At 45.2% G+C, this 72,089-nt stretch overlaps 2 long non-coding RNA genes and 1 other non-coding gene across 3 annotated transcripts; 2 read left to right on the plus strand and 1 right to left on the minus strand.

The window, feature by feature from the left end:
* Positions 1-1,484: 1,484 nt before the first annotated feature.
* Positions 1,485-6,843, minus strand: LOC135399153 (uncharacterized). The gene is made up of 3 exons (XR_010424203.1): positions 6,796-6,843; positions 3,956-4,141; positions 1,485-1,906 (listed from the first exon to the last, which is right to left on the minus strand). It is a non-coding gene; the product is annotated as an uncharacterized LOC135399153 (long non-coding RNA).
* A 4,380-nt stretch (positions 6,844-11,223) lies between these two features.
* On the plus strand, positions 11,224-50,014 carry LOC135399158 (uncharacterized). The gene is made up of 4 exons (XR_010424206.1): positions 11,224-11,507; positions 12,717-12,791; positions 44,126-44,252; positions 49,842-50,014. It is a non-coding gene; the product is annotated as an uncharacterized LOC135399158 (long non-coding RNA).
* A 14,707-nt stretch (positions 50,015-64,721) lies between these two features.
* Positions 64,722-64,794, plus strand: Trnaa-ggc (transfer RNA alanine (anticodon GGC)). Its single transcript has one exon. It is a non-coding gene; the product is annotated as a tRNA-Ala (tRNA).
* Positions 64,795-72,089: the final 7,295 nt, after the last annotated feature.

Consider the following 72,089-nt stretch of genomic DNA (forward strand, 5'->3'; position numbering starts at 1 on the left):
GAAGGTGCCGGGTAACCCATCTTGCACAGACTTTACGGAGAAGTAAGTGTTCGTGAACGATTTTCTTTGTGCTGCCGACGCTAATATTACGCTGGGATGTAATATCCCGAAACTGTTACTCGACGGTTGTCGAGAATAACTTGCTCAACGCCTGCGATGTCCACTGGCGTGACCGCAGTCGGACGAACGTGTCCTTATGGTTCATTCGTCACCATATCCCGTACTTCGCCAAACTATCTGCACCATTCATACACTCTTCCCCTTGACTACACTTGTTCCCCATACTGTGCCTGTAATCTTTGCAAAATATCAGCTGGTTTGACGTTCTCCTTCACAAGGAACTTGATTATGCACCGCTGTTCCACAACTACAGACACACTGGTCGCCGCCATGATAGCTGCCGCCGCTGCATGTGCCGCTGACCCGAGAAGGATTGTACTTCATCCTCCGAAAGTTCTATTCAATTACGTTTACTCACCGATTTTTCTCGAGCAGAAGTGTCGGTAAAGCTTGAATGACCAGCACATTGAAACCCTGAATGACCAGCACATTGAAACCCTGAATGACCAGCACATTGAAACCCTGAATGACATGCACATTGCAGCTCGCCATTGCTTATAGCTGCATTTGTAATTGGCCTCTGGTTTCGATGATTGTGTTCATTTACCCAGACTGTTGTTGCTGTGAGGAAAAAAAATGTCCTGGGTGGATAAACTGGTCGGGCTAAAAGTGGGATAAAAGTGGTCTAGTGATCCTAAGGCTGCATGTGGAACCCGGCCGAGAACTCCAGGAACATGGGGCCTCAGTCCTTGGACACGTGTTCTTCAGCGAGGGATCTGAACTACTGTGTGCCGAGATTTCGGCGAACGTTAAAGAGGTCTCACGTTAGAGGAATTAATTCACAAACCGGCCACTGTGTGTTCATGAGCATCCTTATTATCATGGTTGCCTATAGGGACGTAAAGCACGAATTGTCAATATATCAGTTTAGCAACTGCGTAGAGAGAAGTAGGAAGTTATAAAAGTTCCATTTATTCCACGAGTAATTGAACGGAGACGTCGGGCTCTGTCCTTGAGGACTAACGATTTTCGTTACAGTTACAGTTAGTTTCGTTACACTCCCTTCGTTTTCTTCTTCAAGCCTTTGTCTAGTCTTCATCAAGTCTTCCACAGCTGTCAAGTAGAAACAGCATCTCTCTTGTAGTGTATCGATGTTAAGCATGTCTGTCAACGAGTCTGTGGCCAAGGAAGCCAGGCGTCGAGAAGAGCAAGAGAAGCACCCTAACAGAGTACGTGCAGTTTGTCTGCATTGTTCCATGGGCTTCAAAAAAAAAGAAAGCTATATCGCCCCGCCGTGTAGCAACGATTAGTGTCAGTGCGTCGTTTATGCGTTGTCAATGCATGTTCTTCTCTAAGCTTGCGACTTGTTCCATTCTCCACGTAACAATAGAGGCAAAATGTGCAACAATTTTATTGCAACGACAACACTGCTCAACACAGAACATGCGCGGAAACAATCACCATACCAGACATGTTTATGAGGCAAATGAGGTGACCACAGGTGAGGCAAGAACTCCTACTATCAGGTCGAAATCTATCCATTCCTCTACGAGTACTGCCATGAATTATGGCTTCTGCCTCTGTTTCTACCTCGAAGTTTCACAGATTTGCTTCCGTCGCTAGTTAGGCCAATAGTCCAAAATGTTTCTGGTCGTCCAAACACCGCTTTCCCTGCGAAGCTTCCTCTTCCAACTGCTTGCTGCCATGGTCCACTATGTGTTCCGGATCTGCCATCGGAAATCTGTTCCACGATGTAGACAGTACTACTCCCTCGTTGGCCACCGTTTCCCGTACCACCAGTGCTGCTTGCGCTGAGGCCATTGCCATACCCGCCTCCAAAGCCACCCTAAGATAAGAGTGTTTCTTGGTTATATTTGGACTAAGTTTATGGAAGATATCACCACTGATAACCGAACAAGGGCATATACATGGATCGATAAATTCAGACGGGGCAGTTATCCTACATTTATTTATTTATTTATTTTTGTGCCCACATCGTTTTCTTGTACCCAATAAGCGCCAGTGACGGCGGGGGTAGGAGGTGGTCGACATCAGTCGTCCATGCTTGTCGATGCATGCACTACATCATGTTACGGGTTCATTATGCAAACTGCTACCGCTAGCTCTGACACCATCTGGGAAGAATTTCAAATCTACGTGATCCACCCCCCTTAAAAGATCCTCAAAAGAATGACTCTCAAGGACACTCAGTCGAAAAAGGAGGAGAGGGTGGCTCGATTCTAGAAACCTAAACGGGCACTGTAGAAAATCACCAGTGTATAGAGAACCACCGTATTTCGAGCATACCATAGTCATAGGAATCAGATAATGCGTTCTGAGATAATACAGATATGACACAAGTGTGTCAAACACGATTCTGGGTGATTCTTGTTGTACCCCAGCGCATGCATACGGCGGTCGGCGTAAACTTCATGTGACTCACATGTGATATGAATCCATCTGATATACGGGATAACGACGCCAGTTACATTGCCTGACAGAATAGGAAGAACGTACTAAAAATACAGCCATTTTCAGATAATAGCGAGTTTGATTATAGCAGTGATATCGGAAACTGCAATAAAACATTCCATCTTTGGTGGAAGTAGCCGCACAATGGTCGAGTATTGTTAGTCTGATTGTACGAAACCTGCTACGGTTGTATTCCAATATGACGACGTAGCGCTGGTTCAAAATAACTCTTCCGCGCCAGATTTTATTCTACTACTTGCGGATATCTTAGTGCAAGAGGGCCTATCAGATTTTATCGTTGCGCGTACAAATAAACGCGTATGATAAAGGAACACTGAGATGGCCACCTTTGTTTGTTTGTTTTTCGCTGCGGCGTGTCCTGGGAGGCTACGTTCGTTCAGTGTAGAATCATCTCGATGCGTCGAGATAAGTAATCCTAACGCGCTATTGGGACAGCCCTATTGGACAGCGCTGCGCACGGTGCTGTCCAACAGACGCGTTCCGATTATTTTTCTCGACGCATCAAGTTACCTCTACACTGAACGAACGTAGCCTCCCTGTAACAGATAAAGTGAGCCCAGCATACTCGCTCGATAAAGGTAATGGAAAAATTTTGGTAGACGTTCTAAACACGTGTTGCGGATACTTCGGAGCAGCGTCACGGACTGTCTCACGTAAATGAGTACCGGAGCATGAAAGTTCATCAAAGCTCTGATAATAGGGTGCTGCTGTATTGGACAGAAAACGTTTTTTTTTTTTTCTCTCAATTGCAACGTCTTGCAATGCTTGAAGCGTGTTACATTATTTAAGCCAAGGGCCCCGAAAGCCTTTCACCAGGTGGGCGACATGAATTTAGAGAAAAAAAAAAAGAAGCAATAGAATGGCATAGATTACACAGTAAAAGTTCCCATGTATCTGTACTTGCTATCTCTTAAACTATCTTTTACGCACTTACACGTGCAAGAGGAATTTCGGCACAGTAATGCCAATCTCTTATTCGTATCTCGGCGTATTCCGCTGGTCGTTTGTCGTGCAGTGCTGTAGTGTGCCGCTGTGGGTTCAGTGTAGAAACAAATGAAGAACAAACGTTACACATGGAACGCGACGCAGGTTACTTGAAGCGACCAGTGTAACGTGTGCACTCAAGCCGGTGTAAGATTTTCTACACTACAACGACAGTAGTGGAATACGCCATCAGAAAAAAAAGAAAAGAAAAACGGACACTGCAAGTGAAGGGCAATGCTTCCCAAAAAAGCGTAAGCGAGTATGAGTCCTAAATTTGTGTTTACTTTTTTTAAAGCAGCGTAATGGGTGCGGTTACCTAGAAAGGGAAGGTAGGGGATAGCGATATTGGCTCGCCTTTTTGGCCGCACGCGAATGGGCATTGTCTGGCTCAGTTACCTATAGACATTCATTGACTCACCTTAAACCTATTAATCGGTGCTGCGTGTTCAACTATGTAAATGACCGTCTCCGCGGGAGCAGGGTAGTGTCCACTACCGCCAATGGTCATGCTGGCATCATGCATGGACGGTGCCAAACGATTGCCTCCATGGTATGGCAACAGGGACACTGATGTCGCTGTCCCCAATAGGAGCAGCCCGGTAGCCTATATGTAAAGAAAACGTGGTTGCAGAACTTTCATTGAACGGTTTCACTTGCACTGAGACTTCAATCGAGATTTTTTCTTTTTTCTTTGTTGCAGAACGCATGTGTCATTATACCCTTTGAAATTGTTACCGCTCTGTGACGGAATCCGACATTTTGCTATCCCTAGCCGCAGGCTTCCCCGTCCTTCAACGACAACTTACTGTTATGTCGAGGAGTGCAATGAATACATTTTGTTAGCCTTCTTTGACTTCGGATTTCCGCCCCCACTAATACTAATCCTTCGACTTCAGCTCCTTAAGGTGACGACGGAGAGACGACTTTCCCCCCATATCTGATTAGACGCGGCATCGCAGCCGCTAAGATTGTAATAGAGAGTTTTAGCAGACCGTTGATAACGTGACTTGCGTCGAACCGTATCAACCCGAACCAATCGATGGATAAGATTCTGAGTCACACACGACTGCGATTGGTTCCGATAGGCACGATAACCTTACCAACAGTATACTAAAACTCGCCAATATATCTCTGAGTGTACGCTGAGTGACTCTACGTGAAACCACCTGTTGAAGGGTATGTCTTCCAGAAAGAGAGTATAACCATGCATAATCAACATAAGTGAAGTGCCATTAGAGAGATTAAAATACGGAAGTAAAAACAGGCGCTGTATGATGACAGGTGCAGTGGTTGATGCATCCATTACCACCACCGCAGGTCTGAGCTTTTAATTGCAAACGTATCGAGAAGCTTTTAGAATCAGAGGGTCCTTGAGGCCTAAAAGGCTGCCTGTAAAACATTACAGGGAAAATAAATGTAAAAAGAAAACAACACGAGCAGCTTAATAAAAACCAACGCGAAACCTCCTCGTGGGCAGCCGGACCATCATGTAGCTTCCAGTCAGCCGGCCACTCGCCAGCCCTCCTAAAGTTGAAATAGTTTCATTTCTTTAAAAGTTGTTCTTAGTTTGTGAAGTGAAGTGAAGTGGTGTACGATCTCCAACTGGGCACTCTTGAAAATCATCATCGGGAAGACAACGACAGCTGCAGCACCCGAAGACAACATTGGCAGCAACGAAATAGATAAGACTTTGATTATAATTGAATTTGGAACTCTATCTACGCTATCCGGAACCCCGTTACCCCTAAGTTGTTACCATGCTTTGCGCATCTTTTGATCAGTGTTCATGCTACCCTGTAACCGCTAGCATTGATTTATTGAATTGTTTAGCAGCGAGTTAGAACAGATTATGATTGCTAAGTAAATATTGTTATTGTTACCAGCACCTGGACTTTTACTCTCTCTCTCTCTCTCTGTTGCCCCAGTGCGTATGTCGGTTGACGTAGATCAGTCCGCCCACTTCTTCTGAATTGTCGGAAACGGTATAGTTAGCCCACTGTTGGAGCCGCGCAGTGATTGCTGGTGGAGATTAGCTTACCCCCCCCCCCCCCCCCATCGTATAGATTGGAGGTGACGGCCCACTCGGTGCGATCATCTCGCAGCCACAATGTGATTGCGCGCAAATCAAAAGGCATACCGGGTTTCCGTGACACGCTCCCTGGCAGAGAGGGTATAATAACACATGCTTTCTGCAATAAAACGCGTGGTTGAAGTCCAGTGCAAGCGTCTGTGTGCTGTCTTTCACATATATTTTATCCCATAGAACTGGATTCTTTTTTATCGATTTTAATGCAAACGTGCTTACAACCAGCCCAGGTTTTTAACCTTGATTCAGTACGAGTCGCTGCGCCTGGTGGAAAAGTGCAAATGCTGATTAGTTTAGTTTGGCGAATAATGTGGAGAGGTTGTGACTGCTGCAAAGAAGAGCAGATGTTTAAACTCACCCAACTTTACTCCGTTACAACTAACATCTGGAACTCTTACAGTTTCCTTTTGCGAAACGTTTCCAAAGAACACTTCCGATATAGTGAAACTCCCCTAATGCATGGCTTAATCTATTCGTACTTTTTCCTTTCCTTTCCGTGTGTAGATGTTGAATGACGCACGTTGGAAATCTGCAAAAAGTTTGCTACGGCTTCAAGTTGTTGGTTGTCATATGTGAAATTATTGACACTGAAGTGAAGAAATTAGTTTGATGAGGCAAGCCGTTGGCATGGCCAATTACTTATCAATAACAACATACTACCCGGAAACAAACGGGCAGCAATTGCCGATGCATAAGGCACGGATGTCTGGAAGAAACCTGGAGAAAATTTGGGTAACCTAATGAAAACCTATTTGGTAAACATTGTATTTGCAATAATTGTACACTGCACGTTGATAACGTCCTAGCCCCCCCCCCCCCCCCCCCACACACACACACACACAGATATACACTTTCATGCAGAGACATCGTTGCAGCCAACGTCGACAAAGACAGAGCGAAACCTGGGTTTTTCCTACGAGCGACAGAAACCGTATGGTGGGTTCTCCTAGCAGTGCAATGTACACCAGTAATTCCGCTCCAACATAAAATTTCAATCATTGCGATCCGTTTCTAACTTCAGGTGTGCTGTGTTAAACATTACTGTTCGGAAAGACTCGCCTCACGTGAACAGCTGCAATGTGGCAGTCGGGAATCGAACAGTGCACCTCTCGATTGCCGGTCGAGTGCGCTGACCACTACGTTACGCTGGCATCTGCTTTCCGACGACTTACCAAGGGGCCTCATTCAACTGACGGGACACCCCCGTACTGACTCTCTTCGCATTTCCACTCCAGATTACAGACTTCCAGAGACTACATTTCTTCTCATACGCACATACATACAACGCACGTACGAGGCAGCGGCATCTGGTGAACGTAATGGAAAGTATACAGACGAAGTCTATACACAATCCTCACTTGTGCATCATGGCTGCCTCAGAAGAGTGGCTACTTGAGAATACGTCTGTTTGGTGTGTACCATTGACAAACCAAACTTTGTATTCAGGCCACCCATGCTGGATATCGTTTTCTTGGCGCACGGTGCTACTCACGAAACGGTAATTTCAAGCAATAAAAATTGAACGTGAACACGCAGCTATCACTCACCAGCACATTCGTAGTATGCATCGTTTTCCTTTTCGCGAGAGAGTCTCGAGCACCATCACAAGGTCAAGCACACTGAACAAGGTATGTGTCTATCTTTCCCCTATATATGCACCCCACTCCTTATTCTTTGCACTTTCGAGGCTTCACTTTCTTCTATTCGAACTTCACTTTTCTCACCTTTGATCGCCAGTGAAAATAATACCCCAGCCGACACAGACATATGGGTCATGCCCCCTTACTAAAACGAGATGCACGCTTCTATTTGACAGGACCGGACGCACTTGGCCTAGAAATTGTGCTGGCCGCTTTCAGCACACGTTATAACTCCTCCGCACTGTTCGTTGACATTACTTTCGGTTTTCTTTGAACATCACTTTCGAAGCGTGCTTTCCTCATAGCCCGGACGATACTTCCTAACATTCTCTTTACACGCCTGCTGTCTTGCCTGCTGTATATTATATGAATTGTTTCCCCTCCTTTGCCTTCGGTATACATAGTGGGTTATGCCCTTCTGTGAAACGAGGCGATTCGGCACGCTTGTCTGTCTTTAGTTCAGGTGCGCCCAGCACATTTCGTGGACCTTTGCATCCAGCGGTATGAAATTTGATGTGCGGCGTTGTATATAATGTAAGGTGTCTAAGCTAAGTAATATTTTGGGAGAGGCTTCGTACCGTTCGGAGATCGTTGTGCAAAAGGTGGGGCGGATCACGAAGGCCCTATTTATCGGCTAACAGTCACGTGGGATTACTCTTCATCACCCGCATAACATGCAATTTAGAGAAACATTTATCGAGCTGCCTGTCGTCCCACCGTTTCAGCTTGAAGGTTCGGTAGGCAATCCTCACTTACATTGAAAAATATCGAGTAGTCGCTTCCTTTTAATGCCCTCTTGGTTTCTTGATTGTATGTGACGGATAGCATGTTGCGGACGGCGGCACATTGCAATGTCTTGTACTGTTGCCGCAAAACACTAAGTGATGAGAGTTGTGCTGTATACAGTTGAAAGGGAAACAAATGTTCCAATTCATTTATGTATTGCTACTTACTCCAATTTATGTGTACTTAAGCAGTTTAAGTACGCCTTCCGATAGTCACTTTCGAAACTTTGAACGACTTTTGTTATGTACCTAGATGTCAAGCCAGGATAATAATACAGTTCATGTGTTGACAGTGTACTTGTGGTAGCAGCAAAGGAATGCTAAAATACGAATATGTGCAGGACCCATCCCGCCAGTTGTTTCTTTATTAGCGAGTTTTAGTGAATCATTTTCGGTCAAACTGTTTGCGAACTGTATTGCGGGCGACGAATTCGAAGGCGCAGTGACTCAGAACCGAATTCTCTGCTTGCGCAGTGGCGAAACCGTTCACGAACCCTTTGCTCAAACATAAATCACAAAAACTACCTAATGTCCCTTTTCTTCAGACACCTGATCGACCATCCGCTCTGTATCCGCACGCGCGAGATTTTCCCCAATCAATGATTTGACACTTCCCCTCCCCTCTTCTTTTGCCACGATGGCAGATTCCAAAAACAAGAGCTTGTAGTGACATATGATTGTAAAATGTATTCCGGAAATATTCTGGTACACAATAAAGGGTAGTCATTAGTCATTTTGATCAAGTTTTGGGAAACACTTGTATGAATATACAGGGCGTTTTTTTTTTAATTATTTGCACACACAATTTTTATAATAAAAGTATGAGGGCTACCTAGATGCGGTTTTCACAGGTGGGTTATGCGGTCAGACGGACGTCCTGTCGGAAAGAGTATGTAGCTACTGGACGACTAATTACCTGTAATTCATTAATTAACTTATCAGTTCGATGTTTTCGGAGAAATGCGAGATAGCAGAATTGGAGCCACGTCCGAAAGTGGACAAACTTTGGAATGCAAATGAGCCGAAACCCAAAATAGGCATTTCTTGAGCGTTAAAGGAGCGACGGACGTTCGCGTCGGAGCACGCACCACCTAGAGAGAGAAATCCTGCTTACTCGTCGACGTGAAGTAATAACTAAGAGTCAGCCTGGATTCACAGCGTAATTTTCTTCTCACCGCTCGCTCAAGCATCAAATAACGTAGTAACTCATATGGCATCCCGCGTGTGAAAGTGACCACACCACTTACTTTCCTCCACTTCTCAGTGGTTTTTACTGCGCCCCCTGCTGCGTTCAGGCGCTCTGCAAGTTGGTTCCAGTCCCTGTCTCGATGCTGTGCAGTATAGGCGGGCGAGAACGTGCCGTGCAACAGGTTCAGGTTCTCCTGTATGTATTGTACTATAATGGCGTACTGCTCAGCAGTTGCGCGGGCACCACGACGAGAAGACGCCACGTTTTATCTTGTTGTTCTGTTCCAGGATGGATGGCCGTTAACCACAAAGGGATATTGGCTATGGCTTGTTTATTTCTTCCCTCGTTCAGCGCAGCGGAGGAAGAAGAAAACAGGAACCAACGAAATGTTCCCTATTGGTCGAGGAAATCGCAGCCTTGCACGCAGACTGTCTTCTTCTGGCCTATCGCCCTATCGCCATCACCACCACCACCTGTCTTCTTCTGACTGTGGTGACGTCAAGTATCGGACGAGCACGAGAGCGAGTCTAACGAAAATCAGTGATTAGGACAGAGAGAACCGTCGATAAGTCCGCTCGTTTCGTTAGCCTGAACTACTCGTTCAGCTGTCTCGTGCCGTTAAGTTGAACGTGTGAAACGATTAAGCCCCCAGGACCGTGTTTTCAACGGCCGTAGCCAATCACGAACATGCGCTTTCAGCGGGCGTAGCCACGGAGACGAGCCACCATCAGCCGCATGGGCAGTCACAGAAAGCCGTCTCAAAATCGCCACTGACTGGTACGTTCCTCGTCGCCTGGTGCGAAAAAGAAAATTATTTTTTCTCCGAGCACCTTGTTATTATTGCAGTTGTGAACAGAGGAGCGGTCTGACGCGATTTATTCGCTTATTCGTATAGCGAGCGATGGCGCAATGCCCAGCTAACCACTGTCGTCTGCGAGTAGTGAACATCCCCGCGTACTAAATGGGAGAACAAAATAATGCGCGAAACGGTCCTATATTTTTCCTAAGACTAATTTTCTGGGAAGGTGTTGCACTTTTCGTGTACAGGTTCAAACTTGCAAAGTTACATGCAATCATCTGTTACTTCTTAAATTCGCAGAACGGCGAATCGCAGTAGCGGACGAATTCTGACTCTAATGGCGAATTTGGGTGGTCATTTCATGGCAACACGACCTAGTAGTGACCGTTGCCACCCTAAAATGAATGCCAGGAATCTAGCGGTTTTAATCGCTCGGATCACGATAGGGGCGCCGTGATTGCTCGTGTTCCGGGTCTATCGTATGCGAACCCACGTGAACTTCGTCGTGTGGGCCCTCGCTACCCTCGCGATACGGATATGACGACACCGGATATAGTCGGGCGATCCGCTGCACGATCAGCTTCGAGGCCGAGCGGAAAAAGTGCAAACTGGCAAGTTCCTGGCGCTCGCAAAGTGCGACGCGAACATGCGAGATCTGGCAAAACTGGCGAGAAGGGGCGGGATCTGGCAAAAAAGTTGCCACGAAATGACCACCCGAGTTCGCCATAAGTGGCTTTGGTCGGAGGGCTACGTGTTTTGTAGTGGTGGAGCTGATTAGAGTAGGCGCTGATCTGATGGCCAGATAGACCGCTTTCCGGCCCAGATAAGCAGAAGCGATGTCGTTTCTGCGCTCGAGAAGTGCTTTGCTCTGGTATCGCGTGATTTGAATACCAAACTTTGATGATTGATATCTCAAAGTTGTGGGAGGTTTTATTACATCGGAAGAGTTCTACGAAAACGATACGATAAAGGAAGTTATCAAATCCAAGCTCAGCAATGTGATATCACGCGCATGAAGAAACAGGGCGATTGGCTTATCATGTTTTTGGAACAGTTATCGTGTGCACCTCCCGATGTACTAAAACTTCCTCATAACATGAGGTGGCTTCCAAGAAAGATCGTTGTTCTCAACGGCTCATTGTTTCGTCATTTCATGTAAGCGGGCTGATCCCCTCCCCCACGTCTGGTGCTGATATGTGACACTACGGCAGCGGCCGCTAGAAGGGGCTTCGTCCCACGCAGTTGATACCGGCACGGCACGCTGAGTAGGCGTGGGCTTTCGTGTGCGGACATAACACAAATGTCCTGAGCAGAAACATGACATGGCGGTTACCGTTGTAGTCTTTTCTTCGGCGTGATGTGAATAGAATCAACATCTGGACACGATATCATTCGTGCAAATGCTCCGATTGTTGAGCGTTTGTTCCCTCATCAAACGACATCGTGGCAGTGACGTGACAAGAAGATCACGGTGAGTACGGTCATACGGATGGCACACACAATGAAAGAGAAACCCAATCCTGTGGGGGAGATTTTGTTCCCCACATTTGGGGGCATCTTCCAATTGTGTCTGTATAATGCGACCAGGTAGGTTTTCAGCGTTGACGTATGACATGAAAGCAAAATGACCCCGAAGTTCTAAATTCCGTATTGTAATAACGTGATCTCAGTCTCCTTCCAACATCATTTCTTCATTTCACTCACTCTCCAGATCTTTGATGTAATCGCAAAAGGTAAGTATTTAAAGAGATTGATTCATTTATTTTACTGAAAAAGAAGCTTTCGGACGGAGTCCGTCCTTCATCAGGTGCGATGTGAATTATTAATACCAGAAATTAACCTCTTATAATGGAACCTTCTGCTGCTCTGCATTGGTGCTAAAGAACAGTATACACTTTGACGACCGCCGTAAATATTTGTTCAGTAAAATAAATGTTTCAATCTCTTTAAATACTTGTCTTATTCAGCGAGTGCTAGACTTCTCCCATTTTTTGCCTGTTAGTTTCCTAATCGCAAAAGGTATAACAACAATGCCAAGTTGCCGGAAAGATAGTAATTCAACATAAAAAAGAGACAGATAATCAATCTTATCTTAATTACAAGACTTTCGTGCATGAAAACGCAGTTGTCTCGTGACGAAAAGCCACGAATTAGTATTATTATTATTACTACTACTACTACTATGGTGCATGAAATGAAATGACATGAAACTGCACTTCTTCAGGTCGAACCTGAAGAAATGCAGTTTTATGCACGAAAGTATTGTAATTAATAAATGTATGCCCCTAGCTGTCTTCCTTTTTTTTAACTTACTCTTTGATGTAAGGTCGAACATCGGCATGAAGCTCACCAAGGATAGTCAGTCATCATAGAGCACATGGAAACTAAGGAAATTCGCGAAACGCAGGTCCCGCAAAATACCCCCCCCCCCCCCAAAAAAAAAGTGCTCCTGTCTGAGAATTATTAATACCAGAACTTAACCTCTTATAATGCAACCTTCTTCTCCTCTGTATTGGTGCTAAAGAACAGTAAAGAGTTTGACAACCGCCTTAAATATTTTTTCATGTATTTACTATTCAATCATTTTCATTTGCAAGTGTTCGTATACTGAACATTAATTACATTCTGTCTTGAGTGTTTTGTATTGTGTATCAAATATTTTTTTATATCTTCCATGCAGCTGGTTGCGCTTCCTATTGGAGGATGGTACGCTCTGGAGCTGGCCTCAGTCGAAGAACGTATTCCGTGTTAAAAAGTAAGAATATCAATTTCTATAGTAATAATCACACGTAGTTGTCCATGCTGGAAAAATAATCGTCGTATGAGCTCGCGCACACGCTCGTGCATCGGATGATGATATAATAATAATAATAATGGTGCTGTGATGTCACACGTAAGGTTTCTCTGCCTAGTATGGCGACATGTTGCACGTGCCGCAGGGTAGGACTGCGGCTAATTTCGACCACCTGGGGTTCTTTTGATGTGCGCCAAACGGCGATGACAAAAGTCCTCAATGGCGAGTTATTGCCCGATTGCCTTTGTAGAAGGGGTGAGAGAGGGATGACTGTGAAAAAGTGCCCTGTTAGAGCTCGTGCAGTAGATCGATGCGCGGCAGGAATTCCACAACAGTACGGAGGCCCTATATCCCTTGTACGGGGTTCCTTACGGTGTACGTGTACAGGTTTGGTGTTTAGTGTCTTTTACTACTACCGCTTGTGACAAAGAACGATCATAAGAGAATGTACTATCGTGACAGAATGCATACATAGAATGACGTGTGGTTTAGATTCAGCCGCCGAGGGCATGTATGCATATCGGCGGAAGCAAAAATTGTGTACGAATACAGGACTTTTTTTCTTTTTTTTCTCGGAGGTCGGACTCCTTCTTTCTTATTCGTGACGTAATTCATTTCTCCTAATGAGAAGAGGCCAACTTCAAAACGCTAACCTAATACCCCTGTCAGACGTACTAATTTAGTGTCACTTTCAGCGAGTACACTTGCAGTAAGTGCCATTCTTTCGGAGTCACACGGCATCTTTTAGTGACACTAAATGCAAAGTACACTTACGATGAAGTGAGTTCGCCAAACTCACTTCACTTTGCCTGCGACAATAAAGTACGTAGCCTCCACGGCAGGGATTGCGTAACAAGAAGCTTATTTTTGGAAAAGAAAAGAAACAACCAAATCGGAATTTATTTTTGGACAAATTTGTTAAGACAGCGCTGATTTGTATAAGAAAGACGTAAGGATTTTTGGCGTGATTTACCGGTACTCTCGTTCACAGACTGCCCAGTAGAGTTCGTAATCCACTTCGCGGCAGCCATATTAGTTGACATTGCACGGTGGTTAAGTGTTACCGGCGAAATCGCGAAATACTCGCAGTGAAGCACTGAATAATGGAAGACAAAAAAGACAGGGCATCGTGGTCTGAGATAGAACCTATGCTATCAGAACATGTGAGGACCAAGCGAAACGCGAAAGTGTATGCTGACATCGCGGGCCAGTTGCACGCGCAAGACATAGTAAACACCACCAAAGAGGTGAAGAAGAAGATTGAAAATTTGTCAAATAAATATACTTGTGTTGGTTCGCAACAATTATATTTATGACGTTCAATCGACTTCAACTGCGAAGAAAATCTTTATGAAATGTTTCTGGACGTAAGAAAAATGATTTTACCAAGAAAGCATGGCGCACTCCCCGATGTTAGGTGGGAGTTCAAGCTCGCCCATCGTCATCACCATGACTGCTTAGTGACACTTACTTATGCCGTGTAGCAGGAGCCTAGTGAAAGTGACATTACGGGACGGAGTGCACTTCAAATAAGTGACACTAAATTAGTACGTCTGACAGGGGTATAATTTTGTAACATCGAGAAGCCTTCGTATCGCTTCAACAGTGTAAACCAATTCCTTTCAAGGCACACTAATTACTCAAGCATCCTTAATAAAGTTACCTTTTCTTTTGTTTTTATACGGCTCGAATAGTCTCTGTCAATACGTTTGATTCCGTTAGAGAAAAAATCACATTCCCTTCGCTTCTCGTGACGGAAAAACATTCCTTGCAACAATCCCCTCTAATATTGCGCGATTTTTTCTTTACAATGTTGTCAAATGCATTGTTTGTGGTGCATTCCAAAAATATCGATGAAAACTCTGTGATAGATGTCAACACCCGTGCTCATTACACGTGTGTGGTGTATTCATGTTCTACATGCAAAAGGTTTTTGATCCCAAACGACTGGATTTTTTCGCAATAACGATAACGCGTTCCGAGGGCCGACTGGATGTTGCTGTGCCTTTGTAAACACGGAAACGTTGACCGCTTCCTGTTGACCCTCGAGATAGCTTCGACTGGACCGTTAAATGCGGCTTAAAGGCCCTGATTGCTTTTCTTAATTTTTTCATCCTCTTCACTTTGTACCGATTGAACAACTTTCAACTTCCGTCTCCGCCTTTGTGCAAATAGTTTAATTTCAGCGTAGGCTGCATGTTTCAGCTCAAGCTAGTACTTAGAAGTGCTTTACGTAAAATCAGCCAATGGGGCAAAGCGTCACAGCGCATATCGGTCAGCGTTGCTACCGTCAAATGTGCCGCGTGAGGCCGGTCATTATCACGAAGAATGACCTTTCCAGCCAACATCTAGGTCTTTTCTTGAGAAATGCGTTTCACACGGCACCCTTTATCAACGTGGAGTAATACTGGACATTAAACGTCACCCCTTGCTTTCTGAAGACCACATGGATGACACTCCGCAATGTCCCAGAAGACCGTCCCCGTGGACTTCCCAGCAGACGGCTGCATCTTGCTTTTCTTTTGCAGCGGGGAGGCCTTATGCCAACATTCCATGCTGCTAATTTTTGTCTCTAGGGTGAATAGATGCATCCACGTTTCATCATTGATTGATTGCAAAATTTCGTCCTCCTCGTATAGCAACCGGTTGAGCAACTGCTCAGAGACTGCCGTGCGCGCTCCCTTCTGGCCACAAGTGACGTGTCGGTGAACCCACCTTGAACACGCTTTGCGCTACAGTGAATGCCTCGTGAATAATTGTCTCCACACTGCCGACACTAATATTATGCTGGGCTGCAATGTCCCAAACTGTTACTCGCCAGTTCTCGAGGATGGCTTGCTCAACGTCTGCGGTGTTGACTGGCGTGACGGCAGTCGGACGAACGCGTCCATGTGCTTCATTCGGCACCATATCCCGCTCCTCGCCAAACTGCCCGTACCATTCATACACTTTTCCCCTTGACGTCGTTTGTTCCCCGTACTCTGCCTGTAATCTTTGCAAATGTCAGCTGGGGCGCGTTCCTGGAAGCGCGTGAGCACCGGAGCGCCGCTCATTGCAAAAGCACGGTCTGCGCGCAACGATGCTACGGTGCTACGCGCTTCCAGGAACGCGCCCCTGGTTTGACGTTCTCTTTCACGAGGAACTTGATTTTGTATCGCTGTTCCACAGCTACAAATACACTGCTACAGTCGCCATGATAGCAGCCGCTGACCCGAGGAGGATTGCACTTCGTCCTCAGAAAGTTGTATTGAATTACATTTACTCACTGATTCTTCTCGGGCGAAACCTCGGTCAACCTTGAAGGAAAGTTGTATTTTCGGGGAGAAAACTATAATTTTTTGTTAAATGCCTACAAAAGTGCAGGGCAACACTTACTTCCACATTGTCCCGGTTTCCAGACGGTTACAATGAATCACGGTTGCAAAAGACCAAAATGGAAGCTTATGCGTAGACGTCTTTTGTTCTGCTTGGTAGAAATGGGGCATGTTCGAAAAAGATGAGGTGCGCCTTCGCATACCGCGCACCAGCAGTGTCGTCAACATAAGTCTCGTCCGAATATGGACGAGTCCGGAACTGCGGAAGACTTCAACGACGGCGCACATCAGGAAGTCTGTTGTGATGCAGAGTTCACGATGTGCGCTACGCACTTTTTGGCCCGGGCGCTTTGGTGTCGCTCCCACCAACGGATAATTCCAAAGCAAACGACCCTCTCACCTGCATATCGTGTGCAAATTGAAAATGGGTGATGCGCCAAAAAATACTATCAGAAGTGTGAATTTGTAAGTTGTTGGAACACACTTGTCACAAAGCTTTCGCTGGCGCTGTCCAGGTGGCGCTACCGTAATTGCGCTAAGAGTGAGCTTTCCAATAATCGTTGGTCAAGGCAAACCTATAGCGCACAGAAACAGTGCAACTGTGGCGCATAAGATTTAGAACGTTGCAATAAAGGTAACGGTTAATGTTTACAATTAGGGTTTTCTATTTCGTCCATATTTTTTCTCGGACCACGTGCACAGAACTAGCTCCCGTTGCTTAGTGGCTAAAATGATCACCTTTCACGCTGAGACTCTTCTCATGTCCCCTTCGACACCGAGACTGGAATATGACCGGAGTTCGAATTCCGACACCGCAGCTGTGATGTCTCTATGTATCCCCGGTTTTCGTAAGAGACACCGTAATACAAAGCCCTCTATGAAGCTGGCCCAGGACGCACAATCGCCCTCGACCAACGCCACCACAGCGACAGGCAGATCGCTCCACCGTAAAACGCCGTCAACCAACGTGCATGCAGCCTTATAGCATGTGTCTTGGATGATCCTGGTGATGCAGGTAGTACTGACAAAGACGCTTCAGGCGTGCCTACAAGTGGACGGCCTCTCGCCTCATCCTCTTCACTGGTGGATGTCCTCAGACCCTATCACACATATGTCGGCACAGTTCCCTTAGAAGTCGGTCCAGGACGCATATGACTTTGCCCCCCCTCTGTGAGGCCGACAACTGCTAGCTCTTTCACTAGTAACACCAAAACCACCGGTCTGAGTTCAATGTTTCGGAGGGGTTCGCTGTTAGCTACACACAGTGGTAGTTCCGGTGTCGCTTGGGTGTGCCTGGGAGGGAAGCTACCGCTGTGTGTCGCTAACAGCGCACCCTTCTACCCCTCCGAAACAGTGAACTCAGCCGCTTCCGGCGGCCGCTAGGATGTCGCACAAAAGAAAAAGCACGCCGCTCGCGTGTTCCGTCAACTTTTGTCCCAACCTGTACATTGTACAGGTTCTAGATACTTCGTACTTTACTTCAAGTACAATTTGGAGGTACTTTATCCATCATTGGTGGCGAGACAGCGTATTATGCGTGGGGTGACGTTACGAAGGCACGACCGGATTGACATCGTGTGATGATGAACCATTTCAGCCATTGTATTATAAGAGCCATTAAACATCGATTCACACACAGCTGACGCTGAAAATCGCGTTACAATTGCGTAACCATCCCTCCACTTTATATCTAGATGCTTCCCCTTCGGTGTAACTTTCACGGCAAGATAATGCTAGCGATAATAACGTAAAGTCTTATTTATCTCTCAGATGAACTTCCTGCATACTCTTGACTGGAATAATAATGAAGCGATGCCGCTTCTTATAGCCCTCCCTCTCTCTTTTCCTGACCTTTGATGTCGACCTTAGCTCTCACGGCACCCCGAGGATAAGTAGCACGGCCCGTTTTATGTGCATAGGCGAAACAGTGGACAAACTTGTTAGCCCGTGGTAGGAGCTGATTTATGCAGCTGCCATTTATCTTTATTACCCTCGTAATCGTTTCCGAAGAGAAGCGAGATACGATTAATTAATTATCTGGGAGATGTGCTCTGCATTTTACATGCAGCTCTGGCGAACGTTCAAGCGTGGCTGAAACAGTTAAAGTGTTGCGGTCAGTTCAAGGTGGAGGCCACGTTGAGCTATCGAGGAAGGAGTGAAAGTGGCGCGTCATTGTTTTGTTTCTCTGGGTGTGTGTTGTTTGGCATACAGGAGAAAAATGTTCGAATGTCGATCTCTTGAGATTATACAGTCAGAAAAACAAACTACAGAATGGCACCGCGTGATGGTTGTCGAGCTGGATACAAGATCCGAAATAAGAAAGCGGGGGAGGGGGGGGGGGAGGACGGTATCCGTAAATGTGGCGAAGACAAACATTATATTACCGAAATTAGGCTTCCTAACGGGGACAAAAACGGCAACGCATACCGCCTTCCTCCATGACTGGAAACGGGAACTGAAACAAAAATAATCGTCTGTTATTGAATTCACATAATGGCGATGACTGCAACGGTATGGATTTCCTTTTCTATCACTCTTTACAATTGTATTTCCTGTGACATTCCCTGAAGATCCGTGAAGAATCCTAAAGATGCAATACATGATAAAGTGCAACGAAGACAGGACAACACGAATATGTTCTCAGAACCACGGATAACTGCATCAGCAACGAGTCCCTGGCCTTCACTGAAAACGAATGTGTAAGTTCAGTCCTGTTTGAATGTACAAGATGCGCAGTCTGTATGAGTGGGCGATGCATTGGAATTAAACGTCAGTTGGAAGTGAGTGCGTCTTCAGTGTCGTGTCGTACTGTCTTCGTTGCACTTTATCGTGTATTGCCCCAGTTAACAATAGACGTCTAGGGGATGTCCAGCTGGTCTCCCAAACTGGATGTTTGGATATCCCATGGATCATTGCAGAGAGCCCGTAGACGTCGCATGTACGTCCTGGCGACTATGATTTGTCCCACTTTTTCCACATCCCACGAGCGTCCCAGCGATGTAACTTTGGAATATTTGGATATTCACATTACGTTCTCAAGTCCTTGATTTTAGTTAATATAATTGTGTTCTTTGTGTGTTAATTGTGTTGCACTGCTATCCAGAGCGATGCCACACCTTCTGATGAGATATATAAAAATGCTTTTGTCACTCTACATTATGGCTAAGTTTTTTGGCAGTACAAGATTCATCACAGTACAGCAACACTGTGTGACGAGCATAGGTGCCATACCTTGCACTATGCATGCGTAAGTTGCCTTGCTACTGGGGGAAACTGCAGTAACCTCTATTTGTGTACTGGATGAAGCATATACTGAAATACAAATTGTTGGAGTACGTTGATCAAGTGTAGCGTGGCGTATCACGTTTGCAACGGTGACAATGTCTCTGCAGTTAACTTGTGAGTCCGCAAACGATGTCAGCGTATACCCGCGAACGTTCCTGACGCCCCATCCTGGCAAACGTCGTGTTTTTAACTCAAGCTACCGTCTATAATGTGTTTACTTGGTAAATAAAGTAGTAAACCCAAAAATTTTCCCCGTTTGCTTACGTCATGCCACTCAGGGTCACATGTCCTAGACGTCTCCGAAAAATAACGCTCGCTGGCTCCTTTCTTTTTTACATCTACCAGGTGTCAGAGGGATATAGAAAGTAAGACACTTTTCGAAGTTACATTGTGGACGTACAGGTAACGTCGCATAGACGTGGCGGACATATGAGACGTGTGCGACCTTTGTGGGACGTACCTGGGAAATATCTGGTTTACTGGGGTAACTACCAACAAGCCGAATGTTTTGCTATTTTGAATCCTAAGGATACTGCGAAGCGTTGGGAAGCAAGATTTGGGAAGCATCTGTTACTCGGTAGCCTCGCACAGCAACACTCTAACGTAAAAAATAAAAAAAAAAGAAGACAAAAAGAATACAAGATGAATCGCTGCTCCAAAGCAACACGACTTCAGAAGAGGACGCTTGTCGAGAACCTGTGGGTGCGACCATTACTTCGTGCCAGACTTGTGCCCGTTACCAAAAAAAAGGAACTAAATACCGTTACCCGTTAGTTCAGAAAATAGTAACTTAATACGTTACTCGTTACCAACATACAAAAATAACGAGTTCTCGTTACTCACAGGTAATGCGTTGCTTTTACGTTACCGCCGCATAGTTAAGGGATCCAACAAATATGCCGTCAGTTGCCTTCAACTCTTTATTAATGAGGAATTGCACTTCAGAAGAAACTGATACTCGAAATTTGTCGTCCGTCCTTCGTCTTCCGTGTCTCTCGGCCCCTTACCATGAGTCAATATCAGCTTGCCTGGACCTTCTCCCTTCTTTCCGAAGTGGGGGTGATAGGAAATTATGAAAACACAAGAAAAAATACCGGTTTTCGTGCCACCGATCACCAACGGTTCCCCAAAACAGACAAGGGGCTGCGTCATAATTTAGGGCGCTCAGATGCTTAGCAAAGACAAGTAAAGGCTAGAAGTCAAAACGCGTTTTTTTGTGGCCATAGCACAATTGGTGCCCATTCTTGGGAAGGAGTGATGGTCGGAGATTACGGAAACAAGACAAAAGACAACAACACATCCAGCCAGGGACTGCAATAATACTTTGAGTCGCACGTGGTCGTGGGTCACGCAGGTCAAATCTGCACGCATTGCGCCACACGGAGTGCCGAAATGTGCTCCCCCGCGCTGAAGAAAAGCAACGAGTAACGTCAGTAACGAGTTACCAACTTTTGTAACTGATTCCATTACTATTACCATTTTTAAAAAGTAACTGAATCGTTACTTTGTTACCAAAAAAAGTAACCGTTACCGAGTAACAAGTTACTTGTAACGGGTTAGGCACAACTCTGCTTCGTGCATGTTATTTTAAATATCAGAAGAAAAACGATTTCGGCGAAGCCAAATTCCTTGTGTACGCTTTAGGTAAAGCCGGCGCGATCGCTTACTCTGAAGCAGCGCTTAGCCAAAATGTACAGAGCTGGAAGTTGTGCACACGTGTCCGATTTAAGAAGGGCTGCTTCATTTCCAGAAATGTAACTGAAACGAAATTGAAAGGTTCTTATCAGAAACGGAAAATGGAAGCAGAAATACGGCAATGGTATCCAAAATGCGCCCTGCGAAGCGCACGTTCACTCACGGGAAGAGGAAGCCCCCCCCCCCCCCCCCTTCCCTACCCTCACATTTTTCTCTTTTTATTGAAATTAAAGGACAGTTTATGTATTTATCCAGAGGTTTAGCCCGTGCCTTTGTTCCTTTTTACTCAGTCATTATAGACGTTCATGGTTACAAACACATGTGATGTGATAGAGAAAGAAGAGAGAGAAAGAAAAGAGAAAGAAAGTCACGAGGAAGTTAGACTGGCTACACCAGACCACACACAGGTGCGTATATTAGAAAGACCCGTTTGTGTCCAGTTTCAAAGAATTACGTCGTTCGCGATGCGGTAACCAACTCAAGGGTGTTCGCATCTCACAGTAATGAGCTGTACAAACGCGATAGCCAGGGTATACGTGCCAGGTGGGCGTTACAGGATGAACAGTGTGCATAATAGAACAGTTATTTGTTGCCGCACTATGAAGTTACAAGACTGGGATATTTTTCGGGTGGCCGTGCAAATTAGGGTTAAGAACCCCGGTGTGCCAGTCGTCCTCAAATTATGCATTTAACGTGTGCCGGATTTGATGCAGCCGTCACGAGGCCTGGAAACGGGTTGACCAGGTACAAAGCCTGTCGATTATATAAGGAAGAGGCATCAAGTTGGTTGTATGATATACCGTAATTGATGGGCCTATTTACATGGATAAGTACGGGTTGCGCAGCTAGCAATGATTGCCCATTTCCTTAAATTGTGATCACGGTCCGGCGACTTCCGTCAAGTTTCGGCGACCTGTGTTGCTTCGCTTTTGGTCATGATGGTGTGGGTGACTGTCGGACCGCGTGTATATACAGGGTGTTTCAGTATGACTACCGTATTTTCCTTTGTATAACGCGCACCTCTAGGGCCGAATTTCAGAAACAGTTCCATGAATCACGCGTACCGGTGCATAACGCGCACCGCTATGTTGCTACAAGCTTCTGTACTGCCACCACTATACACAATAGACCAAGGCGGTGTATCATATATGCATATGCTTTACTTGAAACATATTTAGTTTCGCGTCCCTTCTCAATCACGCCAGCGTTCGGAAAAGAATTTAGGATTATTGACTGCTCAAAAGCATCCTTAAGCGGCATCATTAATTTTTATGAAGTCCAGCAGTTTTTTGACGGCTTTGTCAACTGACCCTAAGAGATTTCGCAGAAACTCACAGCACACCTTGGAAGAGGATAGAATTTGTACGTCACCGACCAGAAAAGGAACTCTGTAGGAAAATATTTCCGTGTGTAACGCGCACCGTTAGATAACGTGCAGAGCACTCTACAGCCTCTACAGAGCACTTTTTTACTGTAACGCGCGCGTTATATACACCGGAAAATACGGTATTTCAAGACGTTTTGAATAAACACGCCACGACAAAATATGCCATAACCTACATCAATCTGTACTGAACTTTTGCCGCGAACTACGACTATTTATATCAATTTTAACTTTGGAAGAAATTTGCTAACTCAACGCAAAAAGAAGTATTTATTTTTAGTTTTGCCGGAAAGAGAAAGCGTATGTGGGAGTTTCCCCATACCATTAAAAAACACATAATCTACTGCAATAGTAATACCTTTTTTTGAAAAATGGACTTGCGAAAAGCGCCTTTTCGAGACGCGCCTTTTCGAGACGCGCCTATTGTCGGTCGCCCTTAGTTCAGTCCTCCGACGAGAAGCGGCGCGAGGAGGACATGAACCTGCCCCTTGAGATTTCTTTCCGATGCTTCTGTTGATAACGACAGCAAGGTTACAACGTGACAGTTATCCGAAACAACAATGACAGGGAAACAGGAAGAGGCTACCGTATCCATCCGCCACTTTTTACATTAACCTGACGGAGAATTGAGCACTGCCGTCAATTGGCGGGTCTCGGAAGGACGGTTTTCGCTTCTGTTTCTCTCTCTCTCTCTCTCTTTCTTTTTTCTGGCTGTTACTATTGTAAAAGGAATGCATTTTGTAATGGAATGTGGCGCGCGCTTTCGCTTTCGAATAAAAAAGAGGAAGAAAAGAATGTAACGTTGTGTTGGTCAATTTCGGAGTTCAATTAACAAAATGAAGTCGCTGTTAATTAGAATTTGAAAAACAAAATACTTGTAAGATTCCAATGAAAGTTTCCCATGGATCAATCCTGTTGATCGCATTATCTTCCCGTAACATGCTTTTTCTATTAAAATTTTTGGGACCTGGTTACTAAAAAACACCCCGTATATGAGTAGAGAACACCGCGGGTAAAAAGTGAAACACCTCATTGTTTGGTGGAGTCTTCATGCCGAGTACTGATGGCGTAAATAATTCAATTGACGCGTGTAACGGATATTAAATGCGATAACATTTGTTTAACGCACTTTTTAAGCCCCTTGGCCTCTTAATGCCGCTTGGACGTCTGTCCAAGTTATACTGTGACTCTGCTGTATTACTGCCATATAATCACTAAATACGAAGCTGTAAATCTGAGGTGTAACGAAATATTTCCTCTCATTTGAGCCTTTTGGAATTCATTATGTCATGTTGCAAGTTGTACTTGTCTAGAGTACAGGACCAAAAGATTCACTTTCTTGAATACTACAAAGCTTCTGAGCTGTATGATAACAGTACGCTATCCCGACCATTGAACTCACTAAGTGGATTTTTTTTCCTTTTTTTTTTCCCGGATCCAGCAACGTCCTAACATCGAAGTTGCAGAGCTGCAACTGAGTTCTCTATTTTTACTCGGCTGATTGAACTACAAAAAAAACAACAAATATCATCCCATAATGTCCTGCGAATGGCGTGAATTCCATGACAAAGGCAGTTGTTCAGGTAGATGTACAGTATTGTCCAGAACGGAAGAAGAGCGAATAAATGTAGACTTCTTTTTTTGCACCTCATCATTCGTGAAAGGGAAATCACGACTGCATTGTATAGATTGTAGGTATTGTATTCCCATTGTATAGAGTACGTTATTTTTGTCGCTATGGTGGATCAGGTCAGCCGTCACTCAACCTTGCAGCTGTCACTGTAAAAGCGACACCTTTTCGAGTGAGAAAAGATGCTGCAGGTATTGGAGCTTTTTTAGAGAAGATGAGAGAGAGAGAGAGAGAAAAGGAAATAGTTGGGAAATACGTCTTTTTCGGACAGACACGCATAACGTCTTTCAAAAATTTCAATTGCATTGTACGCAATTATTTTCTGCTTGCTCGAAAAACGAGTGCTATGGGTTGGGGTTGATGCGGAACGCGTGAGTAAACTGCCAGTGGCGTCATCTTCCGGTCAGATCCACTCCTATTCGAGGCGCGGGTGGTATTGCCGGTTCCGCCACGCATCTGTTTTGAGCTGTCTCTCCTGATTCGTTGAAAGTGGGAAGCTTACTTAACGCCATTTTGGGTCACTGTTTTTTCTTTTTTTTTTTTTTTTTTTTGTAAATGGTCACACACTGATATAACAGACAGGACTTTATGTACATAACACGCTCCTAGCCAACCGTCATTCCGAATAAGGTCGTTCTCTCTCCTGATTGGTTGAAAGTGGGATCCTTATACGCCCTTTTGTGACACTGCATATATGTTGATGGGTATACTCTGTTAAAATAGATAATATAGAATAGAATAAAATAAAATAGAACTTCACCACATAACACACTCCTAGCCAACTGTCATTCTGAACGACGTCGTTCTCTTTCGTCGTTGGAAGTGGCAGGGATACCACTTTTTTTTTACACTTTGTATTTTGTATTAATTGTCCACAAGGGGTCGTAGGCCTTCTTTCTCAGCAGGCCAGGAGACAGAAAAATATCATTCTGAGTGGCGGTGGGTTCCAGGAGATATTATGTGACGAAGTTCTGTTTCTATACCACTATTGAAGAGAATATATGTCTACCTGTCCTCTCAAATCAGGAAAGCACTCTAAAAACGCAGCTTCACAGCATAGCGCGCTCAGAGCCAACTGCCATTCAGAATGACAGAGGACAGAATTCAGAGGACAGCAGGAAGGAGGGGAGGACAGGAGGGTTATTATGCGTCGTGGGCCGACTTCAAGGGGAATTGTGCCGACATCCGTCTGGAAAGTCTGTCGGAAAACCCAGGGAAGCCCTCAGATAGCACAGCCGGTGGTGAGATTCGAACCCACCACCTCCCATTCCTCAACACGACCTTGGCTATCACCAAGGAGCGGACGCTTTAACCCGCTTGGCCATGCCGCTGTTTTATTATTATTATTTATTATTTTTACTTTTTTGTGAGAACGGTGTCATTATGTGCAGTGGTTGGCCTTGAGTGTGTTAGGTGATGAAGTGGTGTTTCTAGTGTGCGCAGAGGAATGCAAGTACAGCTTGGGACAAAAGTTTACGGAACACTGCACTAACATATTTCTTCATCGGAGCGACCCCCTGCTAGATATCATATCAGGAAGACATAGAATAAGAAATGGGTGACCCCCTATCATATCCATCTCTCAGTATATGTGTGCGCTCCTGTTTGCTGCTAGGGTGTCGCCCTAAGGGAGAAATGCGACACCCTGCTGTTCCGTAAACTTTTGTCCCAAGCTGTACAAACGCATGATGATCGAAAAGACTGAAATGGGGCAGTCGTCGAATACGCAAGACCATGGAACCCATTTCATTTCCGCTCAAGGTGTTGGAGGGTTTGTGTCTGTCTGTGTGTCTGCGCACATCGCAACCGCCTTGAAGTGCCGGTCTTCCCCTTGTAGTAGAAATTTAGAGAGGGAGGTACGAGATTGAAGTTCTCCTTTCTGCAGTTAAACTGTCGATGCGTTCTGCTGAGTACAACACGAAGAAAGAAGGCGACGAGGCAGTCAGTTCGAAGCAGTGTCGCGGAACGGGCCGATCCATTCAATTCCAATTCCATTCCAAGGAGTGGTCGCGAGGCTCATTCTCATTCAACCCAAGAAAAGGACATTCCCATTCCCACTCCGGGTCTAAAGTGTTGCACTATAACTTATTAACTGATGCACTGATCAGTGCAAAAAAAAACCAAAAAAAAAAACATGTAACGGGATACTAGATATCCCACCAACAGCCAACGCTAAAAAAATCGTATACTGCTTTATTTTGATGAATTTTATGTTCCTCTGTTTCCAACATTAACATCTGAAAACAAGAACCAGCGCCGCGACGAGCGTTTACGAGCAAGATTGCCTGCACGTACAGCGTCCGAAGTGCGGACGTTTTTCTTGCGTTGTAATCCGAAACTATAGACTACCTTCGGTTGAATGGTTGTCAGACACTTACTTTGAGTGGCCTCCGTTCAAAACCCAGAGTTCTGGAGGCCAGCAATTTAGCATCATTCGCTGGCCATTCCATTCCGGCCCCACACAGGTCTAATTCCATTCAAATTCCATTCCCAACAGCTGCTGACTTAACTCCATTCCCATTCCGTTCCGGTGCGCTAAAAACGGGGCATCACTCCGGAATCATTCCAATTCCGCAACTCTGGTTCGAAGTGCAAAACGCAACTGACCGCTTCATCGCCTTCTGTCTTCGTGTTGTACTCAGCCGAATCTATCGACGTAGAAAGGAGATCTTGAATCTTGCACTACTTTGTCGTAATATCTAGTACACCCTAAGCGGCCGTACTTTCAGCACTATGCGCCTTCCCTTGCGGTGTAAGGTATTTTCAAAACTGTAATTCCTGTACTACTTATCTTCTGCATTTCAAACACATTCACCTGGCAAAGGCAAAATTATAATGTGAGGCTGCAAGAGAATGGACGAGGCTGCGATACATACAGAAGGCAATAGCCGTGCAACGAAAGCAACAACAGTGCTCAGAACTATGAAATCATAGGTGAATCATCAAAATCTCAAGCATCAAAATGGCGTGGCGATTTTGAATGAAACCACCGCCATAGGAACTTCCATTACCTACAGAATCGTGCCCAGAATTCAATCATATTGTTGCATTCCACATCTCTCCAGACAACAATAGGGTTTATTCCCATGACGTCACTCGCAGGTGAGCACCATAACTGCTAGGAGATTTGTCGCCATGGTGTAGCTCCTTACTCTAGCTCAATTGATTCTTCGTGTGTTAATAACATATTGCACTGTGTGAATATGTACCATATACCAGAAATATATATTGTTCGCACCACATACCAGTAATTTCCATGTTTCGGACGTTAATGGTCACCTATATATCTTCATATCGCAGCGAGCGGAAACCAGAACCAAACTTCGTCTCACTACATCATATATAGCGGCGGTTTCGCCTCTTCGGAACTAGCGCCCTCTAGAGGAGTGATGTCGCTGTATAACACCCTCAGTACCACACGTTCGATGTTTACGCATCACTGTGTATTCTTAAAGCAACTATACCCTTACGAGCGTAACCCTCATTCTGGGCCACTAGATACAAGGCTAACGGCGTGTCTCACAACCAAACACCTCATTAACAAGTAACATATCAGTTTATTCATCACTGATAGTTCGTCACAGAACGGCGATATGGCCCGACCGTGGTACGCTCGGGGCGTTGCACAATGCTTCTCCTGGCGGTGGGCCACAATGCGTGTCTTGTGATAGGAAAGGGTCACGATTCTTCTCAGGTGAGATGGTGAGGGGTGATGGTCTTGAACGATGCAATATAGTTGGCTTTCTTTCGTATCGAGTCGTGGATGGGCTAGTTCTTGAGGCGCTGAAAGGCAAAAAGAATAAAGGCGTTCAGTACGTGTGTCTGCGTTATCAGGTTGACTGCGACAGTGGCAAATACAATAAAGACGTTCAAAGGTGCATGTGGCGTAAAGCATGAAGTGTGTCGTAACCTTGTACGAGTTAAAGGGAAGAGGTCAAACATCTTTATGTTCAGCAGGTATCTTGGTGTTGTCAGAGCTTCCGTGGGCACAGGCCTCAGCGAAGCTATTCTTGTCATGGTGTACGCAAATTTCAACGCGATTTGCTCTTCACAGGTGCTTGTTTATGTTGAAACTTACAGAAGGATCATCGGGATGGTGTTTCGCATCGATTTGTATGGAACAGGTGTACAAGATCAACGTGAAACTCCAACCCTCGATTGTCAGAAAGTGCGTGTACCTTAGTAGGAATCAGGATTGCGGTACGTTATGCACCAATAAGAAAGGAGTGTGCTAATGAAGGCAATGTGAGCCTATCGAAAATACTTTCATAACGGGCACTGGAAACATGGTACCAGGGCGCGCTTCCTGTCTAAAATACTCATTTACCTTAATTCCCTATTTTGCGTTGGCTACACACGTCATTCAGTTTTCGTTGCATACACTCTAATGGCACGTGTAGAAGAAACAGTCATTCAGAATGGTAGCTCTCTCTTTCCTCACTTGCTGAAACATGCGCCTTTTTACGACAATCTGAGCGTAGGTTAATTGTCACAAAAAGGCGTCTGTCCTTAGAGTGATAGTACAACTCCAGTTCGTTCCTTCTACACATATCCTCGGACTGCCAACCCGTGACTGCATTTAAGTGTCCCCTGCCAGCAACTTAAGCCGAGTAATCGGCACAAATGACCGAATACTTCCGCAGATACGCCTCAGGCGTGATTTAGTAAGAGCTCAACGGACGAGCGGCACGCATGACGAATTGAGAAGCGACTTCCACGCTTGCGCTCAAAGTCGGTCACAGCCAACGCGTCTCTCGGTTGAACGCAAAGCTGAAGTAGCCGAATAGCTTAATTTCGGGTTTCGCCTCTTTCCTGTAAAATCCGTGCGTGAATCCATTTGCACGTTTGGAGCGGAATGTCTGTTTCGGTTGCCGAAGAACTGTATTCCGCTTTTGAAACGGCTGCTGCCATAACTGCGTGTGGCAGTGAAAGTGTGGAATATTATCTCAGCTGCAGAAGGGATCCCATGCACGTAAAGGGCTGTAGCGTTCAGCAAAGCGCACTGAGTGCCGCACTTTTTCCTTTTTTGTAACATTCAAGCGCAAACACTTATTGGGAGTGGGATTTCTCGGTTGCTACTTAGGAAGCGCACGTTTTATTGGAGAGAGAACATCTTTGCTGGGGAAATTACGTCATGTGTGCCCTAAGGAATAAGAGTTACTCGCCTAATATCGTTAATAAACATTTATATTCTTGTAATGAGTAATCCACCAAGAGACGACTCCCTACTTCGTCTAATGGAGTAAGAGAAATGATACAAGGTGCATCCTTCCCATTCAAAGACAAATTTTATGTCGCATAAAAAGGGTTTGCAAAGTAACATTCTGACACATTCCAGCACCGTTAAAAGCTGACAAATAAAAGTACTTAAACAGCTCTGATGACTCCATCGCTAATCATTTAGCAGACACAACAAGCTCATGATGTAGGGATATATGTGTAGCAATCCATCCATCCATCCTTCCTGCTTGGTCAAAACAAAAAGAAAAGTGCGCTCTGGACTCCAAACTTTCAATAATGTTCGCCAACTCCAGAGCATTTTCGCATATCATGGGTTCTTGGCTTGCTATACCCCAAATACAACGCATCACTGCCCCCCCCCTCTACCGCCAGTTGACAGATCATCCCAGAGCATCCCACATCGCTCTCGACCCATCAGTTACAGGTGGACGTAAATTGTTCACTTCCCTGCGGCTGGTTACAGGAAGCGGCATCCCACCTTACTTCCGATCAACGTGGGTCACACGCACTGCATGCGATTCGTGTTCTTCTCGTGCCACATTTGAGATGTCAATCTAATCGTTAACTTAATATCAGCGTGTTTCTTTTTGACGTTCAGTAAACAAGTAGCCTTCTCTGCAATTTTCTTTTTGACAGATGGTTCGTGATTTATGTGGTCGTCTTTACTCCCCCAAGCGGAAGAGAGATGAAGCTAGCCCCAGACAAGCGCGCGTCATTGAAGTATTCTGAGATCGTGTTTCTTTCTTCACGAAACATTTGCTACTGGCGTGCGTGCTATGACGATTTCAGTGCGACAGGGACCTCCGATCCGCGTTCACCTGCTTCTCAGATAACCCCGTACACGGGGAAGCAACAGTCCGAAAATTGTACCAGCGTCAGTGTTTTGAGATCGCATACAGTGGCCTAAAAGCCGAAGAGACGAAATTCGTCTTTCCGGATATATTGACGGCTTCGCGGAACGTGTTACGCTTCGATTGTCATTTCCTCCTGGAGGTAATTGCGTTTGCAGAGAAGCTTCTGCATTCGATGATATCTCTATAGGAACTATTTTCATCCCAAAATATCGCGTTTCCCCGTTTTCGTTTATTCTAAGCACCGACTTGATTATCCGAGTTTTGTGCACAAAGAAAGCCCACCCATGATTTTCTCAGTTTTACCACCGAACAAATGAGACACATGCGCCACACGTACACTCTAAGTGCTTCCCTGCGTAACACGCGCTAGCCAACCATCAACCAGAATGACATCATTCTCTCTCCTGATTTGTCGAAATAAGGGGGCGCACACCTTTTTGGAACTCTTCTGTGAGGCCGACAACGGCGAGCCCTTTCACGATCACCGTCAGCACCACCACCGTAACACTTCGCATCTATGGTAATGGGCACAGAGAGGAGCTCTCCTCAAATAAGAAGTGATAACACTATCATTGTGTACTGATGGTTGGCCTTCAGCATGGTATATGGAGAAGTTGCGTGTTTAGGCTGCAAGCCGTCCAGCATGGGCACACCCATGTCACCGTCATCACCTATTTGTTGTTGTTGTTTTAACGTATTCTAAGCTACTAGTGTGATAAGAGGCTTACGATGAGATAGATGGGTAGAAATCGGAAACCGGTAGAATGTAGGAAGGGAGTTGCCTCAGGACAGAAGCCGCCGATATTTCGAACAGAGACTGTGCCCAGAAGAAGAACAGTCTCTGTTAGAAATATCGGCGGCTTCTGTCCTGAGGCAACTCCCGTCTTACGATAAGATAGTTGGTTAAGAACCAATTAATTTTATGCGACGCCTCTAAAGAAAATGTTTGCAGCTTAGTTTCGATTGGTGCCACTCCTGGGCGCACCCGCATTGTTCTCTCCCCTGATTAGCTGAAAACGGAAGGTGTACGCCTTTTTGTGATACTTACACAGTTACGTGAATTGTCACAGCAAGGCGTACGTCCGGCGCTTTCCACAAACCATGACTACTAACGGACTCATACAGAGTTTTAGTCCATCGTGAGTGCACTCAAGTAGTGCACATCGTAGTGCATACCCACTTATTTTATGATTACTATTGCTTGCTCTTGTTCGTACTCATTTTTGTATGTGTCAAACTACTGTGTATGCTGCGTATATTGAATATTATTGTTCGCCTTCTTTTCTATTCTTTTCCTTTGGCATCTTTTTTTTCTGTTTTCATTGTGATTAGGTGTGCACTGTTACCCAGGCCTTTACCGGCTGTTCAAGGGCACATCAAAACTAAATAAATTGAATTGAAATTGAATCATACGCTATCGCCTTTACGTACCTAAGGGATATCGTGGTCGTACTGCGCAAAGCCCTCTTTATGTTTTACACGTGCGCAGAAACGCCAACGCTATCCCTTACGTACGCAAAGGCGATAGCGTGCGATGCACTAAAATTCTCTATTTCTGTGCAACGGTTGACCTTTAGTGTATACTGCGACGAACTTCTCTTTTAGGAGCGCACTCGTCAAGCTTATAGTATAAAATCCATCTTGAAAGTTTAGCCACCGAACGCTGGAGACATCCGCGTGGGTTCCTGTATGAGTCATTACAGTGCAGGAAAAAAAATCTCGCAGGACAACAAAGGGACTTTCTTTCTGTTACAAATCGCAGCTTAGCACTGACGTAAGCAGCATTTGCGATTTATTCGGCGTTCGCGTGACTGTAATGAACCTCACAACGGGAACAGCAAAAGCATAACATGTTCTTAGGGGCAGTGCAGAAGCAACTACTGCTAGCTGCTGCAGTATAGCCTCATGCAGCAGCTCCTTCAACGGTCATCATACGATCGTAGTTGGATTGTAGTTGCTCTTTACTTTCTGCTTTTGAGAATATGTAGGTTAATGAGGACGTGCGCGAGACGCAGCTGTCGATCCGCGTTTCTTCGTCCAGATGAGGTCGCATCGGCAAATGATTTTCTTTCCCAATCAATGATAATAAGCGTTTCGTCATACCCCATGCGCTCCTCATTACTCCGGAACTTCTCTAAGCGAGATTTTCAAGGGAATTATTACAAACGGCAAGGTGTCTTATACCATTGGCGCGATATTGTAGGTAGCTCTACTGTTCCGAAGTGCTTTCGCCGTGGTACTAGACTAGAAGTAAGTTAATATAGATTTCTTTTCTTGTTTGTTTTACAAATAGTAGCAGGATATGCAGAAGGTTGGCACTGTGATACTGTTACCCTGTTTAGACCTAGTCCCGAGGACATACGAAATCCAAAAAAAAAAAAAACGACAAGAACTCATATGAACAAATTTGTCCGCGTCAGTAGATTCCGCCCGCCTTTTATGATATTTGTACAGCACCCCGACAAGAATGCAGTTCTGTTTCTACCGAGCATATACGGAAGTTACAATGCTGGTTGCACCGCAAGATGTCCATCGTGTAATGCTTCTGGGACACAGGAGCCACTAATGCTGACACTGATAAAATGCTCTTTAAAAGGTCACGGCATGCATTGGGAAAACGTGATATAAGTGGCAGACTAGAAGATGGTGCTGTGCGTCTTCATGTAAAATGTAAATTTGTAGAGCATGTGCAGAACGTAGATGACTGTAGATATCGGGGATAGTCGGTTACATATTAATTGGTGAATAAATACTAGAGTGATGGATCGCTCATGCAATCAGGGATGGTACTGATAGCTTAGAGGGACGATGCTTGGTTAAGCTCAGGCAGAGGGGTCCCCTTCCCTTCTATTCTTTTGCAACTGTTGACTGTGCATCGCGTTTCTTCAGCACTTAACAGAACGGTACGTTATATGGGGCCCTACTTAATTATTATGGAAAATTTACGCAATTTCACAACACCCCTTACGCAAAACACCGTTTTTGCACAAAGCGACCATTATTATTGCCCCCATCATAGACCTTGCTGAACTGACAATTAAAATGCAATAGGAGGATGAACGCATTTTCCCTCTCGGCATGTTACTGTCCAGAACGGCACATAGGTAAGACCTGCAGCTCACCGGTATCTACCACCAGCCGCCGCCTCCTCCTCCAGCTCTCCATCCTCCTCCACCGCCACCAAGTTGCCATCCTCCACCGCCGAGCTGCCAGCCGCCGCCGCCTCCGCCGAGTCCACCGCCGCCCAACTGCCAGCCTCCTCCTCCTCCACCAGAAGGCCACCAGCCGCTTCCACCTCCCGAGCCGCCGCCGAAACCGCCACCGCCCAATTTCCATCCACCACCACCGCCTCCGAGTTTCCAGCCGCCGCCTCCCGATGGCCAGCCGCCTCCGCCGCCGCCGATCGACCATCCTCCGGACGGCCATCCACCACCTCCACCGCCAAGCTTCCAACCGCCGCCGCCACCGAAGCCGCCGCCACCGAAGCCACCGCCACCGAGGCCGCCTCCGCCCAATTTCCAGCCGCCACCGCCTGATGGCCATCCGCCACCTCCTGACCAGCCGCCCTTGACGATTCCGGCGGAAATAACGCCCGCTGCGGCGCAGCAGACGCTGAGGACGAACTAAAGAAGAGAAAAGACATGTCCTATTACTTTACGCAGACGGTGTTGGGTGCGTGAAGCGCATTAAATCAATACAGATATGGGAAAACACAACAACATTGGTAGCATTATCGAGAGCAATGTGGAAAGTCCTAGGCGCACAGTCGGTGAAGACACCTACAGTATTCAGTATCGACAGTATGCTTGTGGGCATGACACTCAACACATGTCTGTCAACGCGGCTATCGATCACCTAAATGAGTGTAGTCTCCAACTCCACCCGTGCATACAACTCGTAGTACAAATCGAATAATCTAATATAAATGCACAGGGGGAAGTGTCCAACAACTTTGACAACACCACAGCAACTCTTCGTCTCGGATTTAGTTCCACAATATGGGCACCACGATATAGTGCTTATGCTCCAAATTTTGCGACTTATTTAAGGAATGTAATTCTATGTTTCCTTAATATGTGTTCCGTATTGAAGCAAAAACATTTCTTGAAACGACAATGACATAACAAATAAATATTGACTATGACATGGGGTGATTCGCCGTTGGAGGGCAGTACATTACCCAGAAAGCAGTCAGTGGAAGTGTTAGTTATTCCCGCCCTGACTGCTTTAAGAATTCAACCGCGTGTGTTTTAGATATATCTTTTTTGTGATTTCATAAATTTTGTGTGATGGCTGGTGCTGTTTGGAGTCGAAGCGGTTTAGATAACTGCGCAGAAAAAATTCCGATAATTTTGGGTAACTATAAAAGGACAACGAAAAATATTTTCTAATATGTACTTATTTGTGTTTCTTGTACTGGTGCTAGTGACTTTGCCTGGTTGACATTGTTCGAGACACTTCGTTCTGTTTTGTCTGGAGCGCTGGATTCTAAGGTACATTTTTGTATTAATTTATAAAGCAAAATACTTCAGCTGTTGCAGTAACTATTGAAGGGACAACTGGATAAAGAAATGCCCGCGACGAGGTTTATTCATATTGCTAACGAAACCCACAAAAACTGCTTCTGTAAGCGTCGAGCATCAGGTTGCGGTCGCAGTGAAACAATAAATATAGAAAGAGGCCGGAGGCCTGATAGACTTGACGAATTTTCGCGACTTCAGGACCTCCTAATTAGAGGGCAAACATTCTTACACCAAGGGGATGCTGGCGTTCCTACCTTTCTCCGGCCGTGCTTGACCTACTTTTTAGGTCAGTCAGGTTCCTAATCGAGCCCTCGCTCACGCCGCCTAGGAATGCACTTGTGTACCATCATTAACCTGCGATTTTGTCACGTGACGTCCGCGTTTGCCATGGCGTAGACCAGGTGGCGGTGCAACAGTCACGCTTCTAGGGTGCCTCATTACTGGCTCCCTCTGTATAACACACAGTTCACAGAGGGCGCTAGTATTCAGTAACCCAATTCAGCTTCTACTACACGGTTCATTCCAGGAAGATGGCGCGCACGTTTGCAACTCTGTATGATCGATTGCAAAGGCGCGATCGCCATCGCTATCACATTTATACCAACAGCTTCAATTGTGCGGGTGGATCAATTTGATATCTTCACGAGCCGTGCACAAATATCCGGCCCCGAGACCAGAACTAAAATTATGTTCCATGAAAAACCGAAGTAATATAGTTCAGGGAGAGTTATGAAGTTAGTGCTGCTACGCACCTAGCAATCATCGCGAAATCCAATCCTGGCACTTGCGATTATGTCGGAACATTCAAGTCACTATACGAGCTCGTTTACCACGGAGCCACCCGTGCCTGTTCCGTATTTCTGAATAAGCTTTATTTTCCTGGCAATTTTACATGCAACACTATTCAATGGAGCGTTCTTATAATTTAAATTTGCGATTGTCACCACTCAGCAAGGCATTGAAAACTAGCTGGCAGGGTGACGTGAAACCCCCCATTCCAAGGCACGACCCCTCAAAGTTTTCATGGTCAGAAAATAGTCACGAATCAGTGAAAAAAAAAACATAGTGAGTAAGCTATAATGTCCTACTTTAGAATTTTAACATCCTCAGGTCCCTCTTGTTCTCTAACCTTTTCAATTGAAAAAAAAAAAAAAAAAGGCAAGGACGCTACTCGTCAAGTTATTAGTACAGGATCTGTCAGGCTTTGAGTAAAACCTGTAGCTCCGAAACATCTCTAAACAGTACCGACAGAAAGGCAATTTTCTCTAGCACTCATGACGATTGTTTTCAATTGACTCATTGCTCTACTCGTTGCTTCACCGAGCTCCCTTCCTGTTTTAATGAAGTGGAATCTTTCTTATGCAAAGACAAATCCCTGTGTCACTTTTACTAGCGTCTTCACATCCTTGTGCGGATACTCCGTGGTACAATGATCACTGAGCGCGTTTTTAGACGTAACACCGCGCACGTGGAAAGAAGAATAGGACAAGCCAGCTGCCCTGGCAAAGCACTATGCATTCAATACTATAGAGGCGTTTCCCGTTTCACGAAGTTCACGGCTCTGGGTATCCAAAGGGGGGGAAACAAATCTCGGTGTCTTAGGAATTACTCCCAGAATCACCGGCGATTTGGATCTCCCTAGGAAAATAAAAAGAGTGGAATTTCGCTTACCATAAGCCTCATGTTTGCACTGTTCAGCTCGCTAGTTCTTCTTCCTTCCGAACCTTAGAAGCAGGAGAACTGTTGTGCCGGAGCCAACGGCTTTGCCCGCCTTATATACCTAAGCCCAACCTCGTGCTTTCAACAGTTGTCGCCTGGTGAAAGTTTTTGAGGGGGAGGGGATGCCGCAAAACTTAAAAGAGGGGAAGAGGCCCGTTCATTATTATTCTCCGAGACTTGCACAACCTGGGGTCGGCTAGGCGGCCGCCCTCAGCCTTAAGGTAACCGAGAGGCGAAAAGAGGAGAAGGTCATTCGACAGGAACATCCGGCGGCTCATCCAGGTCCTGGACTCTCTCACCCGCGTTTGTTTCACTGATACTCCTCCTCCTTCTCCGGCGTCGTCGCCAGTGTAATGTATCTTCCGATGCACACCAGGCGAGGAGGGACAGTCTCACACAGAGCAAAACCTGACCTTTGGGCGTCAAGGTTTTAAGTCTTTCCTCCACCACTTTCCACTGCACATTCCTCCTCGCTCGTGGATAATCAGTCTTTGATTATTTGGGTTCCTGTCCGTGCTCGTTCAAAGTTTGCGAGATTATTGTGTCTCGCACCGCACTACGAGCAAGGTGCGTAGATAATTTTGCTGTGAGGCCCTCAAGTTGGGGTGAATTCCGTTATAGTAGGGAGTTACTTTGGTTGGCTGCTCGTTTTCCGAACCCGTGAGAGATTTGTTTCGTGAAAGGTGTTGACTGCAGTTCTATCACGGCGTTCAGAAAACAAGGCGCGGTGTCGTTCAGACAGAGGGATGGAGCAATTAATCAGTATCGTTGCTCTAATTGAAGGCGTGCCGTCATTTATCTTGTCCTGCTCCGGTGAGTAAAAAAATGCCTTATCTTCAGTCACACGAGCGTCGTCGTGAGCGACTTAACTCGAGATAATTCGAATTGCAGCGTGATAGGAAGAAGTGAATTATTACTCTTTTTTTTTTTTTTTTGTTAAGATGTTAACGGGTCTTGGTCCAGTGCAGCTGCAGGTGTACAGCGGAGCATTCGTGCATTTATCCTAAGCAGCGCTATATATCGAAATTTGAACGACAGGGTGCTCTTCCTTTCACATGACAGGTGTAACTTGCCGCTATACAGGGAGTATCCCGATGAAGTCATTTTTCCGCGATGGGCTTTTTCTGCGGGACTGAGCAAAACCAAAACCCAGAGCAAGGAGGATTGACACCGTCTTCGTTTCCACTTTCGCAACCCCTTCGTCCACTGAGCCCCAAATTCCAATCAGACAAACTGCGTCCCCCCCCCCCCCCCAAACGTTACCCCACCTCTCCACCATCGCACACCTACTAGAGATGCAAAATTTCCGGAAATTTTGAATCGCTCGAAAAAAAACGGTATATTTTAAGGTTTTTTCCGAAAAATGGAAACAAACGCGGCTACTGTTGAGTCGAAGCATTGCCGGCCAAGCCACAGCATACAATGAGCTAGAAACTTTAGTAGTGTTCACCCTCTAGGCATAAATGCAGAGCAAAGCATCCCGTCAGACTGCTGTCTACTCAGCGATAGGTAATTGGAACAACCCGTCCACTCCGACAAGAACTCCGACATTATGTGAACGCAATGGCTATCGCTTGGAGCAGCCGACGGAGCTCTAAGTTGGTGGTTGTTAGCGGAGTAGAGTCACCTAAGGCACTGTTGGCGGGTTGGAACGCATCGAAGGCACGAAAATTTACATTTTTGAATTTTGTCGCCTGGAAATTTTGGGCAATTTTTCCGGAGACGAGGAAAAAAAACGAAAAAAACTTTTTTCCCCAAAATTTCCGGGTTTTTTCCGGGGCTTCGCATCTCTAACACCTACACGCACGCAACAGGGATCTCAGTGTAGCGCTTGGACGGCACAGCTATAGGCCTTCAAGGCCTGTATTTACCACAGCACAGATATTATAGGATGAAACGTGGAAAATATATTTTTTTTTTTTGTCCCGGTAACTGTTATCTAGTCTGATACACGTAATTCTTGGACCTAACCTGACCTAAGAAACATTCACGTAAAAAGAAAGAATGTCAGCTAAGAATAAGCTGACATTCTTAGGTTGCACACAACTGTAAGATAATGCGTGCGCATGATGGTATACCAGCGGCATGGCAGAGTGGGTAAAAGCATCCGCTCGATGGTGGTACCCAAGGTCGTGCTGAAGACTGGGAGGTGCTGGGTTCGAATCCTACCACCGGCTGTGCTGTCTGAGAATTTCCCCGTGTTTTCCGGCAGACTTTCCAGACTCCCCCTTGAAGTCGGCCCAGGTCGCATACTAGCCCCCCCTGTCCCCCACTCCTTTCTGCTGTCCTCACTCCATCTGTCCACGTCTGTACGCCGCTCATAGCCACAGTTGCTTCGCGGCCCTTACACAGAATAAAATCATGATGTTACAATGTCCACTTTCAACGATAACACCAGTGTTACTCATGCGGAATCACAGGGCGTCTTTATAGGCGGCATTCGCCGAAAAGCACACTTGTTATCGAGTGAGTTTGTTGTGTGAGTAGGTTGGAGTTGGTATGTCACTCACTCCGGCAGACTGAGCGGGGATTTACGTCGATGGCAGTGTTTCAAGAATATAACACACATTGTAAAAAGCAGAACAGCCCCGCAACGCCACTTCGTCCTTGGAGCATGTAAATAAACAAACCAATGAATAAATATCCCCACAAGCTGTAAGTTACTTTTCTACGCGTGAGACGTGATGAGACGTGTGCTCTCATCAGAGACGTGTTATGTGACGTGTGCTCTCATCAGAGACGTGTTATGTGACGTGTGCTCATTTTAATTGGGCAGCGAGTAATATAGCGATGATATACAACAAACTACTCCCGTTCACAGTCTGCTGTATATGGCTTTCAACGGACGGGGGCCGTGTTTGTTGTGCATGAGTAGTTCGAACATTGCACATCGGAATGCCGCTGTGTGCTCCAGAAGAGCTTTTCCTTTTTATTTCTTTTTTGCTCTACGTAGGTGTACTGGGATAGCCAGTCCGATTTAGCCGTGACTCACCTCACTTTTCTTCTATCCATCATCATCCAGAAGAGCATAGAGTGTTCCTAATTACAATGAACAATGCCATGTGCGAAAAATATATGTAAGAAGGAAATAGAAACATAAACATTAAAATAAAAGGTATTGACGTGATGGAACGCACAGAAGACACATACACACGTTCCATCATGTCAAGTTTTAACCAGCCTGCTCTACACGTTCTAGAGTATACACATAAATTTTGGCACATGCGCCGTTATGTGTGCGCCATCAGTTCCAAATGGCACTTTTTTATGTAGTGTGGCAGCGATAGTAGGTTACAACTGTCTTTTCTTCCCAAACCAACGAAATCTCACGCTGCATGTGAAAGTGACATCCGATGCAGCAGAGTGCACTCTCATATCCCTCAACCCTCTTCTTGCTTAGACTTCTCAACTCTGCTTCTTTTTTCCTGTGTTTCATCATTCGCAAAAGAAGAACATGGTGACATAAATTAAAGGACCAGGAACACGTTGATATTATACTAAGTATATCGCACGAAGTTGCTGACTATAAGCGCACGATAAAAGAAATACGGTGATTGAAAACCGTAACATAAAATAAAAAGAGGGAGAGAAATATTAGGATATTTACTGAGATCGCAAAATGGAGTTGATTGCGTCACGTTTATTAGGACCTTCATTGTTTATTTATTGCTTGAGTTTGAGGAACTCCCATTAATCTAAGCTCCCAATGGCCAAGCGGTTTCAGGATAAGTGCTTCTACACTCCCACGAGAACCATAAAGGCGTCTTGGCACCGTGCGTCAAAAAAACATATCTCAGTGTGGCTTGCCGCCTAACGGATTAGAAGTCTAATAAGTTGCGCTTTTTCCGGCAATCGCGGCCGGCCGTGAGGCCGTTGTTCCGGATGCTGGCTGCGTTTAGTACGGGCTTTAGTTACGATGACTGTCGTAAAAATGAGATTATTGGAGGCCCGCGCGACTCACGATTTTGTGGCTTGGGTGGTCTTCAGGCAAGACGCAGCCGTTTCTAATAGTACTTTGCGGTCTTTGGTCTTCTGTGTGCGACGGCGTAGCATGTCATTGCTATCGGTTCTCCGGAAACTAACGTTTACAGTGTAATGCGAGAATTTGACATAAAATGCAACGTGAAATTAACTGCGATCTCGATTAGCGCCATTAATTTGATTTCGTAGAGAAGTTGAAGAGATTCTGAAATTAGGTGTAAATTGTTCACAGAGTAACATGAACACGCAAGATATCGTAACGACTGAACGAAATTATTAACGGTGGGTAAGCCGGCAGTTGCGTCTGAGACCAGCAGCGTCAACAACAACTTTATTTGAACGATGATGGGTGGGGAGTTTCATCGCCAACAGCGTCCAACAGTTCGATTTCCACATTTAACCGCATTGAAGAAAGTACAGGGTGTTACTCTATAAAAGTCTACCCGTGCCGCCATGCCGTACTCGCCAATTACTCAATGCAGGTGGCACATTGTGCGGTCTTCATATAAAGCTCATAAGGACATTTTATCTTGGTAAATTTCGAAGTGATTCAGCGCCGCAGGACGAAGTTATAACTCAAAACGTGCAATTCCCGTAGTAAAAACAATCAAGATGGCGGCGTTGAGAAGAGCAGTTCACATGCTGCTCCACAGACGGCGACGTGTGGCATATCCTGCCAGCCGGATGGAACTGAAGTTTTCATTTCGCTTTCGTGTAACTGTCGTATTTTGCTCAGAAGTAAGCAACGTGAGGAACGAAAATGCCAACGTACTCAGCAGACGACACCCAAAAGGGATGTCGTCTGCTTACTGAAAGGCAGTGAAAAAACATAACGCGGGGACGCCTCTGCTTGGATGGACGGATGGATCGATTGCCAGAGCGACACGTCGCCGTCTGGGGAACTGTGTCACACCAGTACACCAGCCCCGGTTTTTACTCCTGTGTCACAACTGCGATTCACAACACCGCCATCTTGGCTGTTTTGACTACGGGAACCTCACGTTTTGCGCTCTAACTTTGCGTTACGGTGCCCAATCACTTCGATATTTACCATGATGGAATGTCCTTATGAGTTTTATACGTAGGCAACACATCGTACCACCAGCACTGAGTAATTGGCGAGCACGGCATGCCGACGCGGGTAGACTTTTATAGGGTAACACCCTATATATTTTAAGGCTGTAAGAAATTTCTCGTGTCTTGGTGAACAGTTCGTACTCACCATATTATCGCGTGACTAAACTAAAATTGTAATTAACGAAATTGCCCTCATTAGTGATACTTTTTATTGAACCCGCCTTTGTAGCTAAAGGGGAGAAAGTCCGTTTACATACAACGTACACAAACACACACACACAAAACAGTATTCTGCCTCATTTCATAGATATGGCTAAGGACTTTCATTGCTCCAGTGTGAATGAACGGATAATACCGTACAACTCCCAAGCACAAAGTTCATCCCATAAAACCTCCAATGTCCCACAAATGTCCAAAAGATATATCGCCATGGATATTTGGATATCCACTAGAGTTTCGTGTGGATCCAAGTTACATCCAGTGGATATCCACAGGAGTAGCACTTTCACCCTTGTTGTTTGGTCTCCTGGTGGTCTATTTAACGAATTTCACGGATATCTGGATATCTGCTGGACATGTTAGCCCCATAGTATTTTAGTGTATATTCACTTACTCTTAGGAGATATATCAAGATCCATTATTTGTCACTCTATATTATTGCTAGGTTTGCGGCAGTACAAGATCCATTGCAAGTACAGCAACACTCGCCAGGCCGCCTCACTTGGGTACTGGGGCGGAGGAGGAGAACCCTGTTAAGGAACTGTATGGAGCATATACTGAAATAAAAAAAAATGGAGCACGTTCAGTAAGTATAGTCGGGCGTAAAACGTTCGTAACGGCGGCGTAGGTGGACGCGTCTTCGCAATTCCCGAGCACCTGCATCGAGTGAAAGTACACCGAACAACATTCCTGACATCCTTGGCTGTCAAATATTGTGTTTTTAATTCATGTCATCGACTCGAATGTGATTGCCTGCTCAGTAGAGCTGTAAAACCAATACATTTCCTCTGTCGCTTGAAGAACGCTACGTAAATACTTTGCACACACAGCAGCACGCGAACGTTCTTATATTGTTCGCCCTATATCTCACGCTCACATACAATAAACAATATTTCATGAACGTCCCACACATCCGTATGTCTCTACGTGGTGTCTACATCGTGGTGACGTCACTGAGACTTTCAATGACTGCTCACATCCTGGTTTCTTGAATGTTCTACAAACGTCCTCGGGAACTGCAAACTGCTTTATACATGGGAATCTAAATATTCAGAGCATGATATTCTGTAGACGTACCTGGGACATCCGTTGTTTAGTGGGTAAAATCACAACGCAAATGTCGCGCTCTGATATCCTATACATATCTTATGGATGTCCGGATATTCAGGACGTTTGCCACAATGCAGGAATGTCCCAGGGATATTAATGATTTGCTGGGCTGGCCAGTTAAATATGGCGAGGCTTAAATATCGCTAATGGCGAGGCTTAAATATCGCTCATGGCGAGGCTTGTGAGCGCGCTGTCACGATCTCGAACCTACGTAGTAACAAATCAGACAGTGGAAACGGAGAGTTGAGTGGCCAGAAGTGGATTTCTTGATGAATCTTTACCGGAGTTTGGCAAAGATGCAGTACTTCTGTACACTGCTAGCTCGTGACAGAATTTGATGCATTCACCGGGCATTGCATGGTAAGCGATGTATATTTTACTCAGTCCTAGTTTCATACTGGTTTTGTGGCTGCAATATGTCCACCTTGAAATGTGTTAACAACGGCTCAGTATTTATCTTCCGGTAAAAATCATTGCTGGCTCGTGCTCTCGTCTCTGCGTCGTGTTTCATCACAATCTCAGGCTCTACTCATCATAGATATGGTCCACCGGCTTGTCTGTGCCTACGCCATCTTGTCGATCTTTGGGACAGGTGATGTGATAAAGTCCAACATAGAAAATGAAAGACAAAAACATCTCTGAAACACGGAAGCACACAACAGGTGAGGAATATCAACACTCCGTACCGAGACGAAGAAAAAAAAAATCGTCGCCGACTTTTCAGACGAGCTTTCAACGCGTCAGGCGCGTTAGAGAATCCCAGCAGGTGGTGGCACTCGAACAGCCGAGTGGAATGTGTACAGAAGCCTCAGCACGCGGGGCCCGCTTAATGAACCTGTTCCCGCGCCCCTCCTGGTCGCCCCTGTGAAAAATGTGGTACTCCTCCCCTCCCGCTCTCGTACGTTAGTGCAAGAATCACCAAACAGAGCGTCGTGACCTACTTTCGATTTCTACTCAGTCTCCAATTTTCTATTATTATTTTTTGTGCCTGCGTTGCTCGCAGAATACGATTTCACTGTCGTGAAAACGTACCGCCACGCTTCTTTCATTGGGATAGTATGTGAGTGGATACTCGTAGGAACCAGTGGGCAAGGTACCACACATAATTGAAAGTGTGCTTTAAAGGGCAGTTTTACGTTCCCCCACCACTTTCACTTGGGCGCCTTGTATGTGTTTATATCCTAGCGCTCGTAGTTCCATTTGGGCTCTGTGCTCTATGTGCTATTGTAGAAGGAACTCGATTCATTCGTCTTACGCTTTCAGATAACAGGCAGAAATCGGTGGTATCCAGTCGCCTTCGCCGAGCAGCTGCGTGTGTCTACCAAATGAATGGCCGTGCACATCATTTCGGCATTGGAAGTTGCAAGAATATGGTCAGACGATCAGACTTGTACGTAACGTAATTTCGTTACTAGTAATCAATTGCCTACTTTTCCGAGTAATTTTGCGAGTAATCGATTCGTTTTCCGAGCAAGTAATTTTTCAAGTAATCGATTACTTTTCGACTAAGCTTTACTTATACACGAAACCAACCCACAGGATCCATCACAGCCTTTCCTATCTGCTTTGCTTTCCACTACCACGAGTGGAGGTCACTGTAATAGTATCCCGCACATGCATTTTGAGTGCCTGGGGTCACCGTAATGTCTTCCTACCGCAACCTGCTGCATGTACAGTAGGCAGACTTGTACACGTTACTAAAAAAAAGAAATTGATTACCGTTACCGTTACCCTGTACGGAAAAGTAATTTTTTACCATTACAAATTCCAGACTTGTACGTAACGGGTAATTGCGTTACTAGTAATCAATTACTTTTTTGAGTAATTTGTAGCGTAATCGATTACTTTTTGGGTCAAGTAATTTTTTGAGTAATTCAATTACAATTTTCAGTAATGAATTACCAAGTAATCGATTACTTTGAGACTAAAGAATCCACATTGTTCGGTAAGACAAAACGGACTGCTCTCTGCAAATTCCAAGACAGCCGTCTTATATCTAGGATTTTTTCTGCAACAATTTCTTACCCGAAGTCAATTGCCACAGTGTTCTGCACGTGTAGTGTATTTTTGAGTGCGCTGTCCTCTCCCCCTTCATGTGAACTATATATTTCCGCAATCCGGCCTGCATACAGTAGGTTGGACTGTAGGTTGTCCCATGAACCTGATGGGTCATTTGTGGGAGTCCCAGTTGGAACTCTTTTGTCTTCTCCCACTATGCGAGATGCAGAGAACACAGATGTGTCGACCCTGATAACCTATTGCGACTCTAGTACATTCATGAGCAAATTGGCAAAGCAACGAGTTTCTTTTCTAGACGTTACGTCATTACTTTTTCCGCCGAGTAATTTGAAACCGTAAAAAATTACTTTTCCTACAGGTAACCGTAATCCATTACTTTTTTAGTAACATGTACAAGCCTGCAAGTTACTCGCCGGAAAAGTAATGAAGTAACGTCTAGAAAAGTAACACGTTACTTTTCCAATTACTTTCGATATCTGAGAGACAAAGTACAAACAGAAGTGTCGTGCATAACAGGGACCATTGCAAGCTGCAAGGCACCAAGAAATTGCATGAGTTCAATTGCAAGCTCAAAGCTGACAGATATTTTGCTTGAGGGAGGCACAGCAGGCATTTGAACAAGATTTTTTTTCTGACCTTTCTCTCCACCGCTCTGAACATGCCAGATAGCTAGGCCACGGCGACAAGACATTGCAAATCATCGACATCGTTGTGACATCTACAGTGTTCTGCACAAGACTGACAGGAGCTCATGAATGTACAAGAGTCGCAATAGGTTACCGGGACGAGAGTTCTGTGTTCTCTGTGCATCTCGCATAGTGAGAGAAGACAAAAGAGTTCCAACTGGGACTCCCACAAATGACTCATCAGGTTCAAGGTACAACCTACAGTCCAACCTACAGTCCAACCTACTGTATGCAGGCCGGATTACGAAAAGAGAGTCCACATTAATGGGGAGAGGACAGTGCACTCAAAAATACACTACACGTGGGGAACACTGTGGCAATTGACTTCGGGTAAGCAATTGTTGCAAAAAAAAATCCTAGATATAAGACGGCTGTCTTGGAATTTGCAGAGTGCGTTGGTTTTGTCTTACCGAACAATGGGGATTCTTTAGTCTCAAAGTAATCGATTACTTGGTAATTGATTACTGAAACTGTAATTGAATTACTCAAAAAATTACTTGGCCAGAAAAGTAATCGATTGCGTTACAAATTACTCAGAAAAGTAATTGATTACTAGTAACGCAGTTACCCGTTACGTATAAGTCTGACAGTAGGCCAAGCTTTAGACATAGTGAGTCACCTGGAATTTCCAAGTTCAAATGTAGAACGGCTGAGCGCTTCTGTTCTGAAGGGCTCAAGGGTCAACGCATTGGAACTTTGGAAGGAGATCCACAGAGAGGTTGTTCAGAAGACTGAGTTCGTAGCTGCGATTGCTCTTCCTCTTCGACACTGCCATGTCGACTAGCTGTCCTGATTTATCTCCGTGGCTTCAGCTTTTCCAAAATGTTCCAAATGTAGAAACGAAAACAGACAACAATTTGATTTAAGTGATTATGATAGGGGTGTTTCATCTCTTCAGATGGTACTCTACCGCGTTGCTCACCTCTGATACGAGTCTTAGTAGATTGCATGGCCAATGTACAGTGGAGATTTGAAAGTATTTCGACAAACGGTGCATGATCCATCAACGCTAAAGAAAAAAACTGAGGAAAGTACACCCACCTCTGCAAGACCGCACACTGTAATGGAGAAAATATGGGCCAGAAGAAGCGCTGAGCATTTTACAGTGTTGAAAGGGTTGCGGTACTTTGATGCATGTGATTGATTACATCGTGTAATGTATTTTACCACAGGCCAGACTATTGAGGAAAAAAGCCCGTTTTTAGTTCTTCTATGTGTCGTAGTTGGCAAGATGTAAACCCTTGAGCAAACGTGGTGTTCACCGACGTCAGTGCAGCGAGAGTCTAGGTCATTCCCATTGGTTCTCGTAAGCCGTGACCTGTCTCGTGACCCCTTCAGCGGCGAAGATGCCTCCCGTGTTGTCACAGCCGGATTGGGGGGAGGGGGTGTTAGGTGTATTTAATGGTTAGGTTATGTAACCTAACAAAACCTAACCTAACAAAAAACAAAGTGAAATGTTAGCCATACTAGGGGCTTGCTATTCCCAAAAAGGCGAATGGGTTTCGGCATCCGCAGTGCCGACTTCCTATGTGTCTATTACCACGTTTGCTATAAAGCTTGTAATTGAGGTTAGCGTGAATGAAAATAAGTCTTTTTTTTTTTACATTTATCCGCCATAAGTAGGGACGAAGTGTTACAAACCCGTTTGGAATATTTGACCTACAAGAGCTGCCTCCTGCGTGCTATTTGAGTCCAGAAGACGCACTTTCGACCATTTGGTCGTGACTACCACAACTGGGAATTGCCCCATATATATGAACAGTTTAAGTCTGTACGAATATTGTATCTTTAACGCTTCAGCCCTGACGGTGTCAATTGACACCGCTTGAAAAATATGACGGCACACCGCCCGTTTCACTGTGTTTTTGCACACAACCGGTGTGGTGGTATTCGCCGCAGCTTCATCCCTCAGTATACTGTGTTACAAGTGGGGTCACGCCCGTTGTGCAAATGCAAATAAATCCCCAAATGAGGGCGGCTCGGATGGTTAGCGGTGTTCTTCCTGTTGACATGCGTCTTCCCAGAACCCTTTTGTGTTAGAAATATTTACGTTGTTTTACAAAGCTTTAGAAACCATTCGGCCGACACGTTCGGTTACATGTCACATTTTCCCAATTATACGGCTTGTTTTTCACAAGGTGGCAATTGACGCCATGAGGTCTTCATGGTAATGGTTGCACGTATTATATACTTCGCTGTTCGTAGGCAACGTACATGGCTGGAGCTTCCATTCTACTTCATCTACTTTTTACTGGTACTTGTTTGTTTGTTTGTTTGTTTGTTTGTATTCTGGGACTTTCTTCTTCTTCTCCTACCTCCGTCTCTGGACCTGTGGTGAAACACGACCTTCGAATCGTCATCTTTCCTGCAACTAACAGTGCTGCACTTGGTACACTGGTAAACCACCATTTGAGAAAAGACTGGCGCCGCTGTGCGGCCAACCCGCAAAATAAAGTGGTAGGCACGAGCGGAGCGCGTAAGCATGTTCCCTTCGTATCCACGATGGATATGCAAGGCTGTTTTGGTTATAATATCAAGACTGTGGAGCCCCAGTAAGCAACATCGCCCACTTAGGACACTCATTCTTTCATCACAAGCTCGAGGAAGATCGTAAGCAGTTTTCTGTGTCCCAGCAGTGAGCAGATACAGGACTCCTTGCGGGTGCGGGACAGTGATGGGAAGTACTTGAAGTACCAAGTGCTCAAGTAATACTTTAAGTACATTTCTGAGTACTTGTACTTTAGTTTAAGTAGATTTCAAATAGTGTACTTTGTACTGTACTTAAAGTAGTTTTTTCCCAGTACCTTCCGATGAAGTACTCACCCTACCCAAATTTGAACTCCACACAAAAAATCACAAAAGAAGTATCGAAAATGCAGCCTACTAAAAGTGCTAAAATGACAACAAGAAAACGAAAACCCACAGATAGCGCTTTCCGCGTGTTTTCTTCTTCATGGACATCATTATAGCGCTTTTCGTGGGATGCAGTACGGACAGTCCCAGTCTGACATCTTACCAAAAACTATTTTTGTGCTTTTAAAGACCATATTTGGTAAGAAAATCCATTGTTGAGAGGCTCGAAATGTTGAAAAAGTCCCAATGCTTCCATGTTTATGTTAAAATGAATGTAATGCAAAGACACGCATACCTTATGACACAGCAACCGGCAGCACGATGACGTGGTCAATTGTCATTTCAGTTCTCCCAATGCATGGTTCCAGTACTTTTTTATATGGTTTCCTTTATTGGTAATTTATAATCGTGCTATATTACAAGGTGTGATTGAATTACATCTTGAAGTATGTAACAGTCTGAAAGACACACATGCTTTCACTTTTAAATTTTACATTTTACATTTTTTAATTGGGCACATGGATTACATTGCTGCAGATCACAGCCATATGAAAATAAGGTCTACATTGTGCTTCATCTTTTTTTATTTTCTTCATATTCTTTATTAAACATGTATTTCAAAAAGCAGCAAGGATTGCATCAGTACATGTAACTGCAATTTGTATAATCTGATTCACTTCATATTCAAAGATTATTACTTAACCATTTGGACTTTATGGCTTCATAGCATTTGCCAAGAATGCTGGCTAAAGTTATGCTAAAAAAGACATAGCTACTAAACAGTGAAATGCAAAGTGATACAAAATAAATTGGCAGTGTACGTGATGGTGCCTGAGGTACTTTGCCTACCACTTTGTACTTTACTTGAAGTACATTTGGAGTTGGGTACTTTGTACTGTACTTGAAGTACTAATGATATCGGGTACGTGGTACTTTACTTTAAGTACAATTTGAGGCACTTTGCCCATCACTGGCGCCGGATCTGCCAATTTCACGGCAAGCGAAGAAGGATCTCCACTTACGACGGAGGAATACAGGTGTAACATTGATGTCAGCCAGCTGCGAAATAACAGTAATGTGCGACATTTTAAAGCACTCGCACTTTTTATGCCTGCCACCGGTCAGGAACTGCATCAACCGTATATGTTGCCATTCAGATGTGAAGCGATGACGTAGACAGTGCACGACGATTTTTACGGTGCTGCTAGGACATACAATTAACTGCATAATGTAAAAACCCCAAGACTAGGGAACACGAAGGGACAGACACAACACGTCTGTCCCTTCGTGTTCCCTAGTCTCGGGGTTTTTACATTATGCATCATCTTCACCAGCTCGCTTGCTTCCTGGCCATCTTTTCATTGTCATACAATTAACTCTACGGTTTACCAACGTTGTGGAAAAGATGTTTTCTTCTGCAGTTCTGCAAGATTGCAGCTGTGCCTGGCAGTTTCAATCCCAGGAAAAAAGGGACGATGCAGCAGGTAATCAAAGGTGTGGAGAAAAGGCTATTTTGTCAGCTTTATTGTGATGTCGTCTTAGGCCTCATAATATCCGTGTAGCGTCAGGAAATAAAAGTGAAAAAGTCAGTATTGCCTTTGTGTTGCTGAATTAATTAATGCTGGTGAGTCAGGTACTACAGAAACTGAACAAAATCTGTTTCAAGCGTGACACTTGTGTAACAGATTGCGGATCAAGAATGTGCAACAAAGAGTTGAAGCCAAAGTTGCGGACAAGTGTCGTGAGTCTAGACTGGGGTCCGGTCCGCGCGCCAAGGCAAAGGAACTGTGGGATCAAAATCCAGCCTGCGGGCTCCGGTTTTCTGGTGTGGGGCACGTTCCCAGATAAAATATATATATATATATATATATATATATATATATATATATATATACTTGGTGAATGGGGTTCGGACGACCGCGAATATATGTAGCTGAAATGAAAATTGAAACACAGACTACGAAGGTACGGGAAGTAAGAAAAAAGGGATAATTTATTTACATTTAAGATACTTGGAATGCTAAAAGGGTTGACAACCCTTTTAGCATTCCAAGTATCTTAAATGTAAATAAATTATCCCTTTTTTCTTACTTCCCGTACCTTCGTAGTCTGTGTTTCAATTTTCATTTCAGCTATATATATATATATATATATATATATATATCAGTGCCTGACCCTAATGGGGTCGGGATCGTGTTTCGGGCCAGTGCTGTCCGTTGCAAGGCCCCACTGGCCCTATACTTCGAATGCTGTATTCTGCTTCACGAGCATACCGATTTCCTTCGGCAAATTACAGCTAACACCCGCCACCGTCTCGCGAATGCGTCGTCGTCCTTTTCGAAAATGGCGGATAGTAGCAGTGCGCAACCACTCAGGCTGCACCTTTACCCGTGCCCAAGCACAACTTTCCAACCCGTTTAGACCGCGAAAAATTGTGCAAAATGACAGGGTGTGACGGTCATTCGCGCAACAAGTGCTCGAAGTGCAGAATGAACATCTGCTTGAGGAAAACAGGACAATGTTTCATGCAGAACTTCAGAAGACGATCAAACTTTTCAAGGTTCGCCTACATCCACTAAAGCATGATTGTGACATTTGACACCATACATATGAAACAGTTATTTATGCGCAGAATGAAATGCGCATCATATTGTTGCGCTCAAATAAGTCCACAGATGATGATCCAGAGGCTTAAAAATATATTTGGCACCGAGGAAAAAGTCAGGGCAGAAAGGATTAAGATGGCTCTTCTGCGAACTCGGAAGCAGCTGAAAGTGACAGAAAGACGGGGCGAGAAGTGGACGGTCCTCGACTGTGGCCACAGGGGGAGGCCATGCCGTTGCCGAAAAAAACGATCCCCGAGGATAACCGGTCCAGATATCAGGACATTGAGCCCTGGAGATTAGTTGACATAACATTTCCGTCGTTTCACGAAGCCACCTTTCTTGTCAGGATGATTTATTCGCGATATCACGGGGATTTAGCAACGTATCCCCATTGAAAGTTGCGAAGAGTCGCTGGACAAATTTGAAAGTGGGACGCCATGGCGTGGTTACGACATCGACATCAGGGATTAAGGCTCTATTTGTTAATTCGTCTCGAAAGTCAAGCGCCTGCGACGGTTTGGGTTTCGCCAGACGCCAATCTGCCTGTGAAAGCGAAGCATCCACGACGTACAGGTCAGCAATATTGTACGCGTTGAAGGACTCCATACTGAGAAGGCCTGAGTTTGTATGCACAGCTAAAAAGGACGATTGGACACAAAAGATTAGTTTTTTTTTCTTTTATCGTTTTTTTTCCTGGGCCCTAGCTCAGACTTTTTCAGTATAATCTTCCTCCAGCAACTCGCCTGCATTTGTGCCATATTAACAGCATTGGCTGATGTACAATATCGCTTCGTCCACTCTTTGAACACGTGAGCATATAAACCTTTCTGGTGGTTCCTGCACAGGGCATTCCGGTGCGTTCCGTCCGTTTTAGTCTCTTGTTATTATTATTTCCTGTTTCTTTGTGCGTGTGTCTCTGTTGGCACGGTACTTTGCGGCTCCTTCCAGCAGCCGTCTTTCCAGAACAATCAATGCCAACAAAAATGTGGTAGAAGATCGATCACGTAGCAGCTATTGCTGTACGAAGTTACTGCTGATGAGCGATGGACCCCGTCTACCTACCGAAAATGTTCGAAATCCAACTCAAGCTGTGGCCAAAAACTGGACTGTAGGGCATTCACCCAGCGTAATGACCACCAGGCATCGGCGGCGGCGCACTCGGCAAACAAAACCATCTTCGCCCTTGATTTAAGGGGTTGTGACACTTTCTTAGATGTAGATGGGTAGAAATCCAGCGAACCGGTAGAGATGTAGGAAGGGAGTTGCCTCAGGACAGAAGCCGCCAGCGGCTTCTGTCCTGAGGCAACTCCCTTTCTTAGATGTAGTTCATTACATCATGCACTCATTGTACTACATTCCATAGTGCTAAGGAAAAGAGACTTCTTCTACATGTCGTAGTTGAAGAAATAAAAACCTGGCCCGAGTAAAGCACAGACGTCAGAGACCTCAGTTCTGCTTCCACTCCCATTGGTAGCCGTAAGCACGCGACCTCTCGCGCACTGCCTCACTGACGGCGACGCGTGCTGTGATGTCGGAGGCGGGTGAATTTCGGTATTCGCGGTGCCCATTTTCTACGCTTTTATTATTGCCCTCTTCGCTGTAAAACTTGGAACGCAGGTTCACATCGGTGCAAAGAACCATCTTTTACGTTTATCTGGGATAATCTGGGATGACGTGTCGCAACCCCTTTAGCCGACGCTGCACTGAAGTTTCCAGCTCCTGTACTGCCTCGTGTGACTTTGTCTTTTGCCCCGTGGTTAAAAACTGGCTGCCTAGAAAGACTCTTTCTATAGCCGCAGGAGTCACCAAACAGGACAAGCCAACACCCCTGGAGAACACCGAGAAAGAAACGTAGAACTGCTTCAGACAATGGTTCTCGCGTATGATACGATATATTCAGAGCGTAGTAGAGTGATTATAAAATGTGAAGCATTCATCCCATCTTTTCAAGGTACACAAGAACATGTGTAGAAATTTACAAAGTAAGATATACTGGACACATGGCTGGGGTCTACATCTCAATGTTTTTTTCTTTTTTCTTCCATTTCAATTTCTAATTGACTTATAAATGATTTTAGCTAGAGCAGGCAAAATTGTAAAGGCGGTCATACGTATATCGTGTTGTTACTTTGCGATTAAAGTGACATAAATCTGAAAGTAAGATGGGTGGTCGTGAAACTACTATTGAGATAACACGGGAAGACATTCGTTACCGAGAATTCTTCGCCGAGAATCTAGAAGATCTAGTTCTTTCCTTGTATGTATTAATCAACCTTGAGCAACTTTCTTTGAGGGACAATTGACTTCTCGTAACAGGAGGGTGCATGTCGATGAACTCTATTATTTCTCCCGGGCCTTTGAGGTCAAGCAAGTACCAAAGACTTACCCCATCGTATTGCATTGTTCACAGGGTAATTCATGCCATCGCTCAACGCCCAGTGTTATGCGAACCGGGGTCGCATTGTTTTAAGTATGCTCTCTTGAACACAAATTGTGCAACTCACCAGCTGTTCTACCCTATGACCCTTCGGTGTATGTCAGCGTGGGCTTCTAGGCTTATCGTTTTACAAGACGTGTACGAGCACGTTTGTGGCCCGTCGATGACAAAGTGATTAATGGTTTCGTTTTGACGGTAAGTAAGTCTTGAAGTAGGCATTGTAAAATGTCTCGTTTCGTGCAGGTGGCGAACCCGTTCTCTGCGCATTGTAACAATAGTAAATGAACCGTTGAGCAGGTGAGCTACCCTACTATAACTTCCTTTCAGGTGATGCGAACGTTCTGTGATGTACACTCTTAAAAATGAACTTCACCGCATAGCACGCTCCTAGCCAACCATCATCTGGAATGATATCGTTATCTGCCCTGATTTGTAGAAAACGGGAGGCGTACGCCTTTTTTGTGACACTTATGCTGTTCATAATTGTCACAGAAAAGGCGTACGCCTCCCATTTTCAACAAATCAGAGCAGATAACGGTATCATTCGCGATGATGGTTGGCTAGGAGCTTGCTATGCGGTGAAGTTCATTTTTAAGAGTGTACGCCGTGAGTGTGAACACATGTTAGCTTCGCCAAGTCCATATATCTACACCAGGAAGTCATATACAGGGTGTCCCAGAAAGCGTGTCATTGAATTATAATAAAAAAACTACACCACCTAGAATCATGCGGTCAACGGCATTTGTCCTTACTAGGTTTTTGCCACCTCCTGATGGGAATGTCGTGTCATGCAAGTTTAATTATGAGTTTTTGCGAACTGAACTCGGAAATTTGCCAAGTAAAGGTCACTTTTTTACCCCTCCAATGTGAAGAGCGTGTCTAATTTACTCAGATTAACGATAATTCACAGGGATATTAGGAGCTATCCCATCGGAAAAAATAGCCGAACATCATGCTCTATACTCTTAGAAATGAACTTCACCGCATAGCACGCTCTTAGCCAACCATAAACTCGAATTATATCATTATCTGCCCTGATTTGTTGAAAACGGGAGGCGTACGCCTTTTTGTGACAATTATGAACAGCATAAGTGTCACAAAAAAGGCGTACGCCTCCCGTTTTCAACAAATCAGGGCAGATAACGATATCATTTGAGATGATGGTTGGCTAGGAGCGTGCTATGCGGTGAAGTTCATTTTTAAGAGTGTATACGGTGCTCCCACAGGATAGCGCGAGACGAATTTTTCAGCGCAATCGTTGTCAGTTCGATGAAAGGAGGTTGGAAACCAAGCCCCCACCGGCATCGCAGAAGAGATAACACAGGCATAGCTTATTGCGTCAGACTTTCGCTGGGAGAACGCTTTCCCTCTCCCAATTTCAGGAACTGTCACTTTTTCTACTATCACTCTGTGGGCTGGGTTTGGAACCTCCTTTCGTCAGACTAACAGCGATTGCGCTCAAAATGTCGTAGCGCGTTATGGTCCGGTGCTCCGAAAAGCATGGTGTTCGGCTGTTTTTCCGATGGGATAGCTCGTGAATATCACTGTCAATTATTATGAATTTGAGTGAATTCGGCACGCTGTTCATGTTGGTGGGGTAAAAAAAGTGTGCTTTACTTAGCAAATTGCGCAAATATTTACATAATTAAACTTACGATACATGACAAGTTCACAACGCCACAGCCACAAATACAGACAAAAGGCACACACAAGACAGGGCGAACTGCATGTCTGAACACTGTCTCAGTGACTATATTCTCAGATGCATGACATTCACATCAGCAGGTGTCAAAAACCTAGTAAGAACAAATGCCGTTGACCGCATGATTCTAGGTGGCGTAGTTCTTTTCTCTTTTTTTTTTTTTTTTTGATAATTCAATGACACGTTTTCTGTGACACCCTGTATACTGTGAGATGAATAAGAGGGATTGTGCGAGTTCATTTCTGATCCTGATCTGATATCTGATCCCGATCAAGATATGTCGTGTTTTTTTCATGTCCAGGATATCCAACCCGACACTGTTGAAACAAATGGTTGGTTTGTGCTTCTCTCATTGGGGAAGGAAACTCAAAGTTCCTCCTCATCTCTTTGGGAGGAAATCTCTGGGTTCGTGTGACTCCCGAGCAGTCTGCCTGCCGGTGCGACGGCATGTTGCTCGCGGTCTGATGTCCTGGGTCTACTTCGCAAGGAACTGTGCCGACATTTGCTGTTCTGTTGAAAGATAACTTCACCACATAACACGCTCCCAGCCAACCATAATTCCGATTGCCATCGTTCCATGTCCTGATTGGTAGAAAGCGGGATGGATTGGCCTATTTTTGGACACATTATGGAACCTGCAAAGTGTCCAAAATAAGCGTGTCCATCCCATTTTTTCATACACATATACAGGGTGTTTCAAAAAACGTGTCATTCGGACTTTATAAAAAAACGGGGCGACGGAAAAATACGGGGTAAACGGCACTTGTGTGGCAACTGAATTTGCCACCTTGAAAAAATATTTTCATTTGATTTTAATTAAAATAAATTGAATTTCTTTAATTGAACTCCAAAATTTCCCAAGTCAACCTAACGTTTTTTTTGCAGAATTAGAGAGCCCGTAGCGAACTTAGTCAGATCCACTAAGAAATCCGCTCGATATTGCAAATAGAACTGCCCAAAAAAAGTCCCGAAATTGAGGCTTCAAAGTTTCGGGTATTCAACGGCGCACCAAATCAGACGCAAATATTCGTGGAGAGGAGGACTGCTCCTGCCCCCATGAAAGATAGAAGGTCGAAAAAGCACAGGGCGGGAAAAAAGGGGCGGAATCATTTTTGTTTGCCGCTTATCAACGTATGGTGGAATGTCACCTGCCATGTTATCTGCGCGTCTTGTGCTGCACGCCGGTCCGGCGATAAACTGTTCTAGCTTCATGGGGGCAGGAGCATGTCCTGCCCTCCGCGCATTTTTCCGACTGATTTGGTGCGCTGTTGAATACCCGAACCTCTGAAGCCTCAATTTCGGGACTTTTTTTGGGCAGTTCCATTTGCAATATCGAGCGGATTTCTTAGTGGATCTGACTAAGTTCGCTACGGGCTCTCTAATTCTGTAAAAAAAACGTTAGGTTGACTTGGGAAAATTTGGAGTTCAATTAAAGAAATTCAATTTATTTTAATTAAAATCAAATGAAAATATTTTTTCAAGGTGGCAAATTCAGTTGCCACACAAATGCCGTATACCCCGTATTTTTCCCTCGTCCCGTTTTTTTATAAAGTCCGAATGACACGTTTTTTGAAACACCCTGTATATCATTCTGAAGGACGGTTGGCTGCGAGCGGTGTTGTGTGGTGAAGTTCTGTTTTAACAGTTTACTGGCGTCTGGATGCGTACAGGTATGCACAACAAATGCGGATGCATAACTTTTAGTTCCCAATAGTACAGGAGTGTTCCTGTTGTCAATGCTATAGGGTATAACTAGACTGGTGAACTACAGATGCCACTTGCGTCGCCCCGTCGTGTGAATGTGTGTGCGAGTGAGAAAAACATGTAAGAGTGAAAGTGGAGTGAGTAAATCAGTGTATGTGTTTGTCCCTTGAAATGACGCACCCTTGGAAGTCACTGTACAGGCGTGGTGGCTTAGCTCAATTGGTAGAGCCCTGGACCGGTAATCAAGATGATGTTGGTTCGCGTTCTACAGCTGGCTAACCTTTTCAGTGGCTTCCTTCCTTCAACACGAACAATATGTTCGGGTGAAACACATCGAATAAATTTGCAGGATTATATATAAAACTTTAGCTGGGCCTGTCCACTTATGTAGATTCATAAGCAAAAGACAGGGCATTTCATATGACACGAACTTGTACCACGTTATTTGCGCATCCTTTAATGCTTAGCCAGGCGACAAAACATTTCGTTTCCAGGAAGATACTTTGTTCCCTGTCTTTCCACTTTCCATTTGCTCTTATAGTTTACCTCGCGGTCCTTGCCAGACTTCCACCAGAGTATCCATTGTGTTCGTGTGGTAATTGCACGTATCATTACAACTTGTTGTTCTTCAAAAATATCACACAAGATGAAACCGTTCATCGTGTGCGTATGATGCCACCTGCCAGGTATATGACTAACCTAAAGTACAAAACATATGAAGAGAATATAAACAAAACTATGTATAAACTAAAATATATTAAACAACAAAAAGACTAGAGACAAGTATCAAATACCATATCCTTGTCAAGAGTCAAGTTACGCGACGCACTCGATAAGAGAAACTTGTATCTGGATAACTGGAAATCTGTCACTTTGAACGTTGCAGCATAGTGAAGAGACGCTTTCATTTGCCATTTGCTACCCAGAGGAACATGTCCAATACTTCGCCACACGCAGGCTTCCCAAGGGTTTGCACGTGCGACCCTACTGAACTTCTTTCGCAACGCCTTCGCCGAACTCGTCCATCTCTCGGACAACCAGCATCGCCGGAAGGGTTAAGCACCTAATGTTTGCTGACCCACACATGCGCCGCAGCGAGACCTGCGAATTGGCCTCCGCTATCTCGGATGGGTCACGGTCTCTTCGGAGGCATGTTCTCACTCATTAAAGAGCTCCACCTCCCCCACTGAGTGAAATTACGGCGTTGCAAAAACCACGTGCGTGGCTGACACAACATGGTGGAGTGCTGGTACGCACAATTTGGTTCAAGGCCGTTTTCAGCCGCTAAAGACATCGGTCATTGGAGCTGCCGTCTGCTTCCGCAGCCATCTTGTTGAAATTGCCACCTTTAATGGGGAGCCTACAGACATCTAATGAGTCTAGTTGCGTTGTTGACGTGACAATGTAGGGGTCACTTTAATCTTGCTGCAATCGTCTGGAGGAAAGCCCAAAAGCTTTCTCATGCCTGTTAGCATCTTCCTTGAGAAACGGGATTCGTTTGTGTGTCAAAGTGTTCGTCTTTCACTGTTTACTTTATTGTTACGTAATCTTCTAAGATGACACTGCCTTTGAGGCCGAACACAAGTCGGTAATGGATTGGGACGGCGAAGCGGGCTAGACAAATCTGGAGCACACATGCTAGGATGACCATGCAGCTTCGGGCATGCTCTAAATAATCGGGAACATACATGGGCGTGTGCGTTGTGTGATTTTGCGTAGGCTTCCATTGTATTAATGGGGGGCCCATACCGCGCGTCATCGTGAGTGAATCCGCGAGTCGGTAGCTTTGTTCTTCCGTGTTCTTCAGGTGATCAGAGTGAAGGTGCAACCGGAGTACTACGTTGCTATTTTCAAATGGTGTGTTCACTCTATTTTGAGACGTCCCGGACGAGGGCGACCCGGCGACTTTGAATCAGTTATGCCGTGCCCTCTATTGGGGTAAATACACAATTGATATTTTTCTAGAATTATGTATCACGTTTTATATAACTGTTTGTTTCGAATATGTGGCATATGGTTATGGAGAGGGTTACACATCGTGTGACAGGGACGCTAAGCTTGAGTTCCGGATCGAGAGCTCCTTTCAAGGTACATCTCCTGTCAACCTTAATAATAACACTGGAGAAATTGTGGTCTCGTTCCGAACGCGATTACAGGAACCCTTGGGGCCATGAGGAAATCTTCATTGAAAAAAATTATTCAGCTAGTTTAACGCAATGATTTTGTTCACTTAACATTCCCCCAGTTCCCCAAGGGTGGCTGTTATCGCGCTGGGAAAGGAGACCGAATTTTTTTGCAGTGTTATTATTAAGGTTGACCGGAGCTGTACCAGCACATAAAAGCGCTGGAAGCAAGACGCCAGTTGAAGAAACACACCGGAACTGCCTCGTTGCATCCGATAATTATTTCAGTATAAAACTGGTACGGGGCTTTTACTGAATTGCAAAATAAAATCAATAACATGACGAAAATGCTGATTAAAAAAACTGAAAAGCGAAGTTTTCCGTTGTATTTTGAGCGACTACATTTGAATGTCCTCACCTGGACACAAAACAGAAAGAAAGCTGATAAGTTCCGTTCCGTTCTCAGAATAAATTTGAATCGCAGAAACGTAAAATGGTCTGGCATAACCAATGGTGAGGTTATTATAGACGAAGAGGAAGCGTGCAGCATTTTCTAGACTAAGCAGGTTACTAGCAGCAAGGCCGAGTGCTTAGAGCATCCGCTCTTTGGTAGCAGCTTTATAAGATTAAAGACTAGGAGTACAGTGTTGGCGCTTCAGTCGGCACAGCACCCATACTATATAAACCCATTGCCTCTCACTTCCTCTTCCACAGAGATATATGAATGCTGCTTTACACGGCGGAGCAAGCGGACAAGCGACCGTGTTCCAACCTACAAAAAATAATAAGTAAATAATACATGGAGAGACAAGTGTACCATGAACACGCTTTTCTTCTCAGAGGAATACGTTTCATTAATTTATCCAATGCTTAAGTCTTTCGTATAGTGTTAAATGATACCCTTTATCTGCACAGTACACTTCATGCGCCATGAAACACACCGCGTATCTCATTTATCCGCTACGGCACATACATGTGCGTACACACGGTACATATATACGGTACATACATACATATATATGGCCAATATTTTCGGGAATCTTCAAAATAGTACGCTTTTCTGAGGTTCTTGCGTAGTCATCTACGAGGAATATACCGCTGTGTGGAATTATGTATATCTTCTTCAATTATTTGGAGTGCTACGTATTCGAAAATTTTTTTCGAAACCAAAGAAATTTTTGGTTTTCAGTCCTTTTTGACGTAAGAATTGTTGTCTAATGGACATCCCATAGGACCGTTCAGTGTGGAAAATGCAGTTTGAGTCAATATCCTACACATGTATACACAGCCCAGCTCAAACATTTAACAAATAAGGAGCATAACTTTCCGTGGAATAGCCAAGTTAAGAAAACGCAGCGAATTGATAGTGAAGTTAGCATCAAATATGTACTTTCCGGACGTCCTAACAATTACGTGATGCGTATCCTCGGTTTGAAGCTGCAATGCCCCCGCATTTTTTTATGTTTTTTGCCTCAAGGGAACCTTGATGCTTGCCTGTCGGCCTCAAGTGATGTGATGGATATATTAATGGCCAGGTTTTGCCACAAAATGGGCATGATTAACCAAAAATGATTGGCTCGTATCCGCACGCCTTAATTACATTTCAGTGAATGTCTCGCACGCTGCATTAGGCGTTAAAGGCATTTAAGAATGCAGCTGACTTCCCGGACAGCTTCAAGTGCAGCGTTTACACAGATGTTACTCTCACGACCGCATGATTACTGTAGCGGCACTCATATCCGAGGTCATGCTGGATGAAAGTGTGGAAGGCACGTGCGTTCTTTTACTGGTAGTAATGACGGGGTCATCTTCGTCATTCGTCGTCGCCCCTTTACTTCACACCCTCACCTTCTTTTTTTCACCATCCCCTGCTATAGTCATAACGGTGCCCGCAGCTGTGAGGACAACAACCGCAAGCTGCCTCCATGGAGGCAGCTTGCTGGCAGGAGGCAGCAGCTGCTGGACGCAGTGGGTCCGTTAAGTAGGCGCACTCAAATCGGGGAGACACCCGGAGCGGTCACTGAGCAGCGAAAAGCAACTTCGGAGCGCTACACTGCTCTCTCTCTCTCTCTCACACACACACATACATCGGATGATGATGAGGTGGGCGATTGACACTGCTCACTCGCTGATGTCGCTTCCTGTTGTCTGCTCATGAAGTGCACAGACGAGGACAAGCTGGCTTTACCTATAGCAAAGCTGGAAGAGCGGATGGCGGTTGTGAAGTCTTTTCCTTGTGACAGAGAATGAAATGGGAAAGATGGGAATTTGTAACGGGCACCATAGGACCTATTTACTGTGAAGATGACTGCACAGCGTGAAGGTGTCTGCATTAAAGCACTGCATTTCCCGCGAATAACCGCCTATATCCGTGTGGAAGTTGTCCAGTAATAAAAAAGCATGGTAACAGTTATAAAAATATTACAGTTTACTGGAATCGGAGCACTGGGTAACATAGAAAGCCCGTATTTTGCTTCCGAGCCCACATTTCGAAGGTCGTCCTACCGCCGCTCAACAGGAAGTACGTCACGGAAAGTCTCAAGCATCCGGGCGCTTGTCGTCTGCTTCCATGCACCCAAATTGCTTGTGTTAGTGGAAAGTCTAGTTGAAGCGAAGAATATTTATAATACTTTGCAGTGAATGCAAACCTACTTACAAAAAAGGATTCTAGCGAATTCGATAATGACCCGCCTGACCGGCTGAGAGATGGCAGAACCTTCCACGGCAGGATGATAAATGAATATTGTTAAATAAATAATTCGCGGCTTGGCGTCGCAAGACAGCTAGAGTGCTAAAGGGTCACGGTCTGAAAAATATTTATTTTATTTTTTATTATAAATCAGCCTAGCTCAAAGACTCAACAACGCAAAATATAAACACCGTCAATGAACACCATGAATTTTCGAAACCCGCTAATGAAGTCAAGTAACTCAGGGAAAAAGGTGTTGATGCCAGGAATCAAAGCTGTGTCTTCTGATTTCCGGTCACACCGCTTACGTGTTTGTGTTGTCCATATTTGGAGCCTGCCTCGGCTAATTCTCGTTGTTTGCCAACCCGCTGAACTTCGTAGTTTCGGGTTCTCCAGGGGTAGGCTTTGAGCTCTGGTGTCCGTATCCTAGCAACAGCGCGCGTCTTCGCTCTCCACATCACGTTAGAAGACTGCCAGCAGCTGTGGTGAGGAGACGGAAATCGACCTGAGATGTAATGTTGCCAGACGCGTTGGCAGATTCGGCCACACCGTGACGTCATGCTTCCCAAAACTAGAATTCCCTGTTCCAAACTAGTGATTCCCATTGCCAACTCGTGATTTCTGGACGCTTCAAATCTTTTCAGTTTTGGAAGATTTTGGACGTGAAATCTCTCCTCACTGCAGCAAGGCCAAAAACTTCAAAAGTTAGATAAAAGTCACGTTCATCTCACGCGTGGACGCGTCGTGTAACGATACGCGGCCAGGCTTCGCAGCGTACTGCCAAAGCGGGCGTGTGGCTGCGATCATTTTGACTTATTGACGAAATGGCGCATATTATCACTGTCAGAACTGGAGTGAAAGTCTGCATCTGAAAGTTCCTCTAGCAGCAGCTACAACATACGTAATCCCTGGCACGCCTAAGTGGCACACTTGTGGTATGCGGTGCAACTATACCTATAGATGCTTCACTTCTATAGCAACCAATTTCTGAAGAGCGCTCTGGATAGGATAGACTGTCGGATTTTCGTTGCAGAGGATGTGCTGTGCTAATGGGCTGCCTAAATCTACAAAGACAAGTCGTGCTATTCCTGAAAGACGCAGATGATCAGGCCATCTTTTAAGGCTCGCAAATCATTAGAAATTGACTAGTGTCTTGGTCGAATATCGATAGTTCTGGATCAGTTAGCTGCACCGGTGCAGTCTTCGGTCTCTATTTTCCCCCCCTCTCTATTTCTCTAAATATCGCTAGCCTGAAACAGACTAGTTAATTTTCGGGAGAAACTGCAAGCTCCTCTTGATCAATCGGAACTGCGTTCGCAACCCATGCGCATTTTTGTCTCAATAACCAGCACTTTGTGTCCCAATAAATAACGGGTACTGTTTTCGAGGAGCTTGTGCATCCCTTGATTACACAACGGGCTGCGGCTATGGTCGTTTGCAGGGCCGTACGTACACAAAACGTGTGCAGAAAAATCGAGATACAGTGGGCACGTGTACGATTGTATCCTCACACATGTAAAGCCTAAATTTGCATGCATTTGCGCGTGTAAAATAGTGCCCCGTTGCTACGTAACTTAGACATGAAACCAGTGGAACCATACATTGCCCTTTCTGATAACATAACCTTAACTTATACAAATGTCTGAAGTAGGCATATATTAACGACGACGTCAGGACGGCGTCAGAGCGACGTCGATGTGTGTGGTTTCTGGTCCTGTGTGTCGCGTCGCTCCAACTCATGTACCAACTGGCTTCGTATATTCTGGATATATTAACTGCATCTCTGTTTTGTGAGAAGGGAATAAAAATGTAAAACCTGACCTTGCGCCACCATCAGTAGGTGGCGCTACAGTCTCTCATTGAAAGTGGCTGCCTCATATGTTGCAGAGCACTCTATTTCGCTGTAATAAAAGCTGTCACTTTCTCAGTGGGGCTCTTAAAAATCCCATGAAGGTCGCCGAGTTTTATTGTTTTGAATTATGTAAACACTGAATAAGAGACAATGCAAGGCAGCGCCTTCCGCGGAATCGTGCATGTAGGCCGCGATGATACTTACCTAAGGACGTCATTATGCCCCCTTGGCCGCTGATTTCAGAATGTTAATGCGTAAAGTCTGTGAAGGTTCTTCGTAAGACTCTAAACTATGTCGTTTACAGGTCGGATAAATTATTCTGAATTACATTGTGAATTATAGCTTGTGTGAATGAATATGTCGCAAAGATCTCCAACACAGCCGCACATAAACATGAGTAATCTAGATGCAGGCAACACGCCTTGTCTTCCCTCAGGAACGCGCCTGCATGGTTTGCTGGAGGAGTTATTGAAAAAGTGCTGACGATAGCGAAAAAAAAAACGAATAATAATAACGCTGTTAAATGACCGATAACTTGCCTTTGATGGCAGGCCTTCACTTTTCGGCAGCAGCGGATTCTGTTTTAATGCGACTTTTGGGTGCTGTGTACATTTTTTTTTAAAACATTCTTTACAGATGAAAGAAGAAAGTCACTGAAAAGGTTAGCCAGCTGTAGGACTCGAACGCACATCTTCTGGATTGTCGGTCCAGGGCTCTACCAATTGAGCTAAGCTAACACACCTCCTCAGCGACTTCCAAGGGTGCGTCATCTGAAGGGACAAACCAGCCACTCTCTCTCACTCATCCTCCTTTCACTCTTACATTTTTGCTCACTCATACACACATTCATACGACGGGATCGACGCAAGCGGCAACTGTTGAACAAGAGAGAACTGATGTTCTGAGGCTGGAACAACATAGAAAGGACAAATACTTTTCAGTGACTTTCTTCATTCACCGTTAATTTCTTAGGCAATTTGAGGCTCTGTACGTATTTGTCCTTTCTATGTTGTTCCAGCCTCAGAACATCAGTTCTGTCTTGTTCAACAGTTGCCGCTTGCGTCGATGCCGCCGTATGAATGTGTGTATGAGCGAGCAAAAATGTAAGAGTGAAAGGAGGATGAGTGAGAGGGAGTGGCTGGTTTGTCCCTTCAGATGACGCACCCTTGGAAGTCGCTGAGGAGGTGTGTCAGCTTAGCTCAATTGGTAGAGCCCTGGACCGGCAATCCAGAAGATGTGGGTTCGAGTCCTACAGCTGGCTAACCTTTTCAGTGACTTTCTTCTTTCATCGTTAATTTCTTAGGCAATTTGAGGCTTTGTATGTATTTGTCCTTTCTATGTTGTTCCAGCCTCAGAACATCAGTTCTCTCTTGTTCAACAGTTGCCGCTTGTGTCGATCCCGTCGTATGAATGTGTGTATGAGCGAGCAAAAATGTAAGAGTGAAAGGAGGATGAGTGAGAGGGAGTGGCTGGTTTGTCCCTTCAGATGACGCACCCTTGGAAGTCGCTGAGGAGTTCCATTGGCTACGAGCCAGGTATCTAAACTTTCTGCTTCTGTATCTTCTGGTTCATCTGCCCCAATGGATATCCCTACTGACTACAAGATTATTCTGCCTCGCTTTTCGTCTGCTCTCGACTTCAGCCTCTGTGCTGTTTTACATGGGGATGTCACAGGTAGGCCTTACACGTTAGCTGACTACAAGCTTGCCCTTCGACCCCTTCTGAAGTTTAGCGACGTCGAAGATCTAGGTCAGTATCAATACAACCATGTGTGGCTACTGCAGTTCAAATCCCCAGAAGCTCGTCATTTCTTCGACATAGAAGGTACAAAAATTGCCACTATTAATGTTCGTGGCCTCTGTAGCCGCGAAAAATGTTTTTACGTGCTACAGTTCGCGAAAGCCAGAAAGTTAGACATTGTTGCTATCCAGGATACCAAGATATCATCCCTTGAGCGACTAAATGTCGCGCGTAGAGTGTTCGCGAAATACTACAGTATATTTTATGCGTTCTCACGGGGGAGATCGGGTGGGTGTTTCTTGATGTGCAGGCGAAGTTTAGATGGTCTTGTATTTGGTGATGTTATTGAAGGTAGAGCTGGTGAATTCCTAATTGTCGACTTCCGTGTCGGTACGAAAAAACGCAGAATAATTCATGTATACACCCCTATAGCACGCTTGAGGGCAGAGCAGCTTTGTTCCTGGAGCTTTCACTGTTCTGCAACAGTTGTCGTGGGACTATTCTTCTGGGAGATTTCAATTGTGTGTTGAACCCCGGAGACAGAGTTGGGGGAGCACCTCGCACTGATTGTGGTGTGCCGGGCTTGCGGACAATGATAGAGAAGAATGGTTTTGCTGATATAGGAGAATCTGCCAGTGGTCACATATCGTATACGCACAATCAAGCTTCCACGTGGGCGCGGCTCGACAGGATTTATGTTAACTTTCGTGTGTCTGGAGATGTGTGCTACGCGGTAGATCCAGTACATTTCACAGATCATAGCTGTGTGTCCTTCATTGTACCGGGTCGGCACAAGAACTGGAGAACTGTTGACTATGCTAGGTGGAAGCCATTCTCTCTTGTCCCAGAAAGCTCTTGCGACCTTCGTCACCCACCAGGTCGCTACGGCCCGGGCTTCACCCCTCATTGCGGTCGGATGGGAAGAATTCAAATGTGCTGTAAAAGACGAGGCGATAAGGACTGGTGTCTTTCGAGAGATCTGGACAAGTCAGAGGCTTACAGAGGCAACCGCGTGACCTTATAGAATTAGAAACCCGTCAGCCAGGATCTCTTGCCGAGGACATTCAGGCTGTGCAGAGGGATATTGAGTCTTTCATGTACATGAAATATGCTGGCGCTGCCGTGCGCGCTCGATCCCAAAAGCACCTTGACGGAGAGAGGCCTTCAAAATACTTTCCGGGCGCCGAATTAAAGCAAGCACTAGCTAATCGCGTAACAGCTCTTGATTCGGGGGTTGCTACTGTTGCTGACCCAAGTGCCATAACAGGGCTGTTTCTCGACTACTTTAGGGGTATTTTTGGTCACCGTGCACCTATTGTGTCTGGCACAGTAGCCTCTGATCTCCTCAACAGGGTGCCTCAGCTTTCTGGAGAGGTTACAGGTAGCATCAGTTGGCCCATCACTCAAGAGGAAGTGGCCAGGGCGATAGGTGCATTAAATAGAGGAAAGTCACCCGGTCCTGATGGACTCAGTGCAGAATTTTATAAAACGTTCAGTTCCGTTCTCTCACCGTTGTTGACATCTGTGTTCAATGAAGCTTTTAGTCGTGGTGTACTGCCTGCATCTTTTGGTGCTGCGCACACTGTACTAATTCCAAAGAAAACGGATCCTGTCGCGAGGCGGAAGGTAGAGAGTTATTGTCCCATTACTCTGACTAATGTGGATTATAAGATATTAGCGAAAATCCTCACAGGGCGTCTGCAGTCTGTTGTTAGCGATATTGTCGGGGAACATCGAGCGTATGGAATTAGAGATGTGATATCTTTACAAACGTACACACGGCACGTTCGATTGTGGAATGTTGTACACTTTGCAAATGTCTGTAGGCATGATGCAGCTTGACCTCGAGAAGGCTTTTGACAAAGTAAGCCATGATTTTCTGTTCAGCATCTTAAATCGTGTGAGATTAGGGGATACTATGCTGAAGTGGATTCGGATGTGTTACCATAATGTGAGCACCCGGCTTCTTGTCAACGGGGTTGCATCTGCTCCAATTAGAGTTCTGTGTTCAGTGAGACAGGGGTGCCCTATGTCGCCCATTCTGTTTTCGATATATCTAGAACCTCTTTGTCGATTGCTTCTTGAGGATAAACTTATACGGGGTTTTGTACGAAACTATTACAGCATAAAAGTACTCGCATATGCCGACGATGTTACCCTGTTCTGTTCCACTCCGGGTGAAGCGTGTTGCATGATTGCGCACGTTCGTAAATTCTGCTCTGCGTCAGGAGCGCGGGTGAGTTGGGCAAAGAGCTCGGGGACCTGGCTATAGGGGTAGCGCCTATTTCAAGTATGCAGTGTGCTGGGCTGTCGTGGTTAAGGTCTCCGCCCGTATACCTTGGTGTTACCCTGGACAAGGCTCGTTGTTCTGCGGCTTTCTGGCAGTCCCGCATAGCAAAACTACGGCAGAGTATGCAAAGTTGGAACGCTGTTGAGCTATCGACGTTCTCCCGGGCGTTTGTGAGTAACACGCGGCTTGCCTCTCGCGTGGGGTATTTTTTTGCAAATGTTACCCTGTGGCAGGACTTCTGTCAATAAAATGCACAGTGTATTTTCCACGTACGTATGGAATTCAAAATATGAAAGGACGCGAAGGGATAATCTCTTTCATTGTCTCTTGAATGGTGGTCTTCATTTGGTACACCTTTTTGCAAGACAGTTGGTGTGGCGCGTTAGCTTCCTTCATGAGGAAGAAAGTCCCTTCTTGAGGCATTGTATCAGTACGTTCTTAAAAGATGAGCTGCCCTCTCTAGTTGTCTCTACAGTGTATGACAACCCACTCTTCATCTGGGGATTTTACAAGGACGACGATAATGACGCAATACACTTTGTGTGCAGGCGTTTTTCGCTTGATTTTATCTTTCAGTCGTCACGTCGAACCCTGTATTGGGCTATCATTCATTCTGTCTTCCCGCTCCCGTTATACAGGCAAAGTTTTGGTGCAGGACCAGGAGAGGATGTGCTTGTACGCGTGAAACGTATGCCTGTAGAACCTAACGTGAAAGATTTTTTTCTTTCGTCTGCATACAGGCACACTAGCCGTAAGTGTATGGCTCAGGGAGCGAGGCTTTTTTGTTGCGGTTAACAACTTCAACTGTAGGTTATGCCCAGAGGAGGAGAGGATCGAACTTGCTTTTCTCTCCTGTCGAGATGTAGTGTTCTTCTGGGACGTCTTCCAGCGTGCTTTCAGAAATAATGTCTGCCTATGTCCGCGTAGTATCCGTTTCCTGCCTGTGAGGCCTGACAGTGAGCTACCGTGGGATGTTCTTGTCTTGCTGGGTCTGTACGCTCTGTGGGTTGCCCGTCGCATTTATGATCGTAACGACCCTCCTGTTGGATCTTGGCATTTCTTCAGGGGTACGCTACATCATTCTGTAAGTTCATCCTCTCAAGTACGGGATGCGACATAGAATCTCCTTGGTATCGCGTTCTTGAACTGTTGATTATTAGTCCAACTGACTATTGAATGCGGTCAGTACAGCTGTTGGCAGCAAATGGCAATTGTAATGTAGTTTTATTTCAAATCTAACATGAGTTGAAAGCCTCTGTGTACGGCTGTATAATTTGTTAGTCAGGTTCGAGCTTATGTGCACCCTTGAACTTGTGATTTGTCTTCTGCTCAGCTTGTACATTGTGTGTACGTATGTGTAGATATCGTTCATCTCTACTTTTTAAGCCTCTAAAGGGACTTGTATATAGTTGTATATAATTGATCTTTATCTGTACAATGGACACCATCAACAATCGTTCTTATATGTGTATTCTGTATTAAAATTGTGTTATGTGTGTGGCTACATGGCTCAATAAAAGTTGTGTTCGAAAAAAAAAGTGTTAGCTAAGCTCATTTGGTAGAGCCCTGGATCGGCAATCCAGAAGATGTGGGTTCGAGTCCTACAGCTGGCTAACCTTTTCAGTGACTTTCTTCTTTCATCGTTAATTTCTTGGGCGATTTGAGGCTTTGTATGTATTTGTCCTTTCTATGTTGTTCCAGCCTCAGAACATCAGTTCTGTCTTATTCTTTACAGATTTTTCGTAAACAAAACAAAACAAAACAATGAGAGCAGCACAAATTTCGCTTTGCTGTTGGCTGGAACGGCCAGGCGGGCATCCTCTCGAAGAGAGTATGTAACTGTAAAATGACTAATTAGCTAAACTAATTAATGAACGGTTTAATTAGAGGATTTTGGGCAAAGGCAATATAGTAAAATGGGATGCAGTGAAAGCCGTTCTATCTGTTAAAAATCCTGAAAAGAGTGCGTGCGGTGATTTGATTTGATTTGCAGAAGAAAAAAATGGAATTGTTAGTGCCACGCCACTTGGGACTGGCTACTCCAGAACGGTGCGGTGGAATGTATCCTTCACCGAATTTCGCCGCTATGCAAACGAAACTAAACAGCAGGAGCGCAGGGAGGACAGCCTTCATTCCACGTCAGAGGGCCAGAGTGTGCAAAACAGAAGATACGTGCTGGACAAGATGGCCGACAACGAGGTGAGTGCGCACATCGAACAGCGAATTGCCTCGTGAATGAAGGCGTAAAGTCATGTGAAATTCACAGAAGACTTCAGGCTCAGTATGGCCACGATACACTTAGCCGCTGTAAAGCGTTTGAGTGGTGCAAACTGTTCCGAGACGCCCGTACATCAGTGCAGGACGATCCCGACCGGGGCTGCTCAGAGCCCAGTGTCAGAGTTCCTGAGAACATCCAACTTGTGGAGCGACTGATCCTCAAGGACCGACGGATAACATGTCTCGAACTGGCTCGAAAGACTGACCTTTCTGTGGGAACGTTGAACACTATCATTCATGAACACCTCCAGTCTCGGAAAGTTAGTGCCCGTTGGGTCCCGAGGCAGCTCTCCGTGTTTGACCGGCAGAGAAGACTGGAAATCTCCCAGGAGCTAAGGTACCGTTTCGACACTGAAGGACAGCCGTTCCCTCATCGGATCATCACGTGCGATGAAACGTGGGTGCACCATTTCACTCCTGAGTCTAACGCGCATCAAAACAATGGAAGCATCCGGGCTCGCCAGCTCCCAAGAAGTTCCGAAGCACCCCGTCTGCGAGTAAGGTCATGGCCACGGTTTTCTGGGACAAGGCTGGCGTTGTTCGTGTTGATTTTCTGCCCAGTGGTACCACCATCAATAGTGCATGTTACTGCCAGCTTGTCAGGGATGTGCATAAGCCGCTGAAGCAAAAGCGGCCGTGCCTCATCACCAAAGGAGTCCTCCGACTACAGGACAATGCACGCCCGCATACCGCGCATCCCCACGACACGAACCTTACAGTAACTTGGCTGGGAGTTGCTGCCACATCCCCCTTACAGTCCAGACCTCGCCCCCAGCGATTTCCATCTCTTCGGGCCACTGAAGGCGTTCCTTGGGGGCCGCCACTTCAGCTGCGACGACGAGCTGTGGCTGCTACGCGCCGGTAAGGATTTCTAGGCTGCTGGCATCCAAGCTGGGACAAGTGCATTAGTGCAACTGGGGATTACGTTGAAAAATAAAACTAATTTGTCGCCTGTAAGTTCATTTTATTTTTGCGAAAAATGAAAAGTCCCGGTTTGACTTGAACACCCCTCGTACAAGCAAAGTAATTGGTCCAGCAGCTTGCGGAAGCTATCAGGGTCCCGGATGATGACAGTGGAGGCGGGAAGACTGTTCCAATCGTTCGCTGTTCTGGGAACAAATGAAATCGCGAAGTATTTATGCGACTAAATGGAACAAGTAGTTTCTCTGAGTGGTCGAGGTAGTTGGAAATATGATGGGATGATGAGAACAGCAGATACCTGGGCAGAATGCTGTGGTAGTAAAACTTGTGAAGCAACGTGAGGCGAGCTATTTTGCGACGAACAGAAAGAACAGGAAGGGAGGCTTGTTTCTTGAATAATGTTACGCTTGAGTGTCGGGAGTATCACAAAATATAAAGCGAACTGCTCGATTTTGTAACGCTTCTAATTTGTTAATGAGCTAATCCTGGTGCGGGTTCCAAATAGATGATGCGTATTCTAATTTTGGCCGGACTAATCTAACATAAAGCTGCCGTTTTAAGTCGCAGGGCGCCTTTGAGTAATTGCGTATGATGAAGCCAAGCGTTTGGCTGGCTTTGGAGAGCACAGAATTAATGTGGATGTCCCATCTAAGATCACTCGAAATGTGCACACCTAAATATTTGTAACTAATTCCGCTATCCAGCTTAACGTTGCCCAGGAGGTAGGAATTAACAGAGTGGTTAGTGTGACTGATTGCCATGTGCTCGCATTTGTTAATGTTCAAGGACATGAGCCAAGTTTCACACCAAGAAGATAAACTGTCAATGTCATTTTGTAATGCAGACACGTCACTGGAGGAGTTAATAATACTGTATATTACGCAATCGTCAGCAAAGAGCCTTATATGCGATGAAATAGAGGAAGGTAAGTCGTTAATGTATATTAGGAATAGGAGAGGCCCGAGGACGGAACCCTGGGGAACCCATGAAGTGACAAGCGTAGAAGGAGAAAACGTCTCTGCTGATTGTAGATACGACAACCGCACATGCCGAGCTCCTGTCAGGATGCAGTCATCCCATTCGCGGACCCATGTCTCGGATGCAGTACCAAAACCCAAGGCTAACGCACCGCGGTGCTGGCTTCTGCGCAAGCCATGTGCTCGTACGTTACGTTATCTGACGACGACTGTACATCCACCGTTACGTAGTTTCAAAAAAGGCCCCTAACTGAAAATGTTGTGCCTACACCGCGCACACCTATTAGCTCCCTACGCTCTCCAGCTGAGAGACTTCTGTTATTTAACATGGTAGTGTCTCACGGCGACTTG

This window comes from Ornithodoros turicata, chromosome 1 (assembly GCF_037126465.1).
Source record: "Ornithodoros turicata isolate Travis chromosome 1, ASM3712646v1, whole genome shotgun sequence".
Classification (NCBI taxonomy): domain Eukaryota; kingdom Metazoa; phylum Arthropoda; class Arachnida; order Ixodida; family Argasidae; genus Ornithodoros; species Ornithodoros turicata.